The sequence below is a fragment of the Chlorocebus sabaeus genome, chromosome 29 (genome assembly GCF_047675955.1).
Source record: "Chlorocebus sabaeus isolate Y175 chromosome 29, mChlSab1.0.hap1, whole genome shotgun sequence".
Lineage (NCBI taxonomy): Eukaryota > Metazoa > Chordata > Mammalia > Primates > Cercopithecidae > Chlorocebus > Chlorocebus sabaeus.
This window is the reverse complement of record NC_132932.1, coordinates 10,141,924-10,214,012: the sequence shown is the minus strand read 5'-3', so window position 1 is coordinate 10,214,012 and position 72,089 is coordinate 10,141,924. Positions and strand designations below refer to the sequence as shown.

At 39.2% G+C, this 72,089-nt stretch overlaps 1 long non-coding RNA gene across 1 annotated transcript; it reads right to left on the bottom strand.

Moving 5' to 3' along the window:
- Positions 1–17,443: 17,443 nt before the first annotated feature.
- Positions 17,444–63,990, bottom strand: LOC140710649 (uncharacterized). Its single transcript, XR_012091746.1, has 9 exons — positions 63,302–63,990; positions 62,112–62,243; positions 61,877–61,878; positions 57,907–58,047; positions 54,795–54,928; positions 39,934–40,034; positions 38,055–38,094; positions 19,908–20,025; positions 17,444–18,823 (listed from the first exon to the last, which is right to left on the bottom strand). It is a non-coding gene; the product is annotated as an uncharacterized lncRNA (long non-coding RNA).
- Between the last annotated feature and the right edge of the window lie 8,099 nt (positions 63,991–72,089).

The window sequence follows — 72,089 nt, the reverse complement described above, 5'->3', positions numbered from 1 at the left end:
ATAATGTAAAATTTTCTATAAAACAATCTCTTCAGGTTTAAATAACCTCTTTGAGCAGCATCACAATAGTTTAGCTTTAGTCCTTTAGAGTAATGGAATTCTATCTCTTGCCTAACAAAAGTAATATTATTCTGAGAGTTCAAGATATAGAAAATTATATATTAGAAAATTCTTGCAAAAATTATAAAACCAGCAGACCTATACTAACTTCTGTTTCCAAATCTCTTATTCTAACAGCATTTCAGAAATAACTTGGGGATTAAAATGGCCTGTCAGGTTGACATCCACATTTCTAGATTAATTCACTTCACATGAATATATATTTTCAATAACTTTATTGAGAGTTGTAAAAATATTTACAAGACTTTATTTTGTCCTGGTTTTACTTTAATCACACTCACTTCTCTAAGGGTAAAAAATGATATGTTTTAGCTAAATATAACTGAAATTTTAAAATGATACAGTTAAAGGCTTTCAGAAATGCAGTGTAAGCTATCTGAAGGAGTGAGAGAGGATTATTGGATGTATATTCAGAAAATGCAAAGATTCAAAGCAATAGCTAAGAAAATAATGCACCCTCAGGAGGCTCAAGGATTAGAGCTAGACCCATGATGCTATTCTTTCTCTTTCTTTCTCCCTCTCTCTCTTTCTCTCTCCTTCCGTTCATCCATCCTACTATCTCTCATCTTTACTTCACTCTCTCAGCCTTTCTCTAGTAGTGCAGGAAACAGATGCTTTCAGGATACATAGCTAATGCATGCGGGGCTTGAAACCTAGGTGATGGGTTGATAGGTGCAGCACACCATCATGGCACACATATCCCTATGTAACAAACCTGCACGTTCTGCACATGTATCCCGGAAGTCAAAGTAAAATTAAAAAGAAAATACATGCTCTGGAAAATGCTCAGGAAGTCCCCAAATCCACCCTCAGGTTTAATAGTTTATTAGTAGGACTCAGAGAACTCAGAAAAGCCATTACACTCATGGTTACGGTTTATCGCAGTGAAAGGGTACAGATTAGAATCAACAAGGAGAGGAGGTGCATAGGGCCGGGTCTAGGACATACCAGGCATGGAGTTTCAGTTCTCTCTCAGCAGATAATGCGAACATGATATATTTCTCCCAGCAACAATATATAGCAATGCACACAGAATATTACCAACGAGGGAAACTCACCCAAGCTTTGTTGTCCAGAGTTGGGAGCTGGCCATTCGGACATTCTGTTCATCTACGTGACTACCCTTAGTCTCTAACCCCTCTAGAGCTTGAGTGGTACCACATGTGCCAAGGACCCCACCAAAAGTTACATTGTTAGCACAGACTATCTGGCATTGCTCAAGGCCTCAAGTAAACAAAGACACTCCTACAGGCAGAACATTCCAAGGGCTTAGAAATTACAGCTCTGCAGCTGGGGACAAAAGGGCCAAACCTCTTTAGGGCAAAGTTAATCCTTTACTGCACACCCTGGAGACTGAGGTCACATCCTTACCAACCCAGGAAAGAAGGATTGTTTTCCCTGATACTTGCAGTGTGACAAACTCCAGGGAACAATTCTGATTGGCCCAGCTTGGGCCACGTGCCCCTCTCTGCACCAATCACTGTGGCTCAGGGAATGAGGTGATATGATTGTTCCAACCTGTGTCATGCGCTCAGCTTCGAGGTCGGAGAACTGAACCAGTTACCGGAAGAATTTCATGTTTGTCAATGAAAATAACAGAAACTACAACAACAACCACCTTAGACAATAAAAAAAAAAAAAAAAAGGCAATAAATCATTGCCTTGCTCTTCTTTGAATTAAGTTCTGATTTCTAGATCAGGATATCTACAGATCTCAGGGGAGCAGATCTTAAGTTAACTAAGGATATCAGAAACATCCACTGAGCTCTTTCATATTTATATAATCGGTGGGAAAAATATAATTCAAAACAGCCAAAGGAGTGAGATTTTTATTTTTGAATGTTAATTTTTGCCACTCTGATTGAACCCCAAAATTTTAAACATTTTTGTTTTGTGTATGATGATTCCTACTTGATGTCATTACTTGTGATGAAAACAAGGATTAGGGATTTATTATTGCAACTCAAAAATAGTATGAGTTTTAAGACAACAGGAAATTATTAGAAACTGGAGTTTTAAAAAAATGTTTGTTATCACAAATATCCTTTCGTAACAATCATTTAAATTATTACACTCTGGTTTTCGTATGCACTTTCTGAATATGAACAAAGCTGGATAATGAGAAGTTGTATCAAACTTAAAAGAAATATGTCTTTAAAAGCAACTCATTATTTATAAGCTAGCCAACTCCAGATATTCCTTAAAGTGATTACTCAATTAAATTCTAGTATTAGAGGTCACTGAGCTTTTTTAAAAATATTCCCGACTTGAAAAAATGTCCTAGATTTAACAGGGCAGTTCTGTGACACCTGTGATTTTAGCTGAGTTCACTGGGAAACTAGATGCAAAGTAAATATTAGCACATAAACAAAGTTACCTGTCAAGGTAATTTACTTGGCAAAATACGAACTGAATATAATAATGATTATAATTATATCACCTAATCTCATGACAATCAAATCATATGCTTATTTTACAAATGTGAAAAATGCTGTGAAACAGCAGCATGCAGGTGGCCCTAGTGCCATAGGCAGCATATGACTGTGGAGGGATTGGAATTCAGGTCTCACCCCAAAGCTGTATACTTAATCAATCACCAGCCCATTAGGCAACCTGGAAAAGACAAGGTCTCCTCGTGAAATCATTACTGGCCTCAGTCTCCCACTCAATAATGGTTTTGCGCTGCTCACTCCCATCAATGCTGTTCATAAAGTAAACTTTTCTGTAATCACCAGTCTCCCATAATTTTCCATGGTTTGCTTACTGTGTGTCTCTAAACAGGTGAAAACTAGTGCCATGCCAGGGGTGGAGAGAAGGAAGAAAAGAAAATTACTGCACCTGAATAAGAGATAGTACGATCTCATCCAAATATCCTTTAAGTCTCAGTTCAAATCTTCCCTTCTTTCAGAGCCTTCCTGATGGTCCCAAAGCACATACCCTTGACTACTTTGCCCAAGACCTACCAGGTTTTTGTTAGCAGACAGCTGGGATTCCTCCATCCACTGCTCCAAAATGCCTTCAAATGCTAAGCCTCATCTACCCAGAGACTGGCCAGTCCCCTGGCAGTACAACCATTACACGTATACAAACATAATCTATGGCCACTGTTCAATTTAGAGCTTGTTAGTAGTAAAGACATTTTTCTGATAACAGTTTTTAAAACCATCTAGTTATTTGTACCTTTTCAAGGAGTTGTATGTTTATTTTTCTTGGTTGCTTAAATTCAATTGTTCCTATTTATCTTAAAGAAAGACTAAATATTTTAAAATTTAGAATGACATAGCTGATATGGCTTAAATTCTTTTGCCTTGCCAAGTTTTTATTTTTTTAAATAAGGATACAGTTTGCAAATTTATTTTGGAAAGTCCAGTTGCCTCAGAAAGTAATTCTCCAGTAAAGTGGATTTTATAAAGCCTGTATTATTTTTAGGCTATCTAATCCTTTTTCCAATACTCTGATGGTCATATGCACAAAAACAGAAAAATAAATAGGCCTGAGACATGTCAAAAATAAAACTTAAGATTTCAAGCTTTTAGAGATTGTCTACCTTCTCACTGGTGTTTTGAAAAAGTTTTAATTTGAGAAAGAAAACTAATTCATCACCAGCGATACTTTGAATTCATGCAGGAATTGTTATAGAGTGCTCAAATAACTTCATTTCGTTTCAAGATAAGTAAAATAAATAGTTGATGATTATGATAATAATAATAATAGCAAATATTGCTTACTCTTACATGTCAGACATTTTACACATATCATCACATTTAATCCTCCCAGAAAAACTGTTCTAATCAACCACTTATAAAAGAAGGAACTGAGATTTAGAGAGACGGAATAACATGCTGCAATTACACAGAGGTGATGGAGGGTTGAGCCCCGGATGTGTGCCTCTAACCTCAAACAGTGTGCTGTGCTGATGATGCCAGGAAGGCTTATGATCTGGGCTCGGGAGCGTGGCCTGAAGCAAAGCTTCAGGCTCCCTTTCCACCTAACCTCACATCTGCTGTGGTTTGGATATGGCTTGTGTTTGGCCCCATCGAATTTCATACAGGAATTTGATCTCAGTGTTGGAGGTGGGGCCTGGTGGGAGGTGTTTGGGTCATGGAGGCAGATCCTTCATGCATGAATGGCTTGGTGCCATCCTTGCAGTAACAAATGAGTTCTTGAGAGTTCCGTCAAGAGCCAGTTGTTAAAAAGAGCCTGGCACCGCTCTGCTAAATCTCACCTCCTGCCCTGTGATCTCTGCAGACCACCTCCTCTTCACCTTCCGCCATGAGTGGAAGCAGACGAAAGCCCTCACCAGATGCAGATGCTAGAGCCTTGTTTCTTGTACAGCTGAAAAAGGGCAAGCCAAATGAGCTTCTTTTCTTTATAAATTACACAGCCTTGGGTATTCCTTTATCACAACACAAACAGACTAAGATACCATCAAAGGCCAAGTGTTGCCTACCTTGCTCACATCCTTCCAGGACAGGGTTAGAGATGTGATGCCATTCATGTACATCTCTCTTTGCAACCAGATACACCTGTGAGACTGCACTCATTATTTCATTTCCAGTTGTTAGAATTAGAACTCCTTTTTTTCCAGATATGAATTGAATGTGAAATGTTGTATCTTAAGGCCAAAACTGATTCAATCCTAACAAAGACTATACCACTCCTTCATATCCAATTTAACCTTCTCTTAATTTGGTCTCTGCAAAATCACAGGGTTTAGAGTTTTTGAAAAAGGGCTATTAGATTCATTCCATCAATGCCAGTAGAAGGTAGAAGTGATCCAACTAGTTAAATGCTTATAATTCTTGGCCAGGTGCGGTTGCTCATGCCTGTAATCCCAGCACTTTGGGAGGCCGAGGCGGGCAACTTACCAGAGGTTGGGAGTTCAAGACCAGTCTGACCAACATGGAGAAACCCCATCTCTACTAAAAATACAAAATGAGCTGGGCGTGGTGGCACATGCCTGTAATCCCAGCTACTCGGGCAGCTGAGGCAGGAGAATTGCTTGAACCCGGGAGGCGGAGGCTGTAGTGAGCTGAGATCACGTCATTGCACTGCAGCTTGGGCAACAAGAGTGAAACTCTGTCTCAAAAAAAAAAAAAAAAAAAAGTATAATTCTTTTTACAAGACATTTTTTCCCACTAGGTTTACATAGGGTTATATTTACCATAACCAACATTATTCTTAAGGTACAAATTTACAATTTTCTCCATATACATAGTCGTTCAGTAGTTACCCTAGACCAGAAAAAAAGAAAGACATATTAGGCATATTGTATGCATGTCACAAAATCTTTCAAGTTTGTGCATTTCCCTGGCTTCTGGCATGAGACATGCTCAGGTGAAATCTTTCCCCTCACTGCAATCTTGTAAACAAGTGGGAGAATTATCAGCCTCACCACTAAACACCAGTTTTGTAGTTTAGGCTTGCAGACAACACCTGCTCCCTAAATACAAGTTTGTTGAAATGATGGAAGCCACCAGTGAATTTCAAAATCTATTGTTTCCAAAATATCTTTGGAATGTAACATGTTTTTAGTTTAATAATAATCACGTAGACTCTTGGACTCAATACCATGTTTGAAGAAATACTTAAGTGGTGATAACAGGTATCAGGACCCACAACATAGACTCGCACCCTGATTTGTCTGTCTTTGATGTAGCCATTTTAAAAGCCGTCTCATCATTAAGAGCTCTACCAGGCAGAAAAGGGAGTTGCCGGTCATGAATGCTTCTCGTGGCTTCTCCATGTGGGCAGAGCTTATTGGGCCTACTGAAGTCCAGATGAAATGGATTTATTTTTCCCAAGCAGATCTTACTTATTTCTGGCTGTGGATTTCCTCCTATATACCTGTGGAGTCTCATTTGAAATTTTCCAGGGCTCTTCTGGTCTGTACACATAGAAAGGGGAGGACAGGGAAAGAACTGCATACTCCACGTTAGAGAGGAAGCGCTGGGAGGACAGGAAACTGAAGAAAGCCACCAGATAGATATCTGCCCACCTGCCCCCTGGGACTCAGATCCAGGAGAGATAGAACCATGAGTCCAGAAATAGCCCTGGACTGCAGTTGCTTCTGTCTTCACTTTACAGGTGAGGAAATAAAGGCTATGAGAATAGGCTTCCTGCTGTGGCTTCACCTGAGTTTGGTTCCCTGGCTTTCCCATCCAGCGTAGCATCTTTCGTAACAGCAGCCAGCAGATCCAGATCTTCAGAGCTTGTAGGAATTCCCAAAGGGGGACATGGAAGCCCTACAATTAATTCCCACATTTCTTTTTTCTTTCTCTCTCTTTTTTTTTTTTTTTTTCTGAGACGATGTCTTGCTTTGTCGCCCAGGCTAGAGTGCAGTGACGTGATCTCAGCTCACTGCAACCTCTGCCTCCCAGGTTCAAGCGATTCTCCGATTCTCCTGCCTCAGCCTCCCGAGTAACTGGGATTACAGGCACCTGCCACCGCGCCTGGCTAATTTTTATATATTTAGTAGAGACAGGGTTTCACCATCTTGGCCAGGCTGGTCTCGAACTCCTGATCTTGTGATCTACCTGTCTTGGCCTCCGAAAGTGCTGGGATTACAGGCGTAACTCAGACATTTCAAAAAGCCTAAGAAACCCCAGATTTACCATCAATTAAGCCACACAGTGTATTTAATACAAGCAGTGGGGGTATTCTTCAGTGATATTCATAGGGAGTCAGAGGCAGATAATTAAAGAGGCTCTTGATTTGAAAAATAAAAAGTCAGGAACACTTGCACTAGAGCATACAACATGCTCTGAATGGCTGCAGAGAACATGTCCCACACACATATTTGACATGGCTGCATGGGTTGGATATGTGTGTGTGTGTGTGTGTCTGTGCATGCACACGCGCGTGCACACACACACACACACATGCTTGTTCCAACTTAGGTCTGTGTGGCTGCAGCCACATCCTTCAAGAGAAATATCTGCGTATATTTGCCGAGGGCCCTTGACTCTCAGATTTCCATAAAAGGACCTCAACAGAAATAAAAGGGAAGGGAAGGGAAGCGGAGAAAAAGGAGAGAGAAAAATAAAGACGGTCTAAGAATTATTCAGGCACTTGCTTCTCTTTAGCTTTATGACACCTGACTCCCCACTAACCTGATAAAACACTGAAACTTAATTGCCAAGTAAGGAGATTTAGTATGGGACTGGAGGAAATGGTTTCCCATTGTAAATGAGAAAGAAAAAAAATCAGTTGTTCTTCTTCAATAAAGGATATACACAAATAGGGAAGTCCTGCACATTCCTGATTGGCCAGTTCTATAGAAGCAGTGTGCTGATTTCCAGAAGGGAGACGAATTGGGAAACGGGGCACATGATCTGGATGTTTGCTGATGGTTCTTTATCTACAGTATCAACAAATGTGATCTCTTGTAATCAGCATGTGCTCTGACTCAGGGATTGCTTGGCACAGGAGAGATCTTAAAGCTGACTCCCAGTGCCACCGGCTCTCCAGCAAGTGCCGCATTCCATTGGCATGGTGCTCCCGAGCAGATGGGCACGAAATCATCCTGCCAGGAAAACAGTATGTGCATCGTGTTCGTAGTTTAGGGGGTGACTTTCCTTCCCAGAATTCCAGCTGAGAAGTTTGGATCATATAGCTCCATGAGTGGAAAAAAATACATAGTTACTCCAACTCTTCCCATCTTTTTATTTTTCAAGGATTTATTTATAAGTAGGAAAAAAAAGCTTATTGAGGAAATTGCAATAAAAATAATTGATGCTTAAAACTTGACTGTTAGAATTTAATTTTCCAGATACCTTTTCTCATTTCCAAAGAACCACTTTTTCCAAAGATGTGTTTTTCAGAGACTCAGTAGATGGCAAAAATAAACAGCTAGGGAGGCTGGTGGAGGGATGGCGGGTGGAAGGAGGATGCATCCTCGCTCTCCCTCTCACAGCATCCTGAGGCTCAGGGGATGCATTTTAAAAGCCACTGAAAGACATTGATCTCGATCAAAATGAAAATATCCCTTTCAAGAATTTCCATTTACATTCTTGTCAAGCATTTCTACCTAATGGGAATAAAGGTATAGATAAGGAAGCCTGTAGATATTACATAGATAATTAGTTCTTGAGCTGGGTCAGATGCTCCAGTGGGGTATAGAAGTAAGATGAGAATTGTGTGGTCCCCACTTCTCTGACAGCGGGCCCAGCTCTGTTGGGCTTTAACGGCATCAGCTGAACCCCCTAATCAACCCTAAGGATCCACAGACAAAGCCCCAAGGAACGTTCTTAGCAGGCAGTGGACCACCAGCTTCTATCTCAATACAGGATGTTATGAGACAATGAAACAAAGACCAGATGCCCTGTCACATCACAGCTCCCCAAACTCTGGGCTCTTCTCACCAATCTCGAATTGACTGTAGACTTTAGAGGTTGCCTACAGAGCCCAGAGGATGCAAACAGTCCACAAATGTCTTTTGCTTGACTCTCACCATGGTTCTTAGAAATATGGTATAATCATAATATCATACAGTATAACATAACATAATATAACGTAATATAGTATAACATAATACTATGTGTAAAACTACACATTAGCTTACAATGGGATTATGTTCTGATAACCCCATTGTAAGTTGAAAATATTATAAATTAAAAATGCTTTTAATACACTAAACCCACCAAACATCATGGCTTAGCTTAATCTACATTAAACATGCTCAGAACACTTACGTTAGCCTACAGCTGGGCCATACCCAACTGTTCATTTTACAATACAGTGTTGAAGATCTCTTGTAATGTACTGAATACAATACACTGTAGAGTACAGTATCGGTTGTTCACCCTCCTGACTGTGTGGCTGACAGGGGGCTGTGCTCACGGCCGCTGCCCAGCATCACAAGAGAGCATCACACCATATTTCACTAGCCCAGGAAAAGATCAAAATTCAAAATTCAATGTGCAGTGTCTACTGAATGCATATCACATTCACATCATCAGAAAGTTGACAATTCAAAAGTTGAACCCTATTTCAGGAACCATTTGTACATAAAATATATATATGTGTATGTACACCTATACTGTATTTAAAAATTACAGATAATCTACGAAGTCGGGGCCCCTGTTTCCCAACAGAAATAGAAGACAGCAGCATGGCTGCTCTTTCCGATCTGCAAACACTCAGTTTTACCTCATCAAGGCAGGTACGCTAGTTGCTTTCTCGAGGATTAAATGAAATTCTATATGTAATCCTATATGTAAATGCTCCTAGCACATGGTAGGTGTGCAATAAATGGTAGCTATTATCATTTATTTATTAGCCTAATCAGAGTCCTTTAAAGAACCACTTGAGAATTTACATTGCTCACATGGCAAACACTACATATGGTATAAGTATGTTTAGCCAAACAATTTTTCAGTCTAGGAAAATAGAACGTACATGAACTTTTAGTGGAGAAATTAATGACTGTATTTTTAAATCACTTCCTGAGATTTTATGAAAGAAAAATATGGAGGATGGAAATTACATAGGAGCCATTGACATTGTCTTAGCATGTGTGCTAGAGATAAGTCCAGCAGCTGTGTTTACTGCCAAAGATTTCAAGAGCTTAGCCCAGGCCTTGATGGAATGGAAATGCTAAACAAGATGCCCAAACAGTAGAGGGCATGGTGCAAGGGAAGCCATGGAAGGCATGGCCACAGTGAGAGTCCAATTAGGTGCAAGAGCCTGGCGGTAGGAATGGCCAAACTGAATAATTAAAGCTAAAAATGTATCCAACCCACCCAAGTAGCCACACAGTGACCAAAAGGTATTATCTCTGCAGGAAAGCCATGCAATGAAGGGGCTAGCACCCTGCTTATACATAGTCAGCCAACTCAAATACTTTTTAGATGTAGGCAAGAAGATGAAAAATAAATCTCACCTATAATCCCAGCACTTTAGGAGGCTGAGGCAAGAGGATGGTTTGAGGCCAGGAGTTTAAGACCATCCTGGGCAACATAGCGAGACCCCCATCTCCACAAAAAATTTAAAAATTAGCCACGTAAAATAGTGTGTGCCTGTAGTCCTAGCTATTCAGGAGGCTGAGGTGGGAGGATTGCTTGAGTCCCAGAGTTTGAGGCTGCGGTGAGCCATGATTGCACCACTGTACTCTAGCCTAGGTGACAGAACAAGACCTTATCTCTGAAAAAAAAAAAAATCTGAAAGAAAACTAAATACGTAACTATTAAAACTATCTCCACATATATCTATTTTCTGAAACTGCTCAAGTAAAGCAGTAAAATATGTAAAACTTGTAAGTTAAATGTACATGAATATGTTTGTTTCTACACATGTAAATATATTCAGTGTTTATTAAATGTAGAGAAGTCAGGCATTAAAAACACAAAACCAGGAAGGGGTGATTCCTTTGCAGGTCCTCAAAGATTAGTTGTTCCTTAAACAAAGAAGATTCAGTAATGGGCTGTCTGATTGAAGACCAAACGTAAAGTGAATTTTCTTAGTTTTCTCTCAAACAGTGGTAAATTCCTTACAGAAATCCTACTGGAGGCTCTGAGAAAGAGAGGCGGAGTTGAAAACTGGGTGCAGGTGACACAGGGAATGGCAAGGAAGTGGAAAGGAGTAGCAAGTTCTTTCCAGGAAACTAGAAAGGAAACAAGTTGGGCTCTGCTTGAGTTTTATCTCCTCCTGAGCATCTGTGTCCCTGACACCCCCACTCCAAGCACTGTCACCTTCCCAGCACCCAGAGGCTTGATCAGCTGCAACTTCTTCCTTTTCCAACCTAAGACACATTGGTCATGGGCATTGACTCCTACAAGCTTTCAAGTTACTCATCCCACTATCTTTAGCTGAATGCAAGATCACACCATGATGAAACCTTGTGGGACAGCAACTGCAGGACCAGGAAATCAGTCCCCCAGTCTGAGTTGTCTGCTGAGACATCAGGCAACAGGCTACAGTATTATAGGTTCAGCAGAGAAAGGGAAATCATGATACTAAATTGCACTGTAAACTCTATAGTTTCTATCTTGTTTTCTCAGTAGAGTGGAAGTCTTAATTATTATTTATTTATTTATTTTTGAGACAGTCTTGCTCTGTTGCCCAGGTTGGAGTGCAGTGGCGTGATCTTGGCTCACTGCAACCTCTGCCTCCCGGGTTCAAGTAATTCTCTGCCTCAGCCTCTCAAGTAGCTGGGATTACAGGTGCCCACCACCACGCCTGGCTAATTTTTTTTGTATTTTTAGTAGAGACAGGTTTTCACCATGTTGGCCAGGCTGGTCTTGAACTCCTGACCTCGTGATCCACCTGCCTCGGCCTCCCAAAGTGCTGGGATTATAGGCGTGAGCCACCTCACCCAGCTGGGAAGTCTTAATTATTTTATATTTCTAAATCTAGTGCAATCCCATAATATGTGCTTGATTAGATGTTTTCTATGTTCTTGCAAATACGATTTGGGAGACTTTGGGTCCTTTCTTTTAGACAGCACACAGGCATGCCATGCATGTTCCTTCTCAGCAATTTTGAGCTGAGATCCTCTTGATCTGATGGATCCTCTTGCCCTGATTCAACTGTAATTATTGGAATAACCCTGGCCCTATATGTCAGAGAATATATATTCTTCTGTGACTATATGTTCACGATAGGTAGTCTCATTCAGTTCCTTGGCTCTAAGCACTATTCATCTGCTTCTGACTCCCAAAGTTTATCTCTAGGCTTTACCTTTCCACTGAGCTCTAGAATCATGTATCCAACTGCCTACTGGACATCTTTACCTAGATTCCAAGTATATATCCTTAAACTTAACTGGCCAAGTCAGATCTCATGATTTCCCATATCCCAAACTTCCACTCTCCCCTACGTTAGTGTAAGACAGTGTACTCAGTATACTTAGTTTATGACTCTAGCCAAAAACCTAGAGGAGTCTGATTCTCCTCTTTCCCACACTGCCAACATTAAGTTCTTCAAAAAGTCCTTTTGTCTCCTTCACCACTGCTCTCTGCTTCTACTGCTACAACCTTCATCCACTGAACCTCTATCTCTTGCCTGGACCCCTGAAATAGCCTCCTAGCTAGTCTCCCTGCTGCCATTTTTGTTATTCCAGAAGCCATGCCCCACACGACAGCCGGAGTGATCTTTAAACCATACAAATAAGACCGTGTTACTCCCCAGCTTTAAAATCTCCCTCAACTTCCTAATGCATTTGCCAGGAAATCCAAACTCTTTGTCCCGGTCCTACAAGATCTAGCCCCTGCTTACCTAATCTCATCTTACTCTGCTCTTCTCACCATGACCAAGCTACCACAGTTGTTTCTATGTTCTCTAAACACGGAAAGTTTATTTTTATCTCAGGGTTCTAAAACCTGCTGTTAACTTCTACCTGAAATTCTCTATTCCCTTACTTTCACACCAGCTTTTTTATATAACTCAGGTTTCAGCTCAGATTCCATATTCACAGAGAGATATTCCTGGCCACCTAAATAACACACACACACACACACACACACTTTCTTATGTTGAGATTGGGAAATGCTTTCTGTTTCAAAATCTCATAAGGAAATCACGTAATTTTGATCTTTCAAAGAGGAAGAAACCAAGAATATGGTCCGAAAGAACTAAAATGCTTGCCAGTTATAAAATCATCATCATCATCATTTTTGCCATCATTATATATATATATATATATATATATATATATATTTGAGTACGAGTACATATGTGTAAGTTTTATATAATACATATATCCCTTTATATATATATATCCTGTATGTCATATATATACACAAACATATAAATATGTATGTGTTTTACTTTGTATTTCTATATATCCTATATTATATACATACACCAAAAAAAAAGACAAATGACTGATAGTCTGGCTGTCTTTCAGAGTCACAACAATACAGAATTTTCTAAGTCAGTGTAAAAGGCATATGTGATGTGATGTCACTACAGGTTTGATAATGTAAAATATTCTGTCTATAAAAGTCCTTTAATCTACCTTCATCTGTGCTCCAGGTATTGCTAGTTTAATTGCCATAATGTAAATATAAAGTAATGAGTAGTTTTTTCAATTGTCATTTATGTATTGTAGAAATGGGTAAAGCATTTCTTTTGCACATCCATAATTATTTAATGATAGCTACATAAAGGCTTTTAATTATATGGGAATAGTAATAATAATTATAAAGGCCCGCAGTCAGCTGATAAAATATATATTGTTCCAGAAAAATATATTATGTCTATTAAAAATGAATCATTTCCTCCAGTGAATGACTCATATGACATTTTTAACAATTAAAACGTGCAGTTTTCAGTTTTTACCTTTTACTGTGGAAATAATTCCTGGTTTGTGGAATCAGAAAATTTTTTTTTCTGTTCTTTCTTTTTGTTTAAATCCTCCTAAGACTTTTACTTATTATCTTATTCTTTTGGTGTCAAGTCTGTGCCCATCAACTCTAAAAGAAACCATATAAAGAAAAATCGGAGTTGATTTTTCATGTTGAAATTTAGTTTAAAATTGATATTGTGAAATGGCTGATTCAAGTGTTAATCTTCTTGTGTGTTTACCAGAGTGTCTTTCTCTGCAAGGAAACTGCAGCTATCTATGGAAAGAAACCTGTCACATCTTGTCATGTCTTAACTGTAATGTCAACAACCAAGTTTCTATAATTTTCATATACAGTCACCAATATTTGTAAATTCAAATAATGTATTTGATCTCAAATACAAAAATCTAGTAATTATGCATGTGATAATTTTTAAATAGTGTTTCCTTCTGATATGTAACTTGCCCTAAAATTATAATAAAAAATTCAACAAAGAAGATTATTGTCTTTTAAAAATGTCTCAAAGTTGAGAATTTAGTGTCCTTAGGTAAAGCTGGCAGCTAACTTAACTGCATTTGAGACATTATTGCAATGTCAATACCATAATAGTCTTACTGCACTTTCTTTTTCTAAAAACTTTAAAAGGAAGCATTTATTTTTACAAAATCATTTACCCTTTTTTGGTTTAGTGTAAGGAAATAGTACTGCAATAACCCTCTGAAATTGGAATATTTCTATATTGCATTTCAAGGTTTAGGTTGGAGGAATGGGGGATGGAGGAATTAAGGCTGGTCAATGAGATTAGTGTTTCAAAAATAAAAAAGAGAGAGAGAGAGAGAGACTCCAATTAGAAGTATCCTGGGGTTATTAGCGATAACAGTGCTCATATCCAATTAAGATGAAAACCATTTTACCAGCTTAATGTGCCACCTCTGGCAGTGTGGGTTTATTAGTTTTATCAGACTTGAGAACTGAAACTTGAAATGATACGTATGCTGGGTACCAAAGAGACACTGTTAAGACTTAGAGATAATTGGTATAAAATGAGATGCCTCAAAAATTGTTGATTAACAAGCAATGTGGATTTTGGAGAAAGGAAGAAATTGGTCATTTCAGACAATATATGAAAAGAAAAGATGAGTGTGTTGTGCAATGAGATTCTGAAGAAAAGAAGTTTCTATGACCTTCTTGAAAAATGCCATTATGTTAAATATTCACCTAGAACAAGACAACCTTCAAGATCCATGATGCATATTCTGTATAAATGCTCAAATGATCAAAGGCAATTGTTTATGATGAATGCCAGGGTTTTGTTTTACCCTCCAGATTAAAAAATATAATTACTAATGATTCATATTAATAATTAAGAAGAAAATCTTTTACACTATCTCCAAGCTTCTCAAGATGGCCTGCATAACCAATAAAACTTCTTTTATTTTTTTCACACAATCATTTAAGTTTTTCAAAATAAATGTATCTTTATGTTTTTATATCATCCATTTGCGTACCATGGAATGATTAACAAACAAACAAATATATAAACAGTAAAGCTTCCCACTTAGGCAGCAATAAAATCACTGTTGCATTGCTTCAGTAGATATCTCCTTGACTAATAAAATTCTTGTCACTTATTTCTGAAGCAGTTGAGGAAAGCCTTCATTCTGAAGGCACGGTGTTCTGAATGTTTGTCTTTGGTAAAATATTCAGTGCACGGCCAGGAATGTGAGCGGTGGCCTCATACAAGTAGTTCTTCTGGGAGGCACATTGGTACATTCTCTCTGTTTGTGCCCAGGTAGGCAAGCCCTGTCCCATGGGACTAAGAAACAAATCTGAATGGCTGGAGGCAGGTGAGATTCATTGCTGGGTGGGAGGACGGCATGGTCAAGTAAAGAAACCTAGGTCATCTCATCTACATCATGAGTTGAATGGAATATTCTCTTTCATAGAAAAAAGATTAGGTTCATCAAGTGAGCCCTGGTTTAGCAGATACTTAATGATTAAACTTCTAATTATATCTTTTACATGTGAGTCTTTCAACTTTATAAAGGAGTGAACATACTACTGTGTTGGCAACATATTTGTTTGCTTCTGCCAAGTAAAAATGAGGAACGGCTTAACAATAAACCTTAAATTGGCACTGGTCACATGTGACTCTTCTAGAAAACAAAGTGAAGATTGGGATTTTTTTAAAGTCATAAAATTATGTGTGTGTGTGTCTGTGTGTGTTTTCTGGATCTTTTTTGAACAATAGTTCTTAGAACAAAACCAATGATTACCAGACGGTAATTTAGTTTTCAAAGGGCACTACTTATGTGGTTTGGTGATAGCATGTGTTTTAATGTTTCTAAAGGTATATATATTTATTGAGTACAGTAGCCAGCTTACTAAAGTAACATATATCATATTTTAATTAAATGTCATGATCAAGATGGCATTAACATTACTGAAAGCTGGGTGCGGTGGCTCACGCCTGTAATCCCAGCACTTTGGGAAGCCGAGGTGGGTGGTCAGGAGTTCAAGACTAGCCTGGCCAACATGGTGAAATCCCATCTCTGCTAAAAATACAAAAATTGGCCAAGCGTGGTGGTGCGTGTCTGTAATCCCAGCTACATGGGAGGCTGAGGCAGGAGAATCGCTTGAACCCAGGAGGCAGAGGTTGCAGTGAGCCGAGACCACGCCACTGTACTCCAGCCTGGCAACAGATCGAGACTCTGTCTCAAAAAAAAAAAAAAAAAAAAAAAAAAAGTTACTGAAAATAGGTCTTAATGAATCAATTGATTAATCATATGTGCACATAGTTTATACAAGGGAATCATATATATTTGAATTTTCTACAACATAACAGTTAAATTTTTACTTCCAGAAAAATACTAGGAGTTATCCACAGATTCAATTCTTGTACATGATAGAAAAATTGATCATAGCTATGTTAATAGAACAGAAAAGGTACAGCATAGGAGAGAATGCTCATTAACTGTGTGACATCATCTGATGTAACCAGCAAACTAAATTTTTTTATTAAAGTATATCCCTAAGAAGTTCTATAAGACCATAGGTCTAAAGTGTGGGGATATGGTACCATACACCTTTGCACTACCCTTCTCAAATGGAATGAAGGGGGTGAAAAATGAACCTGGAATTATTAATTATTAAGAAATGTGGCCTCACTGAGAAGTATTTCATACAACTGCACTTGAAGCAATGAAGATAGACCTGGAAGTTAGAATTGGGATGTATTTTAGGTTGTCTAAGAAACAGTTTTCATTCATTTCAATCAATCTATGAACATAATGAAAGCCTTGAAACATCTATTCAGGAACATACATCATAGAAAATATAGAAAACACAGATAGTTTATTTCACTTGTCTGGTTTTACTCTATCCATAGAAAACAAATAGTATTTTAATAAGTATTTTTCCAGAAATTTCTCTACTTCAAAAAATATACACGTATATTATCTTTAATATAAGTATGGGATAAGAGTGGATTTTAAACTAGTTTTTAATGAGATTTTTAACTTCTTTTAAAAATGTCATAGTAAACATTAAACATCTTTTCATATCAATAAAGATTATTTTATTCTTTTTAGTAGTTAGTTTGCATTTTTCCTGAGCAGAGTTACCAATATTATTCAATAACTTCTTGGAGGAGTGGTATTCAGGTTTTTCCTAGTTTTGCCACAATAAACAACATCGTGAAGGAAATTCTCTAATCTTGATAGATTATCTCCTTAGGATATATTCTAGGACTACTTTCAGATCCAAGGATATAAATATGCAATACCATCCATATAGTATGACATCCCTTTGGTCCCCCACACACTCAGGGCAAAGGCCTGAAAAAGAACCTGAAGGACACAAAGGTAGATCACAGACAAAGAAAAGTAATTGTGCTACCTTAAAAGCCACATGAAATGGGGCTACTCACTGTGTTCTCCTTAGTGTGAAAGCCAAATACTGTGTGTGTGTGTGTGTTTGTATGTGCGTGCATGTATTAGCTATCTATTACTGAATAACAAATTAACACAAATTTAGCATTTTTAAAAACACACATTTATTTTCTCACAGTAGAAGAATTAGGACACAACTTAGCCGAGTCCTTTGCTTCAGGGTCTGTCACAAGCTGCAATCAAAAAGTTGGCTAGGACCTCATCTGAAGACTCACTTGGGGAAGAAGTCACTTCCAAGCTCACTTACGTGCTTGTTAGTTGACAGAATTCAGTTTCCTTGGGTTGTGGGACTGAGGGACTCCTTCCTACCTTGCTGTTGGACTTAGTTCCTACAGGCCTCTCAGTTCTTTGCCACGTGAGCCTCTTCAACATGGCATATTGCGTTATCAAAGCTAGCAAAGAAGAGAATTGGCTTGCAAGATGGAAGTTACAATTTTACATAATCACAGAAGTGACATCCCATTGCTTTTGCTGTAATCTTAAAGGCTAGAAGTAAGCCACAGGCTTATAATCAAGGGAAGGAGATTACCCCAGACTGTGAATACCAGGAGGCAGGGATCACTGGGGTCCTTCTTACTGACTGCCTGCCACCATGAGGCTGTGGTTGGAGGTGTATAATAACCTGAGATAAGTTGGTGAGGTATGCATATGTCAGAAATGTGTTTCTAGACATAACAGAAGATTTTTTCAGCTATGCAAAGTTGTGGAATAAACAGTTTTATTTGTTTTAATAGTCCCCAGTATTTAACCTTTAATTTTCTGAGGTATGAAGATTGATCTGATGTCGATATTTCTATAATTATCAGGAAACATTTTAAAGTGTTACATGTTAAAGAAAAAATTGCGTTACTTCCCCTTGTGGCTTTTATTATTTAATATTTAATTAAATTTAAAACATCTTAATTGATAGCCTGTGTGTACATACTTTAACTAACCACATTATTTATGTTATTTCAGATAATGAAAAATATCTATTATGATAAAATATGGCTCTTATTGCATTTCAACTTTAATTTTGCCTCATAATATAGATGTGACCAATAGTAATAATGAGATATCAATGTTCTATTATTGAATATTTATTGTACTTATTGGAAAAATACCCCTTATAACACTCTTTTAAAAATACATTTCAAATGCATGTATACAAACATATAACCAATCACAAGAAAGAAGGACTGATGACAAATGACATTAAGTGATAACTTTCTGATGACTGTGAAGGTCCCATTTTTCTAATATCTGTACAATAGTTTTCCTACTTCACCAGTGATTTTGGGTTCCTGCTGCTGAAAGTCCATCCGTACAAGGTCATAATCCGTGGTTGAATGGCAGATGGAGCCCAGGGCATCCACCTTTCCCCAAATTGGCCTTTAACTGGCATAAGCAGTAGCTTGAATTACTGATTCCACTGATGGAATTGTGTTCTCTCCTCTGACCAATGAGAGTGTCTTCCTTTTTCTTTTCCTTATTTTTAAAGAAGATAAGAAAAATGGTGATAAATTAATGACTTTTTAAAGGGCGATCCAGAAACTGAAACATTTGTGAATAAAATGCAACTTAATGATAAAGCACGGGCTTCCCAGCTTCGTTCTCATTAAAGAGGGAAGTATTTATGTACCTAGTAAAGGTTTAAAAATAGCTAAGCAGCCAGAAGTACCGACTGAGAGTTAGGGAATAATGAATCTGCAAATCATTATTGATTAAGCTGTGAATTCAAGATTGCTTCTTAACCTAAGAAAATTTCTGGACTCATACTTTTTTATTTTATTTTGTCAAATGAATTCAATTCAATTAGTAGTTATTGAACACTTACTCAATGCATGATACTCTAGGAAGGTGAAAAATATTCAGATTCAATCTTTGACCTGTTAGGGAATACAGCTTCCAGAAGCAATGTCAAGGTACTCTCCCAACCCCACCTACCCTCTCTTCTCAAGGCAGAAGTCTAAGTCGTTCGCTTACAGGATGTTTTGTCCTATAGCAGGTGCACAAGCCCTATGTTTAGGCCTTTAGCCCAACTCCTCAGCCCACCCTGGAGTGCGGCTTTTAAGGAGTAACTATAATTTCCAGACCTGACTGCAGGGTCACTCAGAACAGTGGTGGAAGGCAGAAGTCCCCATTCATAAAGCAGCTAAGATAGCTAAGAATCCAAGCCTGGCCGGGCGCGGTGGCTCACGCATGTATTCCCAGCACTTTGGGAGGCAGAGGCGGGTGGATCATGAGGTCAGGAGATCGAGACCATTCTGGATAACACGGTGAAACCTCGCCTCTACTAAAAATACAAAAAATTAGCCGGGCCTGGTGGCGGGCACCTATAGTCCCAGCTACTCGGGAGGCTGAGGCAGGAGAATGGCCTGAACCCGGGAGGCGGAGGTTGCAGTGAGCCGAGATTGCGCCACTGCACACTGCACTCCAGTCTGGGCGACAGAGCGAGACTCCGTCTCAAAAAAAAAAAAAAAAAAAAAAAGTCCAAGCCCACCAGCAACCCCTTAGACTTCCAGGATGTCAGGAGCTTGGGGAACCAAATGGAAGAAGACCTCCTTCTTACCTCCAAGTTTCATGGAGAAAAAGACCAGAGCAGGAGTCCTGATATTTGAATTCCAGCTTTGCCACTGAACGCACCAGTTCGACGTCCATGGGCATATTTTTAATCTGGTTTTTTTCCTCTATTAAAATAAAACCAGGAATAATATTTTACATGAAAGTTGAAAGGATAAAATGAGGTAACAATCAATAAAAAGCAAATTGTATGCAAATCCTGTTTTGTTTTACGATAAATGCAGCTCAATGAATGTATGATAAATAAATGAAATTTATGTCAGAGGGAAGTGTTGTCCCTGAGTTAGCAATAGTCCTCTGTTAGATGACTTAAAATAGGAATCCCAGAGTAAAAAGATAAAGAGGCTAGATTCTGCCTAAACCTTGAGGAAGGAGGAAGGAGATAAAATATGAGCCACTTCACTGTAACACTCACAGCTCTCAGGATCCAAATTTCTAGAAAATGACTATGTGCCTTGACTGTACAATGACTTGCTCTCCCTAGTAGTATAAGGAAGGAGGGAGAAGATAGGGAGATGATGAGTTGGCATTAATTAATGAATTAATTTTCAAAATATTTTCAGTAAAATTCAGCTGCAGGTACATGGGCTAAGCGAAATGCTTTGATTCCAAGATCAATATCTTTAGTGACAATTGTATCCCTTGAACTAACCTTACACATATTACTTTCCTTTAAAATAAAAAAGCAGAGTCTAGGTGCATTGGCTCACATCTGTAATTCCAGCACTTTGGGAGGCCAAGATGGTGGATCACCTGAAGTCAGGAGTTTGAGACTAGCCTGACCAATACGGTGAAATCCCATCTCTACTAAAAATACAAAAATTAGCTGGGCATGATGGCTTATGCCTGTAATCCCAGCTACTCGGGAGGCTGAGAAAGGAGAATCACTTGAACGTGAGAGGCAGGCGTTGCAGTGAGCAGAGATGGCGGCACTGCACTCCAGCGTGGGGGACACAGCAAGATTCCATCTCAAAAAAAAAAAAAAAAGAAAAGAAAAGGAAAAAAGGAAGCATACATTTACAAGAAAGAGAATCTGATTTTTCATGCACATTTGCTATATGCCTGACACTTTGCAGTATGTATATTTTAATTGTTGTTTTGGCAAAAGCAAGAATTAATTGAGGTCTTAAATGAGCCAAGCACTGGGTTATTTATGGACCATATTATTTTATATTCTCAGCAACTCTGTGAGTTGATACCATCCTCACTTGACAGATGACAACAAACTGTGACTTAGGAAGACAAGGGGACTTGCCTAAAGCCACATAATGAGGACACGAAGGATCTGCAAAACTTCAGACCTCTGTTCTTTATTATGGGTGTATTGAGATAACAGAGGCTTTGATAGGCGCTCCAGAAATCTTCATACTAGCCTGTAGTTCAAGCGTAGTTATTCTCACATAATGTATATAAGGAAACCAATCTTGCCCCCAAAATCCTTCCCCTTCCATGAGGTTTCTCATGAAAATAGACCATTAATAAAATTCTATTTAAAATTCTGCCTTTACTAAATCACCAGCTTCATGATGGCTCACCAGCTATGGGCTATATATCCATATATAAAGTCTTTGCCCATGTCCCAAAGACTTCTATTTATGTATTATAGATACACTTCTCTCTTTCAAATTCTTTGTCTTACCAGGGTTTCCAAACGACTCTTTGAGTCCGTCAAATCCAAATCACAGCAGTCTTTGCCTCTTCCTCTTTTAAACAATCCCACTCATTCCAGTGATTTACTGTCACCCCAACACATGCCCTGCTAAATTCCCCAAAATGGGCTTGTCCACCTCCAGCTCCTGTAGGGCTGCAACCCCAGCTCCCAGGTCTTCAGAGGCCAGCTGCCTGGAACACCACAGGCACACAGCAGAGTTCATGAGAGGCAGTGACAACATACGTTTATGCATGCAGTTGATTCTCCTTGGAAAACACTTCTTAAAAAAAACCTTTGCCTGTCTTGATTCAATTTGGTCAGAATAAAGTTCCTTAAAAACAAACATGTCTTTCAAAAATGTGTTTATAGAAACATTTTTTAAAGAAACATTTCCTTTAGCATGGTATGGCCCAACTTTTCCATTTGGTTTACCTAAGAGATGAACTTATGGTTAAGATGTTTATAGAAATCCTTTTAATTTAAAAATTTCTTATAAAACATTTTGAAAGCAGCAACATTTAGACCTTTTCAAATAGTAAATTGTATGTCCAATACTTAAAAAGTACTAAAATATAGTAAAGACTAGATTTTTAAATCAAGTTTTTAAATATTCATTTGTTTACATACACTAAATACTTTGTCTTGTTACTTATAGAAAATGATTAAGAATCTTTGAGAAATAAAGATCTGACCAAAAATATAAAATATATCTTACAGGATAAATTTTCACCAAATAACAACGTTAGGGTGTAGCTTTAGTAAAACTTTATGGTGAGTTTTATGTTCATTGAATATTACAGGGGGAGGGGTAATTGAACACAATTTAATCAAAAATCCACTTTTCTATGAAATCAAGACTGATTACAAACTGCATAACGGTTGAGTTATAGAATGATTCCTCTCATGATATGGCAATCATTTCTGAAAACATAAAAAAATAGTTGCCAAGAAAAATTCTCCAATGAGGAATTTAGTTAATGTGGTAGATTTCTCCCCCTTCCTTCCATCTGAATATTTAACATAAGAGAAAAGTCCTACTCTGTTTTTCAGCTGGAATCACAGCAGTTTCTGTTTCTAACCTGGGAAGAATGTGGTTGGGACTGAAAAGCCCCCTGTCCTATTGTTAGACTCCTCGGCACTGATCCTTGCTTTTAACATCATAATGAAGGATGCTCTTTAGTGGATTATCTTGAGAAGGGATTAACTCCTTCAAGTCTTCTTAGGGGGCAAGGTGTTTTGAGCCCTAAATACACACCAATTGCCTGCTTAACTTTTCATCTTATTTTGAAAACTGCCCAGCTGGAATTCAAATTCTTTTCCATAGAGCTGAATTTTATTAGTAGCAAAGTTGGAGTTGGGGGCAGCAGATGCTAAATATAAGCACTGTTCTTTTAATCTCATGGGGCCAAATGTTTCAGATATTTCACTGAGACAGGCACGTCAGGATAAGACTCAATCTAAACTCTGCTGTAAACTTTGCAAGCACTAAATCCTGGCCCCATCTCCCAGGCCCATGACTTAAGCCCTCTAGAAGACCATGCTTTTACTAGGATTCTACCTTTAAACTCCTCTTGCCTATATGGCCCTTGTACCACGGCTTTTAATGTTATTATCCACATTGTTTTAAGTCACACTCAAAGTAGAATTCAAATGCCTGGTAAACACACATGCGCGCGCACACACACACACACACACACTTGAAAAGAGGACTAATTGCTCTATAATTTACAATCAACTGGTTTCCTTAGCCTCTGCTGCTTTATCCTAATAACCATTTATTTCTGTCTCCCTATTACATAAATACTGAAATCTTGCATTTGTTTCATATTCACCTTCCCCCTTCTCTAACCTCATTTCTGTTATTAACTACCCATTGTATTATGATATGATTTGCCACGAAACTAGACAGTTCTAAATTTGTCCTTTCTCCTCCTTTTCTGTTAATTCAAACTTCTCTTCTTAATAGATTACAACTTTTCTTTTGTTCAACCAAAAGAATATTTTCAACACTGAAAACACTCATTTTAAAGGTGTTTGTTAAATGTAGGAAATTACTTTGAAGCACACACATGCCAAAAAAAAAAAAAAAAAAAAACACTTTTTCTTGGAACTTTGTCTTTTAGACTGATTTATTTTTTAATCAAATTGCAACACACATCACCTGTAGCTTTTTTAATAAAAAGATATAAATTAATTAGGAATTGCTAGGCTACATGTGTAAGAAGTTTTAAATATTAGAAAATCAAAATATATGTATATGCGACAAAAACTACAACAAAAAGATCTTAATAAAATGAAGTTTCACGATTTTTTACAAACAAGGGTATCTAGGTGCAGTTTTCTTGTGAAGAAAATGAAATGAACTCTCAGTCTTTATATAGAAATCTATATATATATATACACATATAATAACTGTATTCTAGAGGCTCTGCTTTAATTGTAAATAATCCTCCACATTCTTTCAGTGTAAACTCTTTAAGGAGTCATGAATTTTATTTATACTCTCTCTCTCTTTGAGAGTCTTTTGTTTATTTGCTGTTTCGTTCTTTGTGAAATAACACTCCCAGAGGAAAATCCCCCTCTCTGCTTAAGGAATTAGGCCAGAGACAAAAGCAGGGAATTCTTTAAGCCTTGTTTTGTGCTACGAGAAATGTTTGACATTTCTGTGGAGAGGTGTTTAGTTTGGATTCATTAGGTCTTAGGGACTCTTTTCTCTTTTCTGGCCTTTCAGTTTCTGTCACTGTTTTTTTCTGTGTTTGGTAGACTGAAGAGAATTTACCAGGGTGTAATTAGGTTTCCTACACTGGAATAGCAAAAATCTAGTTGTTGCAAATGGGTAGACCAAGTATTCCCCTGGCTCAGCAGGCCAAAACCTGAACCTCACTTTCTGATACCCATCTGGGTAGGAGAATGTTCAGCAGCGGAAGCAAGGGGTAAAAAACACTTTCAAGAAAGTTTATGCCCCGATCGAAATAAATACCTCTCGTCAGCATCTTTAAACAAAGCTGCTTGACCATCACTCCCACAGTTCTACCCCGGAAAGCCAACACCTTTGGTTTTTCTGTGCTTCCTCTCAGAACATGAAATAAAATTAGTTTTAAGATGCTTTTTTTTTTTTTTTCAACACAAAAGGAGATTTTTTTTTTTTAACTTTTTAAATCTTTCAACAGCTTGGCTGGCCTCTACTTCTTCCCAAGATCATTTGAAGGCTGTCTGTTGCCTGACTTGGGAATGGTATAGTCTGATAGGATATCCCAGCCAGATTATTTGCCTTCTGCAAAACAACACAGATACTTGCTGGATTATTAGTTTCACTTCCTGAATTAGTAGAAGCTCAAATATTTGGTAATTCCCCAAATCCTGAGGAGCCAGAAATAGAGCTCGGTGTTATTTTTTTTTTCTTTTTGGATATGACATTATAGACTAAACCATGATGATCTATCTGCACTCTGCCTTTACTACTGCTGTTATCAAAGCATGGAAAGGGTAGCGGTGTGTCCTAAAGGCTCCACTTAAGAACAGTTCAGAGATTAGCAAGTACTAGCCATACAGTCTGTATAGACTCTTTTCCAACTAAATCCCAGTTGATGTTCCAAAGCTTGGCGGTCTGAGTCCAATGACCTCTGACTTTGAGCTTAGAAAACGTGCCCTCTAGCAACTGCTGGGCCACATGTTCTCCATTCACACCACACCTGGAGAGTGATGAAGTTAACAGTCAGAGAAAAAGAGCCATGGACAAGCCCACCGGTGTATTGGGTTGCCAGCTTCCTTTGACTGGCTAACAATAACCCTTTGGCAGATCTGGCTGGGAAAGTATTAACCCTCCCACCCCCCCCCCCCCACAAAAAAATACAGAAACATTGAAGAAAGACCCAATGCCTGTGATTAAATGTGAGAGAGACCAGATACTAACACCTTCAAATAATGGATTGTATCATTGTGAAGTGTGCCTTCCCAACCCTACTTCCATCCCCATAAAAATAATGATTTGTCTTTCTGGAAATTGTGGAGAAACTGTCACCTTGTCAATCCAGCTCCATCAACAAAGATGTGTATAAAATGCCAACCCCTTTCAGCCTACTATCTCCAGAAAAATCTTCACCACGTACTCCAGTGGATCTTTTTCATTAGATATTTAACTCTGCCATGTTATACTTAATTCTAAACTGAGTATTATTTAAAAGAGTCAAAAACTAAGACTACTGTTTTTCCTCTTCTTTTTAAAACTCTGGATTGTGAATTTTGGTTCAAATCCTATGAGAGTCTAGAGATCATATCAAAAAGCTTTTTGCAGTTCCACATAATTTAGTGGCCTTTGACAATAAATATAAAAGTAAGGAAAAGTAAGCTGAAATCATTTATTCATAAAAAAGTAAGGCAAGGTAATGTTTGAAATCATTTATTCATTAAAAATGGTAAAAGATAAATCCATCAGACTTTATTCGCAGAAGAGTAAGTTAGAAGAAATAATAAGATAATTATTTGTGAAAACGTGTGGACATCAAGAAATGTTAAGTATTTAGGGCATCAGAAGAGTTAATAATTTAAGTATGAGCCCTAGATCAAATTTTCAAATGTATCCTTTCCTAAAAGAAAGAACACTATGGTTTTTGGGAAGGAAAGGGGGTCAGAAGGAAAAGGAGAAACAGCTGAAATATAACACAGTCAAGCATACGCACTGCAGTCAACCAAAGGTCTTCCCTTGAATTGAGAACTGAAAAACTTATCAGGCAGAGAGTTTGCAATGATAGAAGATGTCCCCAGTCCCTGATATGAGGCTGGCATATTACTGATTACTTCCCTTGGGTAAAACCTACCATTTTCAACAATGAGCCCATGTTTTAGAGAAGCTTTTCTATCTTCATCCTCTGTGGTGATCCTAAAGTAGTAGGAGAAATAGGAAAGGGAATTCTGGAAGGACGTTCAACCCCCTCTATTTGAGAGAGCAGGGAAGAAGGAAGCAAATGCCATCATCCTTAAAGAAATACTATTTGGGGCAATAACAAAAATGAATAAACTTTTGAGAGGAAAACTCAATTTGCTGTTTCATTATATAGAATAAGTTTGGCTGACTAGATGAATTTAAATAATCATATTTTCCCTTTTTTTTTTTTTTTTTTTTTTTTGAGACAGGGTTTTTCTCTGTTGCCCAGGTTGAGGTGCAATGGTGTGATCTTGACTCACTGCAACTTCTGCCTCTGGGGATCAAGCCATCCTCCCACCTCATTCTCCCGAGTGGCTGGGACTCAGGCTCACACCACCACACTCAGCTAATATTTGTATTTTTTACAGAAATGGAGTTTCACCATGTTTCCCAAGCTGGTCTCCAACTCCTGGGCTCAAGCGATCCACCCACCTTGGCCTCCCAAAGTGCTGGGATTACAGGTGTGAGTCACTGCATTTGGCCAATAATCCTATTTTTTCTTTCTCTTCTGTTAAAAAGCTCAAAGACAATAATAGAAAGAAGCTCTTGAGTACCCAAAGAAAACAAAGTTTGCTATGCAGTGGCATATTAATAATTCAGTGGCAAGTAAATGGAGCTGTTATAACCAGAATGTTATTAAACAGAATGTTTAATATTCATATGTATAAAATATATTGTTATATATAAAAGATACTGTTTTATACATAAGGATATAATAATGATGGAATTTACTCTGCAAGTATATGTCTAGTCATACTATATAAACTCAGTGATTATAAGTCCCACCAGACTCTTTTCTCTAAATCTACCAAATATTATGTGTTCTAATGTGCAAAGAAAGTTATAAAGAACAGCTTCCATCTTAACCCCAGAGCCTTTGACCCTGGTACCTCAATATGAAGATTCAGGGTCTTCATTAATTGTAATTATTTAGAACCAAATGTGTTTCTATATTTTAAATATTTGTGTAAATACACTTCTTATATTCTAAACAAAAAAAAAGTTACTATCCCACATACCATTCCTGTTATTTCTTCATTACTTCACAGATTAGAACTTTAAATAAACATGATCCTTAAAATTCTTAGTAAAGACAAATTGACTTCTTGAGTTATTATAAAAAGTGACATATTTTGTGATTAAATGCATGTTTGTAGTTCTGAGACACTGCAAAAAATTAACGTTTCTTTTTGATAGTAGCTTTTATTTTTCTTACAGTGACCAAACCATGTTCCATCCTCCCTCACTTACTTGCAGATAAGGCAGAATGACTTGAGGCATTAAAGATGTGATTATATCCTATATATTTAGTTGGTTCCCAACTCTTCTTGTCTCTGTGTGAGGTCTAAGATACTCATTCCATGGTATAAGAAAATGTGATTGATTTCCAAAGGAAATGGTTGAACCAAAAAGATGCATTTTTGAGAGGCTATTTTGCTGAACCACTTTTAGAAATAGGCAAACGTTCAAAAAATTACTATAAGTACATTATGGTTTTTTGCAGAATAAATTTGATCTAAAACTTTTGACATTTTGTGCTGTAATATTTAACAGCATTGAGGGAAAGCTAATGGAACCTTTCTAACAAGTACAAGTATTGCCATTTCTCACAATAAGAGCACATTCTCTGTCAAAATTTTTAAAGATTTTTAAATGTTTTCTACTAGATTTGGATTAAATATTGAAAGCAAATGTTTTGCTTACAGGCACTCATGGTAATTTTTGACATCATGTCAACCAAACAAAACCCCAATATAAGACAATTTTTCATATTTGATGTGGATTTTAAGAGTTCCTTTGCAGATATTATTTTAAATGTGATTATCTCACCTCCTTTTTTTATTGTTACAAAATAAAGCCTTTTTTTTTTCCTGTAGGTTGCCTGTCACTTTTGAAATGGAAAACATGATGAATTATGGCACATTTGCCTTGCTATGCTTTATCAAGCTCATTAGAGATGATGCATGATCTGAACTTTACGGAAGGAAAAAAAAATACACGGACACCCTCTTTCTTATCTTCTCTGTTTACCTCTAAAATCGCTCTGGTTTACTTGTTGCACAAACTGACCACCTATTAAGGAAAAAAATGGTCTTGTCTGTAAAACACATGGCTTTCCTGTAGAACAGCCCTAAACTTGAGCTGTAAATTCTCAAGGAGTGATATCACCTCCAAACACTGAGCTCAGAATGCTTCATTTTATTTTTCCATTGTCATGCTATGCAAACAAACAACTTTGTGTGTATGTTTAGATATAATGGGAAAGGTTATTTTTAATACAATTTTCCAATGAGATAGCCCTATAATGGAAATTTTCAGAAAGAAAACTCCAGTCTTACAAAACCAACTTTCGTCTATGAATTTAAACAAATTTTATTCTGCTTCAGAATCATAATGGTTACTGAATATTCATTTTTAAAGAAAATGTTAAGACTGAGTTTTAAACTGACTTATGCCAAATAAGTTTTAAACAAGTCTTTAAAATCCCAAATTTATTACAGAGATAAAAAGCCCTATCTTCTTACCTCTCTCTAGAGTACTTTGAAAAATTTGATTTGCACTAAAACCTAAACAGATTCACCATGATGAAGGTCATCAGATAAAAAATGTTTCCCCAAGTTTAATTCAATACTTATCAGCTAGAACAATTCTTTCCTAATCCTTCAGATGTTAAGCGCTATCAAGAAGTAAAATGCAAGTAAATATTATTTTAAAATGTTAATACAGAGTTGGAGAAGGCATTTGGCCTTAAAATAAGAAACATGACTACTGTAATAGTAAAGATACATATTACCTGAATTTCTTTTTTATTAATAAATCTTTCATTTCTGGCACTTACGATTGATGAGTTTCCTTGGAAATAGAACACTGAGGCACTTATGTTAAAAAGACATCATATTCCAAAACCATGGAGAATTGTGCTACAATTCCTTAACTTCTTGCCTGAGAGAGTCTTCCTGCTGGCCCGTGGGTTAATCTCTACTTGTAAAAATGTTTACAAAAATGGCATATATGTTTGCTTCTGTGATTGATCAGCTCAAATACATGAAATTAATATTTTACGTGTAAGTGGTGTTCACCGTTTTACACCGGGTATCACCGGCATCATCTTATTCTCTTCCTTCTTTCACCTAGGAAATGTTCCATGTCTGGTAGTCTACTAGGTTCTGGAAGGCTGTGTCAACAAGTCAGAGCTCAGCCCTGCCCTGATGGGGATGAGAGTCTGGAGAAAAGATCAGTCTTAATTTAATATCATCTAATCAGATAAAGAATTAAATGGCTCACGACTGAAATGAGTCTGGTGAAGAAGGCATTCAGGGGCTCTTCGAGCATATGTCAGGCAAGACCAGACCTAGCGCAGAATGATAGGGGTGCGGATCCAGCACGACAGAGGACGGGAACCTAACTCCAGATATCATGATGTCAGCAGGCCTCTCTTAGAAAGGTATGCTAAGGTGAATTCAAGGTTTTAAAAGAAAGCCAGTGGGGGCTAAAAAGAAGTCATTACCAAGAGGAGTTATTAAGGAGGAGGCTAGTGAGAGAAACAGGGTCAGATCATGTGCTGCCCTGAAGTCATCGTAAGGATACGTTTGTTTGTTCAAAGACTCACAGAAAACCACAAAAAAGATTCAGGGAAAGCTTCAACAAAGGAGAGGGACACAACCTGACTTGCCTTTTTTTTTTATTTATTTGAGACAGAGTTGCACTCTTGTTGCCCAGGCTGGAGTGCATTGGCACAATCTCAGTTCACTGCAACCTCCACCTCCTAGGTTCAAGCGATTCTCCTGCCTCAGCCTCCTGAGTAGCTGGGACTACAGGCATGCGCCACCGAGCCTGGCTAATTTTTTTTTTTAGAGACAGGGTTTCTCCATGTTGGTCAGGCTGGTCTCAAACTCCCGACCTCAGGTGATCTGCCCTCTTTGGCCTCCCAAATTGCTGGGATTACAGGTGTGAGCCACCGCGCCCGGCCTGACTTGCATTTTTATAGATGATCAACAAAGAAATTCTATGAGGTAGACAAATTAAGTGCGATAAAGCCCATTGAACAAGTGTAGAAACTAAGATGCCGAGATTCAGTTCCTTGCCAAAGGTGAGATGTGCAGGAGAGTGGTTGATACATCCACATGCCCACGTGCATGGGGTGCATTCATGTGTGTGTGCAAAATTCTGTTCTATTTCTATCATGGATCTCTGTCTGCTGCAGCACGCATTCAAAAACAATGCCATGCTTTGCATTTCATTCTAATTCCAAGCTGGAAGATGTTATTTAGGTACGTTGTGAACCAAAAAACTTAAGAGAATAGTAACTTAACAATGTTTTTCTCTTCAATGTGTGTCTATTGGTTGTCTAAGGAATTCTCTGGATAAGTTATTTTCGCATACTTTAATAAGCATTTCGGCTCAAAGACTAGAATAACATTTAAATAGTAGCAACACTATCCATTCTAAAAAGCAGTCTAAATAGATTATTAGAACCACATTATACTCCCCACATAAAATAACTTTTATATACCAAACCCTAACTACAAGTACCTTTTCCAGCACTGAAGTAGTATAAACAGAAGATCTGAGAAAAATATGGCTTATGATACTCTGCTCAGTTATGACAAGTGAGCAAACACCACTTGAAGGAAGAAAGTCAGCCATGCTTTATAGGAAAATAGAGGAAAGCCTCTCTCCAATGCTCTCACTTTGGTTCTTCCCATTCTCTGACCCATATGCTGGGTAAGAGGTTAGATCTAGGCATTGTTTCCCCAGGACTTGGTGTACGAAGTGTTTGTCCACCTCTAGAAACAAGAAGGAAATATTTGGGCCTGGCATTTGCTCTTGCAGAGAAGGAAGAATGAAGAAGTTACAGCAGGAACATCTCATTTTTGCGAGGAGGAATGACGTGACAAGATCAACGGAGCATGATGATGCCTGGAGTGGTTCTAGAACAGCTGTCAATGTCTACCTTGTATTACAAGCTTAATCAAAAGTGCTTGACAAAATTAATTGGCTAAAGATTCGGCAGCATATGGAAGCCAGAACATCTACAGCTACGTTTGCAGGATGACTGGTTTGAGTATACCATGCTGAAGCTGGATTACTCTAGGAAGTGTGTTAAGCACAGCACAGAGTAAAACAGAAAGGCCCATCACCAGGTTGGCCCTGTGGGTTTCCTGGGTTTTAAGGTGGCATTGTTTAGTAGGCAGTTGGATAAAAGAACACAAAGCTCAAGGGAAAAGACTCTAGACAAACAAACAGATTTGGAAGCAGCAAAAGGGCGTAAGAGGAGGAGACTCAAGCGCCGAAGGCCAGGCCCCGGAAACAGTAACTCCTCTCACACTGATTGCCTCCTTCTCTCTTTTGCTTTTACATCAAACTGTGCATCATCTCATCTGATACTAACTCCTTACACAATCTTTATATTGCCAGTTAAACTGTTAGATCCTTGAGGTCAGGAGAATATAACATAATGTTCTGATACCTATTGTTCACCCAAAATAGAAGTCAGGAATTGAGAGAACTATCTAAATTCTACCACCAAATCTCAACCCAATCAAATGCCACTAGTTTAAATATTTCATTACACACAGAGATTAATCTGTTTTGGTTTCTGGGCTGACCTGCCTAAATCATTGTTTACTTCTTAAAGTGAGTGGGGTCAGTCATTCTTCGTGGGGTAGGGTAGGGCAATGAGAGAGTAGAGGTGACATTGAGATTTCACTGGGATGCTTCAGAATTCAGGTTCCCAAATGCAATTAACCAGTTGAGTGAAACTGTATTTTCCAAGACACAATGAGTCACACACATACGAAAAAACCCTTTGGAAGGGAGGACACCCACATGCGTGCATTTCCTCCATCACCTTGTAGAACGTACACAACCTCCTGTGATTGATGCCAAAATTCACTTTTAGTCATGCTTACAGTTCCAAAAAGAAAAAAAAATTGTTTTTACTGGACCAGTTTCAAGTTCTGGTTATGTGTGTCCTTTTAATCATTCCCTTTCTGTTGAAATCTAAGGAATTGTCTTAATATGTACGTTCAAGAGGAGATCAAAATCTTTGCAAAGCTAAGGAAGTTTACTTTCAGTTAGAACGAGAAATTGATGAGAATGTCTAACGTGACGTTTAAGATAGTTGATAATTTGGAGGGACTTAGAAGACTTTACAGGTATATGATTAAAGAACATATTTCATTTAACCATAGTCTGTTGCATTTCATAGACATTACAGTTTACTTGATAATACAACCTAATTTTTAAGATATTATTCTACAATTTACTTGAAAAACTTTTGCATCTGATATAAATATATAGATTTCTCTGATTTAACCAAATATGATGAGAGAGTTAAATTCCGTGCCAAAAATATCATAGGGTATTATATCTTTGCTATTTAGAAAAAAAATAAATGTTTCCAATTTGAAAGAAGAACTTACTGTAAATTCTTGAAATTTGAAAGTGGCTTTCATGTCTGGACTCTCAGTGGGTCACTTGATATGCGTCCCTGAACTCTGCCTACATTGGTGAGCTGGTATAACCGTTCCTTTAACAAATCTACTTTGAAACACAGAAGAAGCTTGCTGTTTAAAACCTGGTGAAAGGTGATTGCAAACCTTGAAATTAAAAAGCCTAGTTTCATTTTTTTTTTTTTAAACAAGACCCTTCTCAGTTTGACTGAAATGCAGTAAGCAGGACAGAGTGACTATCTCGTGATTGTCAGCAGATTGGCAATCTGACATAGAATTCTGGCAAACCTGTACTTAATTGCTAAAATATGACTTCCTAGCAACTACAAGTATGTTCTGGCAATGTCAAGTTATCCCAAACCACATGACTTGACTTCTGCTTTGGAATTAAAATTGAAGATTTATCCCAGGTTGAAGCTGCTCTTCACGCATTCTGCAAGAACTCTATAGACTGCAGACAGGAAAACGGGATATCGTTAAAGTATTGCAGTGCCCCAGGGGTCAATGTCAGATACAATCTAATTTAACATCTTTATTAAGGATCTCGAAGAGGGAGTAAGCCACATATTAATGAAATGTGCAAATGATATTAAACTGGGAGCTGGTGTAACCACCAGTAAGGACAAAGAAATAATAGAAATGCACCAAAAGAGGTTAAAACTATGAGCAGAAAATTATTATATGAAAATCACCTTCTTGGGATTGATAGTTTTGGAGATGAGCGCTGGGAGTCAGAAATCTCAAAGTTTGGGGGCTGCATCCAATTGGGAACCAAAAGGAAAGAAAAGAGGGCAACCCTTAGCCAGCATCTAATTTAGATACCAACGCAAACACTTTACATTACATTATGTAAGTTTATACAATCTTTAAAATCAGAAAGATCACCAACTGTAAAAATTTAGGGACAGGCCAACTCAAATGTGATAGCTTAACTAGGCACAACACAGACAGCTATTAAAAATGACTAGTACTGAACAATATTGACATGCAGAATATGTGAACTAACATGCAGTAAAACAAAAGGCAGAGTATAAGTTGTGTGCATGCTGACACCACTTCAAATACATGGATGCTCATTAGACAAGATCCAGAGGGCTCCACCCAGAAGCCAAAGTTTTCAAATAGACATTAATTTGGAAAAAGAGAAAAATGTGTCTTTTTAAAAAATAAAAACAAAAAAGCAGTGAAGCCCTGACTCCTTAGCTTTTTCTATTTCCCCATGTCTCCCTATTCCTCACGCTCCCAGAAAAGTTGAAACAACTCTGAAATGACTCGGCCAAACCTATAACTAAAATAAAATGCCCTTAACGCAACATCTGACAACCTTCTGAGATTCAAGTAGGAGTCCCCTGACTGCCTATAACTTCTTGAAACCATTCTGTCTTCTTTTCCCACCTCCACTTCTACTCCCATGCCAACACTCTTGGCCATCCCTTAGATATTCAGGCATATTGACAATAAACTTTAAACAAGCAAACACCTTGCATTTTAGAACTCCTGCCTTTTACCCTTTCAGTTCTTCAAAGGACTGGTCTTCATTGAACTATATGCTATGACATACACAAAGCACGGAGCTGGAATGGCAGACCTGGTGTATAAGCATAGCATCCCTGGAATCTTTGATTTCACCCCTCTATCTTTAATGCCTACTTAATAAAAGGTGGCTTTCACTTGTCTTCTAATTCCTGCCATGACCTTTACCTCCTTTTAGGGTCCAGGAGAAAAAGTAAAGAATGAAAATTCCCTAAAGCCCGAGATAGACCAAGAAGGAACCTGTTGACCTACCATGGAACCCACAACAGTAGCTCCTTTTTTTTTTTAAGGATCTTGAAGAGGGAGTAAGCCACATATTAATGAAATATGCAAATGATATTAAACTGGAAGCTGGTGTAACCACCAGTATGTACAAAGAAATAATAGGACAAGGAAATTTTTTTTTAAGAAAAAAAAAACCCCACCTCTAGTTGCAAATAATCTACTCTTTCTGAATTTAAAGTATTATCAGAATGAAGGATGGAGTCAGTGGAAGAAAAGTCATCCTTTTTTTTTTTTTTTTTTTTTTTTTGATGGAGTCTTGCTCTGTCACCCAGGCTGGAGTGCAATGGTATGATGTTGGCTCACTGCAACCTCCACCTCCCGGGTTCAAATGATTCTCCTGCCTCAGCTTTCTGAGTAGCTGGGATTACAGGCGCCTGCCACCACACCCAGCTAATTTTTATATTTTTAGTAGAGACGGGGATTCACCATGTTGGCCAGGCTGGTCTCAAACTCCTGACTTCATGATCCACCCACCTCAGTCTCCCAAAGTGCTGGGATTACAGGTGTGAGCCACCGCACCCAGCCAACAGTAGCTCCTTTTAAACAGCAAGACTTTAGTAGCAGACCATCTAAAATGCAGATACAAGTAGATCCAATGAATCTATGATACTGATGTTCTAAAGTAGTGGAAAAATCAACTTTATTCATGCTTTACACAAAGAACCTCAAACCAACACCACACAACTGTGGGGTTAATACTCTCTGTGTCAGAATGATTTGAATATACCAGTGGGTGACCAGAAGGTCATGGCACACAAAGGGCACAAAGGAAAGATTACAGACCCCAAATAAGGATAGCAACTAATAGGGATGAACATGCTGGAAACCTTTAAAGCATGCTTTTGCCAATGAGGAAGAAGTATTTTAAGTATACTAGAAGGAATTGAAATATGCAAATAAAATTCAAGGAGAAGACAAGTGGGCTAAAGCTAAAGAATTTTCTTATAGGCCGGGCGCGGTGGCTCAAGCCTGTAATCCCAGCACATTGGGAGGCCGAGACGGGTGGATCACGAGGTCAGGAGATCGAGACCATCCTGGCTAAAACGGCAAAACCCCGTCTCTACTAAAAATACAAAAAACTAGCCGGGCGAGGTGGCGGGCGCCTGTAGTCCCAGCTACTCGGGAGGCTGAGGCAGGAGAATGGCGTAAACCCGGGAGGCGGAGCTTGCAGTGAGCTGAGATCCGGCCACTGCACTCCAGCCTGGGCGACAGAGCGAGACTCCGTCTCAAAAAAAAAAAAAAAAAAAAAAAAAAAAAGAATTTTTTCTTATAGTATAGATAGCATAGATACTTTTTTTTTTTTTTTTTTTTTTGAGACGGAGTCTGTCTCTATTGCCCAGGCTGGAATGCAGTGGCACAGTCTCAGCTTACCACAACCTCCACCTCCCAAGTTCAAACAATTCTCGTGCCTCAGTTGTGCCACCATGCCCGGCTAATTTTTTTTTTTTTTTTTTTTTTTTTTTTTTTGCATTTTTAGTAGAGAGATGGGGTTTCGCTATGTTGACCAGGTTAGTCTCGAATTCCCGTCCTCGTGATCTGCCCGCCTTGGCCTCTCAAAGTGCTGGGATTACAGGCATGAGCCACTGCCCCCAGCCTATAGTATAACTTTTTTATGGATTTAAGATGCCTGAGTACATACTGAAAAACAGCTCTATTAATGATCCCTAAGAAACTGAGTTAGAATACACTTCTTCATAGGAAGTCTAGCATTTCCTTTACCTGATTACCTGAGTTCATTTACAAGGTAGGATTTCCATGTAATCTCCCCACCACGTCAGGCACAGTGAACTTCACTCTACTCCAAGCAAAACTCTTTCCAAAGTTAGAAAAATATTTCCAAAAGTTGTTGTGTTTTCTTAGATGCTTTAGCTTTTCTTAAGGTATAATTAGAAAACACATCAGAAGTCCAACTATAGAAATTATTTCAAAATATTTCCTCCTGTGACAAAATAGGATTTTTTCTCCTTAGAGGAAAGTGAATTCAGCTTACCTGTCTATATCTTCTTCCAAATGTATATGAAGTAAAAATTGCTAATGCCACAATATATGGGAAAATGTTTAGTGCCTGCTCTATGTCAGCCCTTCTTCTATGTGGTGGGAATGCAGAAAAAAATATCAGTCCTATTTCCTACCCTTTCTCACTATTAAAAAGCTTGCTATTAGGTGAGAGATACTAACCAATAAACAGTTTCCTATTGTAGGCTATATTTAAGCATTAGGATTAATGACACCAATACTTCTTCCAGTTATGCCATCAAGAATAAATTACTTGATTTTCAAATATTAAAATACAAGTTTTGTAAATGAATACGTGATGTTTTTCAAAGAACAAAATAGTAACTTTCAAAGAGCAGCAGAAAAGACTTGTGACAAATATATTGTTCCCCTCTTGAGGGCACATGAGAGGATTGTAATTCCTTGTCACTTGCAACTGGACACAGTGGCTCACCCCTGTAATCCCAGCACTTTGGAAAGCTGAGGTGGGCAGATCACCTGAGGTCAAGAGTTCAAGACCAGACTGGCTAACATGGTAGAACCCAATTTCTACTAAAAATACAAAAAAATTAGCCAGGCATGGTGGCACACAAACTGTGGTCCCAGCTGCTTGGGAGGCTGAGGCAGGAGAATCACTTGAACCGAGAAAGGGGAGGTTGCAGTGAGCTGAGATCACACCACTGCTCTCCAGCCTGCATAACAGAGTGAGACTCAATTAAAAAATAATAATAATAAAAAAGTGACTTGCCTTGGTTGATGAAATGTGTGTAGAAATGAGGAGTGGAACTTCGTAGAAGCTTTTAACTGCCATTGTTTGAATTCCTTCTTTTATTGCTTTGACAATCACTAACATGCATATTGACAGGAAGGTGAATTTCAGATCAATCACCTAGAAGATATCATGTTGGAGAGACATTCAGATCTACAATGCATGAGCTAGAACTGGACCTTTCTTGTTAAAGTCACTGATACCTGATACTTAGGGATGTTTATTACTGCAGCACAACCTTGCCTAACCTAACTGATTCACTCAACAAACTCAATGACAAAGATAACGTACTCTTTATAAAGCAACTGATACAAAAAAAAAAAAAGGCTAAATGAGTTTTTTGCCAGGTAGTCAAGAAGCATTTACTGTATGTCCACAAGATGCAGAATAGCTTAACCAGCCATGTGTCAGGATTTATTTCATAGAATATTGTGACTTTTCCCAGCTCATTATTATCCATGAATAATGAAGATAAAGAGATCTGGTACTGAGTATCTGTCATTCTGAGGACCAAGTGCACCTACCTCTTCAACAGGTAGCCTGTGGGCTTGCAGCCATCCATACCTGAGAAACATTTTGAGAACCTCTAATGTAGGCAAAGTAACTTGAATATTTTCTCTGTCAGACACTTAATAGAGATTTTGACAAGAAAAAAAAAAATACAAGTGATCAAGAAATCATTCTTAAAATTGACTCCATAGTTACAATAATGGGTAAAAAATAAAAATAAATACATCTAATCACAGACTAGTTTATCACGTGAAATAAAAATGAGTACTTTTGCATTGAAGATCATTCTCATGTATCTAATGTGGAGAGATACTTAACAAATAGTATAACAAAGCCTACTTTCTATTATAATAGGTAATTGATGTAGACTCAACCATTTTGCCTGATGGATTTCAGGGCAGAAGAATGACAATTGCTCACTGTACCATCACTGAAAAGCTGAATTATAGATAATTTTTTTCAATTTTTATGCTTCTTGAATTGAGAAAATGGACTATCCATGAAAGACCATTGTTGTCACTGTTTTCATGAAGTGACACATGCAGAATTTCAAAACAACACTGGAGTTCCAGCTCATAAAACTGTTGAGAAGAATCACTGGTCTGGACTTTGAGTCAGAGACCTGTCTTCCTGGTTTCTGGGCTCATGTCTCTTCCACATCCAAACCTGTTACTATTCAACTACCAGAGCTAATGTTCTAAATATAAAGCTGACCTCATTCCTTCTACTTGAACAAGTTCCAGTGCTTCTCAATCGTCTTGTGCATAAAGTTCAAATTTCTTAGCCTACTTCCCCGTCTAAAAAACCCTTTGCTCCCACTATGCCCAGCGGATCTCACTCCCTGTATTTATCATGGTCCTTCCTTCTCTTATCGGAGGCATGTTTCTTCAACTTCTTTTTCTCTATTTGTGAACTCATCGCTCAAGAGAAAGCTCACTCATATGACATCTCCTTAGTAAAACTAAGATTTCTTGTTTCTCTTTGCCTACTTTAGATGCATGTTTGTTTCTATTGATCCATTGTATAATATGATTGCTATATTTTGCTATAATGATTTATGCACTTGTTCAACTGGGCTAATTCAATCTCTTCAAAGAGAATGTATTTCATTTAACTTTGCATCACATCCTCTTCTATGCAAAAGCTCAGACATATAATCACGGGTAAATACTGGTGGATGAGGGTACAAGCAAATGAATGAATCAGATCTGAATTCAACTGATGGTTTTATCAGTGACCTACTGTGTAACCTTGGCCTGGTCAATTTGCCTCTCTGTGCCCCAGATTGCTGATATGAGAATGGGGGGGATATAATTACTACCTGCCATAGAGGGATGCTGTGAGGATTAATGAAATAATTTTATAAAGTAGTTTGAGCTCCCTAGAAGAAAGGCACTATGTAAGAACAAAGTGTTATTGTAATTATTATGTAGCACCTTTCATCTGAGAATCTCAAAGCACTTCACCAAACATTGACTCATTAATCTTCCCAACTCTCCTGCAAGAGAATTAAATTACCTTCATTTAAAAAAAAAAAAAGGGGGAGGAGGGCAATGCAGACAGCAAAATGTTTAATGCCCAGCCCATGATACCATCCCCGTTGAATGCCAAAGCCAAGAGCGAGTTGCAGGACTCCAGCTCAAAGGAGACTCCTAGTTCAAAGGAGACAGCTCTTTGAACCTTGAGGCACTGTAACTTCCACCTTTTCCCTAATCAGAGAAAATCATTGAGCAGCCTGGGTGGATGGCAACGATCCAGTTGGAAGGAAGGCCCATGGTAATACCTTCCACAGAAGAATGGGTGGGGTGGGGCAGCAAGGTGATGACCACAATCCTTCCCTCAACTGTAGCAGTGGAAAGAAAATGTAAGCAATGCCTGCAGTCAATCACTTACCCTCCTCCTATGGCTGTGGCTCAAATCTTTTCATCAGCCCTCTTTTAACTTGACACCTTTCTGAGTTGTCTCTGTCTCTCAGCCAGAAAATGTCTCATCACCTTTGAATACAAAGGTAGCAGTTTAGCAACCAAAGAAATAATCCTAAAATACTGCATTCAAAGGAGCTTTCCCCTCATAATACTGTTTTTCCTGCTGAATCCCATGAACGTTAGCTGAGACAGGTGGTACTAATCCGCCTTCTAAGAGGAAAAGGAAGAATGTTAGCTATTCTCCATATACTGGGGGTAGGGGGGAGCCGTATTTTGGATTAAGATGTGTTACATCAGCAACTTGTAGCAAAGTGGAGCCATTTTTATTCACAGCTAACTAGAGAAGCAACATTTGTGCTTTCTCACACATGTTAAGTTCATACTTCCTGGAGGTTGTGGTCAAGATTACTGGCCCAATCATGTGTGTGAATCTGTTACAAATATGCATAGCATGTGTGCCTCCAGGACCCGGAAGTAACAAGATTGTGTCCCCAAGTCAAGTGAATTCAATATTCATCATTCCAGCACAGCATCTATTTATTTATTTCTTTCCTTCCTTCCTTTCTTCCTTCCTTCCTTCCTTCCTTCCTTCCTTCCTTCCTTCCTTTCTTTTTTTTTTTTTTTTTTTTTTTTGACAGAATCTTGTTCTGTCACCAGGTTGGAGTGCAGTGGCACCATCTCAGCTCACTGCAACCTCCACCTCCTGGGTTCAAGTGATTCTCATCCCTCATCCTCCCGAGTAGCTGGGATTATAGGCACGCACCACCACACCAAGCTAATTTTTGTACTTTTAGTAGAGATAGGGTTTCACCATGTTGGCCGGTATGGTCTTGAGCTCCTGACCTGGTGATCTGCCCGCCTCAGCCTCCCAAAGTGCTGGGATTACAGGCGTGAGCCACCACACCTGGCCCACAACACCCATTTCTAAGGGAAATATTAATTTCATCTTGATTTTAAATCTGGAAGAGCAGAGTTTGTTAATTATGATAAGCTTCATGCTGACAAAAGGGAGTCCCTTGACTCCCTTTTCTCCTTTTTCTCCACTCTGTTTATTAACAAGCCCACCTCCCTGAAGTTAGTTACTCACAAACTGTGTCACTGTAAAGATCTTAGACTCCTGGTCTACTCTTCCTGACCACTGTTTTTCTTACCTTTCTTACTTCCTCATACCTCCTTGAAAGCCACCCATAGTTATGGAAAGAGAACTGGCTTTGGAACCAAACCAATCTGACAGTTAATCCTAGCACCCACCACTTCCTGTTCTGTGACTTTGTGCAAGCTCCTAAACCTCTCTGAGCCTTCTTTTGTGGCCTATAAAATAAGAACTACAATTCTACTTTGCAGGCATTTGAGACATTAAGCACACACAGCAGTTCTCAACAAAGATAAGGGTCCTTGGCTGACAGGGACCTCCAAATACGAAGTGGAAGATGGAATTTAAGTTCATACAGCAAGCACCAGAAGATGTGATACACTCACAGTGCCAGGATTGCCATTCCAGAGGATGTCCCAGAAACAGAGACTAGGCCTGGGTGAGGCCTTGACAATGGAAATGCAACAGATGAAACTAAGCAAGGTCCGTGAGCGGGGAGCACAGACCAAGGTCAAAGCCTAAATTGGCAGGCAGTAATTTCCAGGAAGGTCTGGAAACTAAGGAGCAGAAAATCACCATGGGGACCAGAGTTTTACAGTCATAATCTCTGGAGGAAACTGAGATATGGTGGGGAAGAAGTAGGGGATTGGGTTGAGAATTAGGCTAGAACTTCAGCAAGAACATCTGTCTCAGGGTGAATCCAAGCAATCAGACAAAGAATGTACATGAAGAACCATCTCCAAGGAGCTCACTCCTCCCCTGAGCTCAACCTTTCAACTACAGGTTCCACAGTTCTGGGCCCCCTTGGGTTTACACCATCTTGTCTTGTATAGACTTGGATATTGAAGCTGAACTGTTCATCTATATCTGACTCCAAAGTCTCATTTAGATACTAGACTAGTATGTGCTCTCAGGCACCAAAGGTACTATGTTGTGTGGTCACTCAAGTTCCCAGGGCACTACTGAGCACTTCCCCAGTCACCTGCCACTCCATATGGAGAAGAACCTCAGGCAAGAGTAGACAAGAATGGGAATTAATTACTGGAACTCCAGCAAACTACTTCACCAAGAACAAGAGGAGGCAAAAAGGCAGTACACAGAAGACTGCTCCCATTCCTCCTTGAGAGGAGATAGAATTGCAGATTCAGGGGAGGGGTGACCCTACAGATGGGAGCTAAGTTTCTACTGTGGAGCCTGGCCGGTCATCACACCATCCGCTAGCCACCTGACACTCCACTGGTGATCTCTCCTACTCTCGTGGCTTTAGGTACTACCACTAAACAGATGACTTCCCACCTGTTCATCTCTCGTCTCTAGCTTTTCTCCAGAGCTACAGGCTCACATTTTATAAGGCTGTCAGGCATGCACACCTAAATATCTCATGGACATCTCAAATCCATTATACTGTTCTCCACATTTATTACCAACAACGAATATTTCCTACATACCAAGTTCAAGATGATACTTTGAGTTTCCAAGTTGGAGATTGAATAAGCTCACAGCCCGACCTCAGGGCCAGTGTCTAACTGTGTATTAACAGTGCTGGAAGGAGAATTCTTTGCCCCAGAGACACTTCTGCACCACATGCAATAAGGACCGACACTTTCACTCAAAGATTAGGTGAAGCAAGATTTCTGTGGTGTCCGGTCCCATACATCTGGACAATGTGCCCAAGGCATCCCCTGCACACAGACAGTGAATTAGACATGCCCGAATACAGCAGATGTAACTGAGTTAGCTCTAGGACAATATTAAATGAGTTTCAAAAATTGACCATCATACCCACATTCTAGCTACTGAAAAGAAATGGGGGATTCTAAATTAACTGAGCTCAGTTGCAGATAAGGAAAGAATAGTGTTAGTAAAGATGGTAGCTTTTGAATCTACTATCTACATATCCCCCACAGGGTCCAGCACATGTTAAGTAATTAAATATTTACTGAATGAAAGAATGTATCTTTGATTTTAGATCTAGCCTTTACTTCTCTGGGATATTTTGTTACTTGTGAGATCTCACTTTCTAGTTAGTTCCTTCCCAAACCTCCCCCCACTATTTAGAATTCTAGGGACCACTTGATTTTCCAAGTGCCTTTCACCCAGTGACCTAGCACTGTGAGCCAGTCAGTATAGTGTAAGCACTTACTTCAATCACGAGTTGTACAGGGCACCTCATTCCTCAGCACAGAAATTAGAATAACCCCAGGTGAATCAGGTTAAATCTGTCCTGGAGTTTGCCTACAGAGAATGGTAACAATAAGTACTTCCATTTATCCAGTCTTTGTGATGGGCCAGGCTCTGTGCTAAGCCCTTCACAGACTCTAATCTTCACTCAACAAGCAGGAACCCCATATAATCTCCCCTTTTTTATTGGAGGGGCTAATCACACAATGAATTAGTGGTGGAGTGGGACTCTAAACACAGGTCCATCAGCTCTCCAAGTGGAGCTCCTCCTACCATACAACTCACTCCCATCCCAGGGGGATATTTGCAACTCTTTCAGCCCCCTTGGATGTACACCTTGGTGGAATCTTTGCCAGTTTTTCCCAAAGTTCTCAAAAATTTTATTTCCAGTTCAGGCTCAGCAGGAAATACATTTTCCATTGCCATCCACAAACACTATAAGTAGAAATTGAATGTCTGCAGCACCAGAAAGGGTATTAAAAGGAGTCCTCCTTGTCCAGACAGAGGGACTCAATGGAAAAAAAAAAACAACAACATAGTTTTAAACTTTCGAATTGCATTTTTAAACACTAAATGTACTCAACCAGAATAAGCACGTCAAAATAAAGAAGTCTCCATAGCACAGATTTGGAGACTCAAGATGTCATTTAAAATTAAGACGTTTCTGAATGAAATGACTCTTCTAGTAAGTTATGTCTGAACATGACCACTGGAATTTCAGCATTGACTATAGGGAGATAAAAAATGTAAATGAGCTTTGCCTGGAGGATTCCAGGCCGTGGGGTTTTCTGGAGAGCATGATAGGAAGTTGAACTAGCTACGGTTTCATCCCAAATAAATTAACCTTGCATCAAGGGCCAAACTTCTTATTAACGCCATAAAGCGCCCCCAGATGTTTCTGCAACTCAGCCACTTCCAAAGTATGATTCTACTCAAGAAAAAAAAAAAAAGTACTATAACATTCCCATTTAGCCAAGCATGGCTAATCTAATTAGCAGGTTCTTCAACACCGCTCTTTTTAGATTGACAACTTTCTTTCCAAAATTGAGAAAAAGAACAATTATTTGAGCATCCAGACCCTGCAGTGCTTCCGCATTCAACACATTGCATTGGCCTTTGAAACCCTCACCTCCACTTAGGGACAATTTTAGTTAGTCCATGGCTGTGGCCTGTTACAAACTGGGCTGCACAGCAGAAGGTGAGTGGTGAGTGAGTGAAGCTTCATCTGTATTTACAGCTGCTCCCCATTGCTCACATTATTGCCTGAGTTCCACCTCCCATCACATCAGCAGCAGCATTAGATTCTCATAGGAGCATGAACTCTATTGAGAACTCTGCATGTGAGAGATCTAGTTTGCATGCACCTCATGAGAATCTAATGCCTGATGATCTGTCACTGTCTCCCATCACCCCCAGATGGGACCATCTGGTCACAAGAGAACAAGCTCAGGGCTCCCACTGATTCACTGATACTACATTATGGTGAGTTCCAGAAGTATTTCATTCTATATTACAGGGTAACAATAAGAGAATAAAGTGCACAATAAATGTAATGTGCTTGAATCATCCTGAGACAATCTCCCTCACCCCAAGTCCGTGGAAAAATTGTCTTCCATGAAACCAGTCCCTGGTGTCAAAAAGGTTGGGGACTGATGCCTTAGATGGCTCAGTATCAGTCATAGCTTCTATCCCATCCAGAAGATCGCAGGGAAGATGCAAATCCAGGTATCTTCAGCAGGATGGCTGGTAGGCGCCTGAAAGGGAAGGGCTGCTGCTGCTTCCCTGACTTTCAAAGTTTAGAGTTATAGCTTTAATTTCTAGACAGGACTAGACAGTTGCTACAGCCACTCACCGATGCAGGTGTCACTATGTAGGACTGGAATTATGCCAAGAGGCAGGAATACTCCATACACAGGGCCAAAAGAGGCCAGGGAGACGGCTACATGGGGCAGGAAGTGGGGAAAAGCAGCCAAATCTTAGCTCACACTAGACATTGAAAAGTCCAGACTGCAAAGTCAGCTGGACATGAAGGCTCTAGCATAGGCATAGGCTGTGCTTCTGTGCAAGACAGAGCCTGGAGGTGGTAAGAACTTTTCATCTATTGGATTTCATACCATCACATGTATGACAACTACTTGTCTGTATCCCCTGCTAAAATATATTAAGGGCAGGGAATGAATCCATTTGCTTCACCAGCATATCCTAAATAAATAGGATAGTACCCACTAAATGGTAGGTGCACAAAACAGTTTTTGAACATTAGATGTCAAACGACCCTTGACTTGGTGTGTCTTCCGGACAATATTCATTCATTCTACAAGTATGCATTAAGTTGCCTTCTGTGTGCCAGGGCCAGCACCAATGGGTAAGGCTCAATAACATGTGGATTCTAATGAGGCAGGCCAGACTCTGTCTTCAAGATTTCACTGCAGATCAAATTGCCCAGGCTTTATGTTAGTGGGCTCAGCTTTAAGATGCAGAGAGGGAGAGGGAGGAGATAGCCTTCAGTTCATGGGCAGGGAATGTGGTAACACAAGGGGGAAGGAAGATATAGGGGCTGCGCACCCAGGGGAGCAGCACAGTCCTAGAACAGCCTCTCCCTACTCTTGCTTTGATTTTCTTCCTGGATGTGCATGTGGAAAGACAGTGGTCGACAGGTGTGCTGGTTCTTCAGCGAGGTGGGGCTTCACAGGTGTTTCAATTTCTTGATTGCCACTCCAGCCCTGACAGTTGAGTCCTTCTGGTTACTGGCCAGGTCCATGGCAAGGAGACAGCTGTTCCTTTGTTGTCCTTGGCCCCACATGTTAAGGCCCCCATCAGAGAGGACCACACCAACCCTGGGACTGCAAGGCTTTGGTTTACTCTCATGTCATCATTTATTACTTAGTGGCCTTAGGAGAACCTCTGAATCTCTTCTCTGAGGCTCCTTTCTTCATCTATCCAATGGGGAGGTGATTTCTGCTCTTCCTTGCTTCCAAAGCATCTTAAGGACGAAAAGACACATGGAGATCTTAGATAAAAATAAGATATAACTTGATAGGTAAGGGAGAGAATTATGTGCATAAAATCATTTTCTTCCCAATTTTCTTCTCAAAATGAACTTGGTGTTGAAAATCGCAAGTAACTATAATATATAAACTTGAAAGGATATAATTGATTCTTTTATATATTCATTCAGCAAATCATTAGGTATTTACTATGTATCTGTCCTGTAATTTCTTAAACAGGACCCCCTCCCTCTGATGCTTTATGAAGGTTTATTGTCACACATGTCATTTTTTCAAGTGAAGCTCTCAAGGGAATGGCCCAATTTGTATAAAATCACTCATCAGGAGTGACATAGATTGGGGATTTGCAACTTCACTAGTAAAATGGGTACCAAAGTGAGCAACCATCATTCCTTCTTTCTGCTCTATCAACTTAATCTTAAAACTATGAGGTTGCTACATATAGCTTCGAATGAAATAAAACATTTAATAAAAATATGTATAACTGACCTTACAACAGCGGTTCTCAAAGTGTGGTCCCAGGACTGGCAGCATCAGTATCACCTGAGCCCTAGTTAGAAATGCAGATTCTCAGGCCACCCCAAACCTGCCAATTCAGATTCTGGGACTGGACCCAGCCACCCGAGTTTTCTTAAGTGTCCCAGGGGGTTCTGCCACAACACTGCTGCAAAGCTTGCTGAAGCTGCTGGGATGCATCGGAAGCAAACAGGGAAGAGGAGGCAAGGAGAAAATCTCTTACTGTGAAGCCGATTATCTCAAGACAGATGAAACAGGTTTCATTTCCTGTCCTATAACTAGGAAAGCTTTCATAATTACTTAGAAGTATTTTACACACCACTTCAGATAAAATACTTTTGATTGTCAAAAGACTATATGGCCATTATATTTTCTGTCTCCTAAAATTAATGTGGTACCAAACATTCTGATAGTGCCTGACTGAGAGGCGAAAGAAGTAACTATTTGAAAACTAAAATTTCTTTCTTTGCATCTCTCCTTAAGTCAGAGATAGTCCAAAGCATTTTCATCTGAAGTTTCATGTTAATACTTTTAATGAGGAAACAGAAAGTACAGGAAATGATTTTTTAAATAGAAACTTCATTACTTCCAAGTTCTTTATTCAAAAGTAACCTGTGTTTGATGGTATTCTGATTTTTATTGTTTTGTAAGTATTGTGAGTAATCATCTCGAATAATAAACTTGTTAGCTGTGGAAACACATAATAAATAGAATGTCCTAAATTCTTAAGTACAAATTTCAATAATGAACAACCCCCACAAACCCCTATGAAAGCCAAAAATCAAGATAAGTTATCTAAAATGTTTGCACTTTAAATACAAAAACACCACACAGACCTTTTTAAATGAAATTCTCTCTCTTTGCAACAGCCTACATGGCCAAGAAATCACACCCAGAAGTACTGCTCAGTATCCATCATGCTGGATACAGATCCCAGGGTCCAGAAGTCAGAATGCGCTCAGGCACTGCTACTTGGTTTGATCAGAACTTCTTAAAACATTCATCCTAATGCTGTTCTGAGGTCCTCATGTTGTTTTATTTATTTGTTAGAGCAACTTTTCATTATTTTATATATATCATGGGACAACTTTTCATTATTTTGTATGTTATTTTATATACATCATGATCCATTAATATGCCTCTTACCCTATTGTGTTCACATTTAAGAACACAGAGGTCCTCAAGTTGCTTTATTTATTTATTTATTGGAAACCTCTAGAGGGGTAACTTTTCATTATTTATATATATCATGATTCATTAACATGGCTCTTACCCTACTGTGTTCACATTTAAGAACAAAGCACTAAATAGATGCACAGGCAAAATCAACAGGTGCCAGTAGCTCTGATTCAACAGGTGTTATTGTGAAAATAATGATGGCTACAAATTAAACATCTGGTGCTATGCCAGCTTTTTTTTCTTCCTTCATGTGAATATAAACAGATCTGCGCTATGTATAGATTCACATCTAATCAGATGAGGCCTATGTAAAACTGTCCTGATCGTCTATAAACATTTATTCACAATATTGGATTATAATAACTTTTTCACTTCACCTTTCCTAATCCCCATTCACCATTTCTTTATCATATCAATCTATCTTGAAAATGATGGTCCAGAAGGCTGAAGAGTGAACATTTTAGCATATTTGAATGCTAATTTAGCTAAATTAATACTGACCAGTAGTTCTAATATGCAGTTCCATTAGTTTGCTCTTGCTGAAGAAGGATTCTATAAAATAGAATAGGTCCTGAAATACAATTTTGTTTTCAATACCATTCACCAAATTTTTATTTCTCATGTACTATAGGCAATATCATATTTCCTTCTGTCTCTATTAACATTGTAGCTAATGATTCGTTACCCGGGATAGTTGAAGGGTCAGTTAATTTAGTCCTCTGGATTTCATTGAGAAATTAATAGAGAACTGTAGGACTTAACTGAGAAAATTAATATAAGGGATTCTTTTCATATGGCATCTGAGAAATGAAAGCTGGCTGTCAACTTGGGTCTTCTGTCGGTTAGCACTTTCTGTCTCATGTAAACCAGTATGAGATTGTAAACTATCCTAAGAATTTTATGTGTCTTCTTACTTATGAGGGAAAAAAAAGATAATATTATGCACTGGGTTGACCAGTTGCTTCTTTCAATTGACTGAAATAATCAGGTGTTCTGAAATCACATTATCTGATTTGTCTAGAAATACAGTCAACTTGGTCTTAGAAACCACAGACAACCAGTAGACCTAGAAAAGTAATCTCATAAAGCTTACTTAAAACAATATAAGTATTTGATAAATTTCACATACAAAAGGAATAAATATGCCCTAGTACAACAATTGAATTATGAGAATATAAAGTTGTGAAAATATTACAATAATCTGATTGTCAAATGTGGATTAGTGAAATAAAATATAGTCAGCCATAAAATGAAATACTAAACACATCCACCTTAATTGTCATACCATAGATGACATGGAAAGAGATCTGTACTGTATTTAAGTTAAAAAGCAGACTATACTACCATATTTCAATATGATTCAATATTTCATTAAAACATATGTGTGGTGTGTTTATACATGATCTCTAAAAGGTTAGAAGAGGTCATTCAATTTATTTAGGTCATATTTCGTTTACTTCTCTTGTCTTTTTTTTTTTTTTTTTTTCCCCTTGGAGAGTGAGTTTCACTCTGTCACCCAGGCTGGAGTTCAGTACACAACCATAGCTCACTGCATCCTCAAACTGCCGGGCTCAAGCCATTCTCTCACCTCAGCCTCCCCAGTAGTTGGGAGAACTATGAGTCTACAAGTGTGTGCCACCATACCGTGCCTGGCTAACTTTTCTTTTTCTTTTTTTTTCTTTTTCTTTCTTCTACCTTTTTTTTTTTTTTTTTTTGAGACAGGGTCTCACTTGGTTGCCCAGGCTGCTCTCAAACTCTGATGCTCAACTGATCTTTCCCATCTCGGCCTTCCAATGTGCTTGGATTGCACACATGAGCCACTTGCACCTGGCCTTTATTTTCTTTTTAATCATTTTATTGTTTTAATTATTTCTTCACTGATTATGTATTACTATATAATAATAACGAAGCAATACAAATCATTTGAATACATAGTTCAAAAAATATATATATTTTTCCTCCTGAGTAGCTGGAACCATAGGCACTTGCCATGCGCCAACACACCTCATGTTTTTTTCTGTGTTTTTTTGGTTTTTTTTTTTTTTTTTTTTTTTTTTGTAGAGATTGGGTTTCTGTATGTTGCCCAGGCTGGTCTTAAACTGCTGGGCTCATGGGATCCTCTCACCTCAGCATCCCAAAGTGCTGGGATTACAGGCATGAGCCACTGTCTCCAGCTAGTTTCATATTTTTAATAAGGTACATTTCTTGGGACATGGTTGTAGAAAAGTCCAGAATTTTTGACAAAGCCAAAGAAAATATCCCTAAGAGTTGTCTTTAAGTGAATCTGTTGTTTCTCACGAAGCAAGCTTCATGAGTAACTCCCCATTATTTGGCAAAGTTTGCTGTATGTTGTTCTTATAATGTTTGCTGCTCCTCTCTCGACATTAAAGATTATTGGAGTTTTCAGGGTATTTTACCCATTGCTTCTTGCTCTTCTTTAATGGGATGTCAGCATTTCTGGCTATAGAATTGTAACTGTTGCATAAGTGAAAGGTAGTCCTGAATTTGCAGACAGCATTAATTCCTAAATGTTTGTTACTAAATTGGTGATTTCCATCTCAGAATGCATTTTCCCATAAAAACCATTATCCACTGTCACTGTGTTCCACAACGTGTGACCCATATATGCTTGGAGACTATCATTGTTCTAATGGGGAAAGACCAATGGAAGCTTAGCCAGCATATGTAATGGGTGTTCAGTGGATTCCCTTGGGCAGCTAGATATGAGATACTCCTCTGGCACTTTTCCTTCCCCACTTTTCTCCCCCTGTTTATAATAAACACTTCAGAGAGTGGCCTCCTGGTCCCTGGCAGCAACTTCACCAATCAGGGCAGGGTAGGTGCTAGGGAAGGAACAATAAGAACGAGAGTGGGAGAATGTCCACAGAGGTGAACCATCCAAGCAAAGAGCAGGGCTCTGAGGGTCAAAGCGAAGCTCTTATGGCTGAGCCTCAAGGGGCATGTTTTGATTCTGGAACAAAAGCTAGGAGTCTGATTCCTAACTCAGCCGCTCAGCAGCTGGGTGACCAGATGCCTCAGCTTCCTGGGGCCCACCATAAAGTGAACTGCAGCCGCCCAGCTGTCTTTCTCTTGCTCTCTCAACTTGAACTTGGCACACAGCTAACTTTTGATTTTCTTAGGATTATCACTGTTCACAAAACAAGAAAGACGACATCAACAATAATAATGCCCAATTATATTTACCTACAGTTCTGTAGATTAGATTACAAGATATTTTATAGTCATAAACTCATTTGTCCTAGAAACTCACAGGAATTATGTAAATTTCCTGATTTTTCTTGTCAATTTTAAGAACAACACCATCACAGAATTATATAAACTGTAAAATTTACTACAGGTGTTTGTGTCTTCAATAATCTATTTCCATTGCAAACCACCTTCAGACTTTTGTTGGCATTTTATCCGAGGACATGGGGTTCTGCGGAGCAGACTGGAGTGGAGGAAAAAAAAAAAAAAGCATCACTGATGCTTCCGTGATGCCTCCGGGGCTGGAAGTGAGAAGAAAGATGAAAGAGACGGAGAACAGGGAGCATTCCTAGAGTTAAGCCTCCTCCTTTCTATGGGGCAGACTTCTCAGAATCAAAGGTCCAATGGAAAGAACAAAAGAAGAAGGAAGGTAGAAAGAAGTTCTTTTTACAACCTATATTCAGGTGGCCTTTTCGTATATAAAGGAATATGCAAATTACATATATAAGGGAGAGTGTTTGCAGTGCTAAACCACAGCAGGGCAGCTTGCACTCCACATTGCAAACGTCTCCCTGGGGTTGGTCAGAAGTACTTCCCCACTTCATAGAGTCCTACTACAGCTTAGCCACTGACTGTAGACACTGCTGTGTATCCAAGCTGCTAGTCTCTCATTAGTGATGTAGAAAATATGTTGACTGCAATCACACACTTGCTCTTATCATGTAGTGATACCATTTATTATGGTAATACTCCCAGCACTTAAATAATCAGGGTCAATCTTTATTTTTTCTAAGAAATGGAACTCCAAACCATTTATGTGTGCACGTGGCCATAGATTCATGGGCACACGTGGAATGCGGATATGCTCTGGAAGGCTCAATTAAGACAATTGGTGTATTTGTTTAAGGCATACAACAAAGATGGAAAACAAAGTGAGAAAAACGGGTTGAAAAGCTGCCTCAAATTTCTACCTCTTCGTTCTTCCTTGTACTTAGAGTAAATATTGAGCGCACCACTTTGGTTACATCTAAAATACGGGAAAGCAAAAAGAACCAAAATTCATCTGAGTTATCCTAGACCAGTTTCTCAAGGTGTAGGTAGAAGTTCACGCCTGTAATCCCAGCATTTTGGGAGGCCGAGATGAGTGAATCACTTGAGGTCAGGAGTTCAAGACCAGCTGAGCCAACATGGGGAAACCCCATCTCTACTTAAAAATGCAAAAAAATTAGCTGGTGCCGCCTGTAGTCCCAGCTACTCGGGAGACCGAGGCAGGAGACTCGCTTAAACCTGGGAGGTGGAGGTTGCAGTGAGTGGAGATTGCGCCACTGCACCTCCAGCCTGGGTGACAGAGGGAAACGCCGTCTCAAAAAAAAAAAAAAAAAAAAAAAAAAAAAAAAAAAAGAATGGACTCCAATGCTTGCAAATAATACCTGGGCCCCACCTCAAATCTTCTGGGTCAGAATCTCTCTCAGGGTGGTTCCCAAAATCCGTATTACTAACAAACACCCTGAGGAAATTTAATGTGTACCAAAAATTGAGAAACACTTAATGTGTATCAAAAATTTACAGCAGAAACATCCAGTCCTCTATTATTAATTGTACCAATTTGTCTTGTTTATATTGTGTGAAATTTTGGTTGACTATTCCAAGCATTATAATAGATACTTTTGTGCTTATATTTTTTTCTTGAAATCCAACATGTGGAAAGGCATATTTTTTGGAAACCTATAATGTAACTTCCTTACTTTTTACATTTTTAGTTATTAGTCATTGCAAATATGTAGAAATCTATTAATAAGAATATGGTGTTAAATACTTCTATGCCAATCTAGGTGAATTTCTATATATTAAGTTATATTTTCTCACTAAGTTAAATAAGAAAACAAAATTCTTGGGTGCATTAATGCCCTCAACACTGTTGAGTAGGACTTAAAATAATAAGAGTCAACATAATGCATGCATATTACATGTGTTGTATAATATGAATCTAAGCCATCTTATTTAGAATTCTCTAATGACAATCTTTAATCCTTTAAAGTTTATTAAGAGGCCATCCAGTTAGACACATATATGAAAATACAGTTGATATCGTATATATTCACGAACAATGGAATATTCTTCAGCCTTTAAAAATAAGGAAATCCTGCCATTTACGACAACATGAATGAACCTGCAAGACATTTTGCTAAATGAAATAAGCCAGACACCGAAAGATAAATACTGCATGATGTCACTTCTATGCAAAACCTAAAAAGTCAAACTCATAGAAACAGAGAATAGAATGGTTGTTACCAGCAGCCGGTGGGAGGAAGAAGTGAAGTGGTCTTTGGCAAAGGTTACAAACGTTAACTTATATGATGAACAGGTTCTGTAGAACTAATACATAGCAGAATGACTATAGCTAATAGCACTGTATACTTGAATTTATACTTGAATTTGTATACAATGTTATTCAGGTATACTTCATTGAATACTTGAAATTTGCTAAGAGAGTTGATCTTCAGTGTTCTCACCACACCAAAAAAAAAAAAAAAGTAACTGCATGAGGTGATGGATATGTTAACTAGCTTGCTTGGTTGCGGAAATTATTTCACAATGTTTACATCTATCAAGCACTGTGTTGTACACCTTAACAATATCTAATTTTTATTTGTCAATTATATATCATTGTAGCTGGAAAAAAAAAGAAAATACAGTTGAGTATAAGTATACTTATTCATAGTTGAGGATATATATTTTCCTACTTTGTGAATAAGGAAAAGGAGATAATCAGGAAGGAAGAGAAGGAGGAGAGAAAGAGACAAACCCCTAGGGAGAGAGGGTCCAGAATTTTTTTTTTTTTTTTTTTTTGAGCCAGGTCTCGCTTAGTCGCCCAGGCTGGAGTGCAGTGGTACCATCATAGCTCACTGCAGCCTCAATCTCCCAGGCTCCAGCTGTCCTCCCACCTCAGCCTCCTGAGTAGCTGGGACCACAGGTGCGTGCCACACAGTTTGGAGATCTTGATGCCCAGTCATTACTCAAGCACCAAAAGCCCGAGTTGCCCAGAGTTTACTGCCTCAAAATTTCCCACTGGCCTCATGAAAACCTGACATGAGTCACATCCATACAGCTTCAAACCTGGCACCTCATGGACTCCCAATTGTATTCTCCTCTATTTCCCTGAACACATAGCTCCCAAAACACGTCTTTTTAAAGTTATTTTAATGATCACCTAGGATTTCAATTTTAAGTGATTTTAATGATTGCCCAGGATTTTTTGCTGACCTGGAGTTGGCTTATTTAATTTTAAGTGATTTTAATGATCACCTAGGATTTTATGCTGACCTGGAGTTGGCTTGTTTGCTCCCTGTCATATCTAGAAGAGCACAGCCCAATGTCTCCTGTCTACATTTTTATTTTATTTTATTTTTATTTTGAGACAGAGTCTCATTCTCTCACCCAGGCTAGAGTGCAATGGCACGACTTCGGCTCACTGCAGCCTCTACCTCCCTGGTTCAAGTGATTCTCCTGCCTCAGCCTCCCAAGTAGCTGGGATTACAGGCACGTGCCATCACACCCAGCTAATTTTTTGTGTTTTTAGTAGATACAGGGTTTCACCATGTTAGCCAGGATGGTCTCTATCTCCTGACCTCATGATCCGCCCGCCTCGGCCTACCAAAGTGCTGGGATTACAGGCATGAGCCACCGTACCTGGCCTCTTCATTGTCTCTTTAACCATCATTTCTTCAGGGTTCACTAAGTTCCTCAGTCAGGTACAAAGCTGGAGTCATCCTGATTGTCTGCTAGTTAACAATTTGGGCAGAGAAGGTGTGTTAGTGCCTGACGCAACATTTTGAAGGGCAGATTCATTTAGCATAAAAGAAAACTAAAGCCAGAGGTTGGGTAAAACAAAAAAACAACCAAAATGTTACACACGAAATAATATTTCTTGATTTATTTCTTGAGTGTTTGCTACCTATTAGGCCCTATAACGTTCCTTCTATGCATTATTATTATAAATTTTCATCATAACCTGGTTAGCTAGATATCATCACCCCAATATTGAAGATCACACAAGATGTGGAGGAAAAAGTGTCCACATTGACGAAGCTGGTAAGTGGAAAATCTGGGATTCAAAACCATATCCATTTGTCACAAAAGGCTTTAAACTTTCCTCAACTGATTCTTTTTTTTTTTTTTTTTTTTTTTTTTTTTTTTTGAGACGGAGTCTTGCTCTGTCAGCCAGGCTGGAGTGCAGTGGCGTGATCTCGGCTCACTGCAACCTCTGTCTCCTGGGCTCAAGCAATTCTTCTGCCTCAGCCTCCTGAGTAGCTGGAATTATAGGCGTAGGCCACCACACCCTGTTAATTTTTGTATTTTTAGTAGAGAAGGGGGTTTCACCATGTTGGCCAGACTGGTCTCGAACTCCTGACTTCAGATAATCCACCTGCCTTGGCCTCCCAAAGTGCTGGGATTACAGGTATGAGCCACTGCGCTGGCCTCACTATATTTTTTTACAAAAATATTTAGCACTTAAAGTCATTCCAGTTGTTATTTTGCTTTATAAACAACCTAAAATCTTTGCCAAAACTTGGCCACCTCTAAGTTGCTTGAGGCTCATTTCAACTGCCTTATCTGCTCACCTGCTGTTATGGCTTCTCCACAGTATCTTCTTCTTTTCTTCTTTTCTACTATGTTGTTGTTGTTGTTTGAAATGGCCTCTCGCTCTGTCATTCAGGTTGGAATGCAGTGGCACAATCTCTGCTCACTGCAACCTCCACCTTTCCATGATCAAGCGATTCCCCTGCCTCAGCTTCCCGAGTAGCTGGGATTACAGGCATGCACCACCATGCCCAGCTACTTTTCGTATTTTGAGTGGAGATCAGGCTTCAGCATGTTGGCCAGGCTGCTGTTGAACTCCTGACCTCAGATGAGCCACCTTCCTCAGCCTCCCAAAGTGCTGGGATTACAAGCATGAGCCACCACGCCTGGTCTTTTCTACTATCTTCTTTTAATTATTTCTTCAAATTTATATTGAGCCCCTATCATATGTCACACTCTATCCTTAAAGTGGTCTTTGGTTCACTCAGCTTATGAATACATATTTTTGTGGAAGTTTCTTAGTCCATCTGCTACATTTTTCAAAAGTATAGACAACTATAACTGCTAAATAACTGTTCTTGCAAACTGTGGACCACAGTCCGCCTATTAAGGATATCAGTTTTATGGTTTGCAACTAGCATTTATTTTTAAAGTGAAATAGGATACAACAGAAAATACATGTGTATTGCAGATAGTAGAGTTAGCATTACTTGGAAACTTGTTTCAACACTCATTTGCATTTGTGTTGCAGTGTAAAATGTATTTATTACTCAGGGTCTCAGCCAACATCATTTGAAAAACACTTCCTAGGACTAAAGGCTTGTAATGTGGAAAATACGTCTTGTTTTTCTATCTTCAATTGACCACATTGCTGTCACTCAATTGGGTGGGTTATTACCTCTAATTTTAAAAGAAAGTTCCCTGCTTATTGATTCTGAATACCGACTTTAAGAATTGCAAATGATGTTCTGATGTTCTTAATGTGATTGTCTTTTCCTCCATTTATCAATGCATCAGACAGTGGGCTGCCTGGATAGCAAAATTCAGTGACTTTCTGTAAAGGAAAAAAAAAAAAATCTTTCATTAGTAATGCACTCATTTATTCTTTTCCAAAACACTTTTCATCATGTAGACATGGTCTTAGCACCTTGAATGTTAATTATCCACTTCAGTGGTACTAGATATTCCTGTGGGGAAAATATATTTGATGAGTCAGGCTAGGGAAAAAGTTCTGAAACATACCTTTACAGTATGATTTGTACAAGGCCAAATTTGAAAGGTCACATGGTATAGGAGACCCAAGGTAAAACCTCAGATTTGTTGCTCCATCTTACAATTGTACCCAAGTTTCTTTTTTTTTTTCTTTGAGACAGGGTCTCACTTTGTTGCCCAGACTCAAGTACGGTGCTGTGATCTTGGCTCACTGCAGTCTTGACCTCCTGGGCTCAGGTGATCCTCCCACTTTAGCCTCCCAAGTAGCTGAGACTACAGGCATATGCCAACAGGCCCTGCTAATTTTTATAATTTTTTGTAGAGATGAGTTTTCACCATGTTACGCAGACTGATCTCCAACTGCTGGGCTCAAGCAATCGGCTGGCCTCAGACTCCCAAGGTGCTGGGATTACAATCATGAACCACTTGTCTGGCCTATACCCAAGTTGCATGAGTCTGGACCTATAGTTAGTTAAATTATTTGTGAAATGAATTTCTGAATTATAACACATCATATTTTGGTGATCCAGAAACAAGAATATGTTATAAAATATAGAAAATGCACCCGTTTTCCACAATGTATATCCAAGGGATTTTATTGTCAAGCTCATATGTATGTCAAGTAGAGCGGCTTTGAAGAAAAACTCTGAGTTGGTTGGAGTGGAGGGTAGGATGGGAGAGAATTTGATAAACAATGAAGGAAACCACAGTTTCAATAGGAAATCAGTGCTAGAAATTGAGCCATCACCACTCCCCAGTGTGAGACAGAGTGTTAAAGATTAGATAAAGGATAAGAATTCACATCTCCTCTGGATGATGAGCCAATACCCTCAGTGCTAGACAGATTAAAAATAAACTTTGTTTTTGCCTGTGTTTAGTCACAAATCATTTTGGCCCAGAATGGAGTCAAACGGTGTGGATAGAAAAAAATTGCCAAATATTCGATTCATTTAGAACTACTTGCCTTCTGCAGAAAGAAACTGGAGTTGCTTGGGTTGGTTATTACTCAATGTTTTCTTTTGCCTTTCCATTCTTTCTGTTGTAAAAAAATCTCTGCAAGACCCAATCTAGAAGTGCCCGTGGATTCTAAATTGTAGGATTTGAACTGTAATTGGAACAAGAAACCTGACTTTTGAGTCGCATTAATGGAGTCCTCACTAGTATTTTGACTACCTGCAACACCAAATTTGGAATTAAGAGCATGATCAGATTGATGAAAGAATTGCTACGGAAAGTGCAATGAACAGCTCTGAAATCTTGCAGGATTACAGGCTCTCAGTGACCTATTTTGAGCACAAAATTTTAAGGTTGTAAATATTATTAAAACCCCTAGAAATGTCCAAGCTGGTGCTTCCTCCACCTACTCTCATACAGTGATTGAAGCATAAGGAGAGATGGCAGGAGGCCAACACAGGAAAACCTCCCACATCCCAGGGACACCAGTCCCTCTGTGTTCCCACAGCACCTTATCCAAAGGACTAACATATTTGTTACACACACTATCCCCTATCCCATCCTCAGTGAATAAGATAGACCTGGAAGAGAATAAACATGTATCAGTATCAATTAAAATTTTTCTTTACCAAGACATTTTGGTTTATGACTTTATGACTCAGTGAATAAGTCATCTTCTTCATGGTGACTATAAAGGAAGCTCTTGTTATAATTTACTGTTCTTTTGCCTAGCCACCTGATCTCACTGAATTCCAAATACTGGCATGAAGAAAATCTGATCACCTAAATCTCTAAGACATTATAAAACAGGCGTTGTATATGTATGTGTATGTGTGTGTAGATATATATATACATGGGAGAATAAACTAAATGGCTAATTCTGTCACTAAAATGTATCTTGCTTTAAGAAAAATATTCTTCCTTCATCAAAGTCCTACTAATGAGTTTCTGCCTTTGAGTATAGACATTGCCAACATTGGAAAAAACATCCAGCCATTTACTTAAAGTCATGACCTCTGGCTCCTTCAGGACCATGTGACCACCATGTAACATAAGCTCTCCAAAATACATCTCAGATTCTCAACAAAATGTAGTCTTGTGGTTACAACACACCAGGTGAACAGCCCCTGACTGTTGAGGGAGCCCTCCCTGACTCACTTTGGCCTCTGATGAGTTAATATGTGCGAAAGGACTGTACGTGTTTAGGTAATTTACTTATTAAAAACATTAAAAGTTTTTGGTTTTTAGAAATTTAAAGAAAAAGACACTCCTGGAGTGACTCCTGACCCTAGCTTATCAGATGAAGGGTGCCCTGCTGTCAAGTCCTCATCACTGACCATGTAAGGAAGGCCACATTTTAGAGGTGTTTACAACAGTTTAAGGTTCACGCTGTCCATTTGTGTCAACACTAGGCAATGCAGATCAACTAGCCCGACTAGTGGGGTCAGGCACAAAAAGAAAAGCAACGTAGATAAATCCTGATCTAATTAAGGGTCACCGCTCTTTTTTTCCACAACGTTTTACATCAAAAGGAGCAAACAAAACTGGAGAAAGCAATCTTCCCTTGTCCATTTCCCTACCTGGTAATCCATATTTCAGAGGCAATTGCTTTAAATAGTTAAAGTACTGCAGAGGTGTCAGCTAGATGGCCTGAATTCCATGGGTCCCTGGAAAAGTTGGCCACTACTTTTTGCTAAATTAGCCATTTTCTTTTTTTTTTTTTTAGATGCCATGTTTTAGGAGAGAAGACTATCACTTTGTTCCAGTGAAAAGCTTAAGCAAGTTGCTGGACTAGATTTGTGGAGTATGCAGGCATTCATATAGTACCTCACAGTGTGTGTGTGGTTGGGGGGAGGGCAGGTGTGTGTGTGTGTACGTGGGTGCATGCCATGTGCACCTTCGTTTTATCTAAATTGCAGGCAATAGCAATACAATATCCCCATACAATTGCTCTCTGTCTGGAGTCACTGTGTCTGGGTTTAACTTAGAGTTAAGGGAAACCAAGTTCTTCAGGTCACTTTAAAAATCAGCATATCTGAAATGCATCTGAATATTTTGGTTGATCAAGAGGGATGGTTTTGTCACTGAAATATCTGATGTCTTATGTCATACTTTTTTAATCCGGTGCTTCATAAGAGGATCTGAGAGCATCTGTGTGAACGTTGCATGACTGAATACCTGGAAAACACCCGACCTGTGGGACTCGATTCTCTTTTCTGTACTAGTTTGTGTTTTAAAACACATCTCTAGCTAAGGAGATCTTCTGTGTAAATGGTATTATCTTGGAGTAATGTCTTTAGCCTGATTTACCACTAAATTCCACACGTCTACCCGAAATCAGAATCTGCAGTCTCAATTTTAATTTTTGTTCATTTTGCACTCTTATGAGGATGAACTCAAAAGTAAATGATTTAGCATTACAAGTTTAAGTCTATGTACATTTATAGGATAGAAAATGCACTCACATTATACTCAGATGCCTAACTTAAAAATTGGCTTCTTTATCTAAATCTTCTCAAGAAGACTCCATCCCCCATTTAGCTCCCCCTATGTACGGGAAGAGAAAAAAAGTTACTCTCTGCTCCTCCCCAAGATGGTGCCTGTGTGTGAAGAAGCTTGCTGTGTCTTTGGGCAGCATGAAGACAGGGGATCAGAGTCACAGGGGACTCTGGACACGTTTGGTGTCTAATGAGGATTGGCTGGTCTGGCTGGTACCCGCAGAGGCAGGAGGTCCTGTCTCACCTGCTGACATGTCCGGCTTCTAGTCTTGGAGATTCCAGCTGCCACTGCATCTTGACTCTCATGCTGGCCCTCTGCTGGTATACGGCCTCAACCCAACACACCTCTTCATGAAGGACTGTGGGAACCGCTGAGACCTTGTGCTGAGCGCAGAAGTAGTGCAGCCTCAAGCACATCCCTCAGGCCCAGATGCCATCGTGTGGCTGCAGCACCAACAGGGCCTGTCATAGTGGTTTCCCAGACTGTACCATGGGAGTAGGCAAGGCCTCACATCCTTGACTCCCCTAAATCTATCTGGTCATTTCTAACACACGTCTGTTCACCCTACTCTTTTCTCCCAGTATCAGTTCTCTCATTTGTCCTCACTTGTTCCCTAATTTTTTCCTCTAGCTATAAGGACCCCAGAATTTTAGCTCTCCACATGGCTTCTCTGAATAGCAATTATATTCTCCACCTTCCTTTGCCTCTGGGTGGTCAAATGACTAACCTCTGCTAAGGGATATTAGCAAAATGATCAAATGTGGAAGTGTGGCCTTCTTTACTTTTTTTTTTCCTTTACTGGGTGAGATACAGATGAGGTAGACAGAGCTACAGCAGCTATCTTGCACCATGAGGCAATCTTGGAATAAGGATCATGGCAGAGTAAAAAATAAAAAGGTGAAGCTTGAGTCTCTTACACTGAAGAATGTCATCCCAGCCTTGAACTGCCTTCCCCAGGCAACCAGAAAGGAGAGAAACACATTCAATCTTGTTTCAACCACTGCTTAGACTTGCAGTCACTCAGCATCAAGCCTAATCCCGCCACATCTCTGTGTCTCCTTTCTCTCTCCCACATTCTCCCTGAGTTGAAGTAGACTTTCCTCTCTGTCTTTCTGACTTGTAGAGATGCTATCCCATTCTTGTGGAACCCTAAGTCTACTGGCTCAGCTTTTCTTTTCTCTTTCTTTCTTTCTTTCTTTCTTTCTTTCTTTCTTTCTTTCTTTCTTTCTTTCTTTCTTTCTTTCTGTTGTTGTTGTTGTTGTTTGGGGAACAAGGTCTCGTGCTCACCTGGGCTGGAGTGCAGATGTGTGATCATGGCTCACTACAACCTCAATTTCCCCAGCCCAGGCAATCTTCCGCCTCGCCTCCCACCTTGCCTCCCAGGTAACTGGGACTACAGATACACACCACTAAACCCAGATAATTTTTTAAAATTGGGGTAGAGACAAGGTCTCACTATGTTGTCCATGCTGGTCTCAAACTCCTGAGCTCAAGTGATCCTCCCACCTCAGCCTCCCAAAGTGCTGGGATTGCAGGCATGAGACACCATGCCCTGTTGACTCTGCTGTTTTGACAGAAGCAGAGGTCCTCCTCTTGAAGAAATAGATGATCTCATCTTCCAGGTCTGACTTCTAATGAGTTAACCTGAATGGATGGAAATTTAGAAAAGTATTTTCCAAAGGCTAACTTACTACAGTCTCAACAAAATTCTCTAACAGATGATAAAAGCTATGTCCTTCCCTCTTTTTGCAGTACCATTAGAATAACCGTGATCCTCCCCGTGACAGCTGAATACTTTGGACAATGTGGGTGGTAGTGGTTGTGGGAGGTAAGTGGGAAATCATGCACCTGAAAAGTGAGAAAAGGAAGGACATGAATATATTTAAGAAGTATTTACATCGCCATTACATATGCATGTATGTATATGTACACTCACAATACTCATATGCATGTGTGGGTGGATATATACACATATGCAGTGTATAATTAAGCAATTCCTGCCCAATCAACATTAGGCATAAATAAAATATATTAACTTTAGTTTTTTTCAGGATCAAACCCCCTTCCTAGCTGGCAAAGAACCTCAAAACCTCTTCCCGCCCCGCCACCCTCAACAAATGCCCCTCTCCCCAAGTTATTCCTGAATAGGGTCTCTAGGGTCTCGTTGGCTTAAAGCCTCAGTGAGTATGTCAAAAAGAACCCATCTCTGTGTCGCTTGCCAAGGTGCAGATCTGAAGAGCTGAGAGAGAGCTGTATGGAGGCTCCCACTGCCCCCTGTGTTGAGTACCTTTGCCAAGTATGCAAACTACACAACTGTGCATGACAGCCTGCTGCCTAAAAGCCACTCGCAAGAGACACTTCACTGTATGGCAAACACCCCTGCCCTTCAAAAGCAGGACTCCTCGCCCTCTGGAGGTTCCCCTCCAGGGCTTCCCAGACTTGTCAAACCCTTGAGATATGTCAGTCTTTTAGTCTTGATTATGTGGTTGTTTGGCCACTGTGCATGCTGCTCAGATATGGGGGAAGTCTCCCTTTCTCAGTTCCAGATCACTGAGTCCCAGATCAATACCCCTCGCTAAATTTAATAAAAATCCCTGATGTAAACACTTCATGAATACTTCCCTCTTCCTTGGTGATAAAACTTCATCTCACCATTCATTCTTCTGCCTCCCCGTTTCCCATCCAAGGACCCAAGCACAAAATCTCATCCCCTAGGTCTTGCCCCGCCGCATACCCCATCCCATCTCATCCTGCAGGAGGCTCCCCTGAGCTCCTGGGCTCCAGCTTGGCACTCCTTCAGCAGCTTGAACGCACTGTATTCCTTCGGCTAGGCATGGACTGTCTCCTGCGCCCCAGATGGTGACACATCTCACCCCCAACTCAGTAAGTCTGTGGCCCCAGCTTGCCCTTCAGATCTTAGCTCGAACATCAGCTGCTCAGAAGAGCCATCCCTGCCCACGGGTCCTCTCCGTCTGTCCTCTCTCGGGAGTACTTGTTACACTTTCAGTGCCCGCGCCCCCACCCCACCTTTTTGTACAAATTGTTTTCTTGCATTTCTGTGTGCCAGATCTATGTGGACACTGATCCTAAGAGTAGCTTGAGGATATCTTGTTTCTTCATCACTTCCTCCCTTGGAAACAGGCATCATATAGGACCTCAGAGGGAATGAATACAGAGTGAATTACTTCAAAGCATACAAAACCTGAGAATACGGACTCCTATGTGAAAACCTTCTGATGTAAAATGAAATAAAATGAGATAGCAACCTAAAAATGTTTTAGAAGAAAGGGAAAGAAAAATACACCATAAGAAAGCACAGTTTTTGCCAGGCACGGTGGCTCACGGTCTGTAATCCTAGCACTTTGGGAGGATGAGGCAGGCAGATCACTTGAGGTCAGGAGTTCAAAACCAGCCTGGCCAACATGGTGAAACCTTGTCTTTGCTAAAAATACAAACAATTAGCCAGGCATGGTGGCGGGCACCTGTAATCCCCGGTACTTGGGAGGCTGGGGTAGGAGAATCGCTTGAACTGGGAGTCAGAGGTGGCAGTGAGCCAAGATCATGCCACTGCACTCCAGCCTCCAGCCTGGGCAACAGAGAGAGATTATCTCAAAAAAAAAAAAAAAGAAAAAGAAAGAAAAGAAAAGCAGTTTTTGGGTATCTGATATATCCAGGTGGACGTCTACAGGAATGTCTGTATACTTCACTAATTTAGTTTAAAAACAATAGTGCAGCAGTGAATATTGGCTGGACTATCTAATGCTGTGCAGTCAAACAATGTTGATTGATCCAGCTTCCCCGTTTGAATTCTGTGCCTCATCATTGCCTATGCAAGCCATAGAGCTCTTTGTATATGCCAGTTCTCAGGACAATCTCTTCTGTTGGCCTGTCTCAAATCTTTTCTGAGATGTAAACAGAGTTGTGCTGTGTAGTTGCTGGATTCAACAGGCTCTCAAGAGTCCAGTGTGCACCTCTCTTTTAACTCTTCATTTGGTATCATCACACTGGTAGGTCAAAATTGACTATGGTGGGAATATCACCAAAAGGAAACAAGCCAATAGCATAAATCAAGGTTTTATTCCAAAGTGCCAGTTGTTAAACCTTTCCCAGCACATCACTGGAGGTAAGAAAATTCATAACCAAATCAAGAATCCTGTTTTTAAACAAGTTAATTTAGGGCCACCAAGTCCTGATCATATTTCTTCTATTCCACTGAAAAGATCATGTAGATCTACTGATTTAACATGGTATTGTTAAACCTTTCATACATTGCTTGGGTGAAATTCTGAAGCCACAGTAAGACGAAATAACAAAACAAATTAAATAAAGCCTCTGATGTAGAGGTTTCTCATTAAACTTATTGACGTCTGACCTCATTGACACGGATTGTGGAATTTCCATGCATCCTTTTTCTCATTTGGTTAAGAAAAAAGTGAATGGGTTGCTCCATTAGCCAGAAACAGTACAGGAAAAGTGATGGGGGGAGCTGTGGCTGAGATCCACAGGATACCTGGCACCTGTGCTCTACAGATTCCCCTCCCCACACCCATTTTCTCCAGTTCCCATGACAGCTCTGATTTCCTCCCATTCCAATTCTTTTCAACTTACTAAAAAATGGATTTTATGCATAATAAAAACATTTAAAAATAAATATTAAAAGAGGGAGTTTAAGAGTATGAGTTAGAAACTCGGTTGAGATGAATGACAAATTCTGCCAATAGTTACGATCACTTAAGTTTTAAAAATAGGGAAGACCCCTTCCATTAATATAACTAGCGATGACCATAATGATGCCTTCCTCTTCTCTTAAGCTTTGGAGTAAAACAACTGTATATTTAAACTTATACCAAATCACATAAATTCTCCATCTGGAGCCCGATTCTGATAATATGTCCTTTGGGATCCATCTCCCTCTCTTGTTTGCACTTGATGTGAATTTATTAATGTATAATACAATCTTCTGGCTCTTTAGGCGCAGAGAATTTCCATTATAGGGCAAAAGTCATCAGTGTCTTTAAACACTCACACCCACACTCCCAAACAGACAGGAGCATTTTGTCCCATAAGAAACATTTATACAAAATGTTGCATGATGTTAGGACAGAGAGAAAGGAGGCTGATAGTGAAGACTTGAAACCAATAAAGTGAGGGCTGACACTTCGATGATATTTATGATGTGTCAGACATTGTCCCAAGCACCTTACATGTATTAACACATGTAATCTTCTCAAGATTCTTAGAGATGGTAATTGGTATTATCCTACTTAACAGTAGACAAAATCAGGGCAAAAAGAGGTTACATGACTTTCCTGATAGCACATACTGGTAAGTAACAGAGCTGGAATTTAAACCCTGCATTCTGGCTCTAAAATTTATATCACTACACCAGCTCCCCAAACACATGAGGTAGAATCATCCAACTGCAGCCCAGCAGAAGAGGTGTGCTTAATTTGCTTAATTGTCTTCCGAAACTACCTCAACTTATGTTTTTGTGGGATCCAGAAGCACTCACATCAGAAGGAAAATAAATGCAAGCCGGTATACTATAGATTAGGAAGACAACAAAGATAAATGGGTTTGCTACCAACAAGCTCAGAGTATAAAGAGAAAGCCACCACACTGTATTTTAATAATATGAGGGTTGGGAATATTTAAACTGCCCTTTCAAAAGATACTTTCTGTTACCCCTAAAATAAAACAAACATGTTTTCTCATTTTTTATAATTCTTATTTACATTAATGTTAGATAGTCAATGATAATCAAAGTAAGTACTAAAAAGAAAGTCTACTATGCTGTTGTCTAGACCTTCAAAACCAGAATCTGCCTTTCAGATAATTATCCAGTCCCAGTAATGTGTGGAGAATGGTGGAAATTCTTTAAATATTACCATTTGCATACAAGAATTTATCAATTTTGCATTAAAATTCAGTTTCTAAAACAGTTATTACCTCCACAAACCATAAAATAGATTTTTCTGAGATATATGAGTGAAATACCCATAATATGATACGGGTATTTTGTAAAAGTGATCATATGAGTGAAATGCATGTTGCTCAATCCGTGGTTTGAACCGAAGTCTATCTTCATCAGATTTACTTATCCAGTGTCTTTAAAAGTCACAGAGAAGAACCAACCTGCTTAGCTTTCTATTTCCTATTGAGAGCCTACTAACCATGCCTTAGGTTCGGACAATGAAGTCTCATCTAATGTGGGGATTAGAGTTCATATTAAATATACATGTGATGTACAGATCTGGAGCCTGTATTAGAAATACATATACGATGTTGCAAAACTATTAACTGCTGGCTACGTGGAAATGGGCTAAAGATGAGTTTCGGCACATCTTCATTGAGGAGAGAACATTTGCATGTTGAGAAATAAATAAATTCTCCTATAAAGCAGGATAGGTAGAAAATCATGATCCAGACAGTAGTACCAAAATGTGCAAATGCATGGAAACTAGAAAGAACATGGGATGTTTGGGGAGCCACCAACAGCTCCTCATACCTACAGTAGGTTCATCCTTAAAGTACTTTTCAAAAACTTGGAAGGTTTTTTGAGGTAGCAACTTTTGAAGCTGTAAAGGAAGGAAGTTGCAAGGTCAGTCAGGGTCTCAGGCATTAGACCAAGAACTATGAAGTTGATTTTGCAAGTAACCTTGATTGAAATTTCAAACAGGAAGAGAGCATCATATTTGTGCTTTAGAGAGTTCCCATGGTCAGCAACAGGATGTGTACATTGCACAGTTAGGAAGCGACTGGAATTGTCCAGGTAAAAGGAGATTAGAGTGTAAACTGAGAAAGTGCAGCTGAGAAAAATGAAAGGTAACAAATACTATTTAAATCAAGTAGAATTTTACAACATGTCCCTTATGGAGCATTACCAAAAATATTTAATATGAATCTCTCTTAAAAAGAGTACTTACTGATTTGAGTTATATCTCAAATTATTCCTTTAAGCAGTAAATGCAATTTAAAATTTTTGGAAGTTTCAAAAAAGTCTAATAAAATCTCACAATAAGTTTATCCATTTACTAGATGAAAAAATACATACCTTCTGGATGTGAATTTGTAGATTATAAAACCAACCAAATGGAGAACAGAAAAGAAAAATGAAACCAAGCAGTTGACTTGGATAAACAGTATCATACAAGACCCTATAGCTGAATCAAATGCAAGTCTACAAAAGCCAGGAGATGCTGGGCACGGTGGCTCACACCTGTAATCCCAGCACTTTGGGAGGCCTAGGTGGGTGAATCACCTGAGATCAGGAGTTCGAGACCAGCCTGGCCAACATGATGAAACCCTCATCTCTACTAAAAATAAAAATTAGCTGAGTGTGGTAGCACATGCCTGTAATCCCAGCTACTCAGGAGGCTGAGACAGGAGAATCGCTTGAACTTGGGAGACAGAAGTTGCAGTGAGCCGAGATCACGCCACTACACTCCAGCTTGGGCGACAGAGCGAGACTCCAACTCAAAAAACAAAAACAAAAAAACTTCTATTTTCTTCAGATATCGGGTACTTATGTCCTTCAAGGGAGGCTGGGTCCCACAGTTCTTACAGTGAATTCATCACAGAAAGTCTACTGATTTTTGGAGCCACCACCAATGAAGTTCTTGCTAAAGTACCAGAAGGCAAGGACCGTCAAGGCCCTCTGAGCAATGTCTTTATGATTTCTGCCCTTGTCATGCTTTTCAGCAGCCAAATATAGTGGTCATGCTTGGAGCTGCAGAAGCTCTGTAGCAACTTGGGAACACAAGACTATCACCTTGAGAATAGCAGAGCAGGAAAAAAGCCTTCGATTTTTGATTATGCCATTGAACTGCTGAAGAAGCCTCACTCAGATACGGATGCACCTCCAACTTTATTATATTAGATAATAAAATTCCTAATCATTTAAACCAGCTGAATTAATATTTCTATTGGCTGCCAAACACATCTTGATCAACATCTTATATACAGTTAAACATATGTTTTGGTCAAAAGTGGTTTCACTTCTGCGCGGTTTGTCTTCCTGATTTGATCATGATTTCTGAAGGAAGCTCTTCCTGATTTGATCACCTCTTGCTAAGGAAGTTCTCATCAGCACAGTGTTGGATATCCAGTGGCCATTAGGTAAACGAGTTTTTCTCAGAACTTTTTATAATTCATAGGAAAACTGTATTTTAAGTTACATTTTAGACTGTTTGCTATTGGACAAAACGGAAAAGTGTATCAATTGTAACTAGGCCTGCATGACTGGGGAAGAAAAAATAAATTATTCCAACTCACCTGTTGGACTTCTCTAGGAGCAAGTAAGGTGAGATAGTTAGGATCCATTTCCATTTTTATGCATATATTTGCCATTTTCTACAACTTGCTATCTATAGGTGCTGGTACTGTTTTTCAGGTTTGACAGAACAAAATTATGAATTACATTATGCAGATCCTCCAATAGAGATCAAGAAAGGTGGAATGAACATATCACTAAGCTAGAAAACAGTATCTTTTAGAGCCAAAACTTTTCCATAACTGGACCATATTGTCTAAAAGAATGAGGCCTGGAGGTGTTTTATATACTATTACAGACATTATTAGGGTTGGCAGGTGCATTTCTTAAAGTAACACCATTGTTTATGCCTCAAGGTGGATTTAGGTCTTCCATCTTTTTTTACTTTTTTTTTTTTTTTTTTTTTTTGCATTTCCTATATGTTCTTATCGAGCAAAGTTTCAGATTAAAGATAGATTGAGTTGAATATTATCTGATTAAAAAATATTAGATCCTTTATCAGATTCAAATTATCCATGCCACATATGTAGAACAAAAGAAAAAAAAATCAGAGCCCATGTAAATGCAAGCATGAGAATACATGCTGCGCCTTCCCTGCACAGGATCACGGAGTCAGTAAGAAATCAGAAAGGGAATGCCACACCAGGTAAAGGATTACATGTGGCACAGTGAAGGACAATTCTCTCAAAATAAGAACAACCCTATCTTGAACTGAATTGACAAAATGGGAATGGATTGGGAAGAATTTTTCTTTATTCTCATAATAGTTATCCAACTACAGGAAAGCAGTTGGGCCTCAGAAACAAATGGATCCAGGAATGCTCATGAGATCCTCTTTCCAGTCCTCTCCTTTGCAACTGTCTTCATGCCTGGTGGTTCCTTTTTTTTTTTTTTTTTTTTTTTGAGATGCAATTTTGCTCTTGTTGTCCAGGCTGGAGTGCAATGGCATGATCTCAGCTCACTGCAACCCCTGCCTCCCAGGTTCAAAGGATTCTCCTGCCTCAACCTCCCAAGTAGCTGGGATTACAGGTATGTACCACCAAGCCTGGCTAATTTTTGTATTTTTAGTGAAGATGGGGTTTTGCCATGTTGGCCAGGCTGGTCTTGAACTCCTGACCTCAGGCTATCCACCCGCCTCGGCCTCCCAAAGTGCTGGGATTACAGATATTAGCCCAGCCAGGTTCCTTTTTATTCTCTCTTGAAATCAATTTTCTTTTCCTTCCTAGTTCAAATAGTGGAAAATATTGCCATCAACAGTCTAGTAGCTCAGTCGTGCCATCCAAGTGTCAAAATTCCTAGAGTTTGGCTCAGTTTTGCTCAAGTGTCCATCTTTGGACCAATCACTTTTGACTATGGGAATGGGCTAAATTGGACCATCTGGAGTGAGGTGCCCTCCTCTGAACCAATCAACGATAGCCAGAGATTAAGTCCCGCTAAGCAACATAGCTACCTGTGCTGTCCTCATAGTGGGGAACAGATGAGGGAAAGTGCTCAAGAAAGAGTCAGAAAGGCCGAAGCTTACAGAGTAATTTTAGCTTCTGGGCTGGGTGCATAATTTGCAGGACCCAGTGCAAAATGAAAATGCAGGGTCTTGTCTAAAAATTATGAAGATTTTTGGGGCCAGGCGCGGTGGCTCATGCCTGTAATCCTAGCACTTTGGGAGGCCGAGGCAGGCAGATCACAAGGTCAGGAGTTTGAGACCAGCCTGGCCAACATGGTGAAGCCCTGTCTCTACTAAAAATACAATAATAATAATAATAAAATTTAGCCAGGTGTGGTGGCAGGCACCTGTAACTCCAGCTACTTGGGAGGCTGAGGCAGGAGAATCGCTTGAACCCAGGGGGCAAAGGTTGCAGTGAGCCAAGATCACACCACTGCACTCCAGCCCAGGTGACAGTGCGAGACAAGACACCATCTCAAAAATAAAATAAAATAAAATAAGTGCGAAGATTTTCAAGCAGCAGAGTCTTAAGCTAAGTGTGAGGCCGTTTGGAGTGTTGAGCCCTGTGTGGTAGCACAGGTTGTATGCCCATAAAGCTGACCCTAATTGCCTTCTACCATTCCCTTGTAAAAGTAAAAAATAGGCTGGGTGCGGTGGCTCACGCCTGTAATCCCAGCACTTTGGGAGGCCAAGGCCGGTAGATCCCAAGGTCAGGAGATTGAGACCATCCTAGCTAACATGGTGAAACCCCATTCCCACTAAAAATACAAAAAAATAGCCAGGCATGGTGGTATGCACCTGTAGTCCCAGCTACTCGGGAGGCTGAGGCAGGAGAATCGCTTGAACCCCAGAGGCAAAGGTCACAGTGAGCTGAGAGCACATCACTGCACTACAGCTTGGGCAACAGAGTGAGACTCCATCTCAAAAAAAAAAAATAAAAAGTAAAAAATAAAAACAATGTAATGACAAAGTTTACCAGGTTAGTACTGAGGGCCTACTATTTGCACAACATCCTCATGATACCAAGATATAAGTTTTCCATTTTATATACGGAAACACATGCTTGAGGAGACAAGGATTGTCATCTAAATTCTACAGATCCAGCAATTCCAAACTCAAGTCTTTTGAATTGAGGGTGGGGGATGTTCTTATTCTACGTAACCAAGACATGAACCTCATCATTGTTTTAGGTAATGATATTTAGATTTTCTCCCTCTTCAATTTTTTTTCTATTGATTTGCAATTTAATTCAATGGTGGGAGTAAATTCATGCTATAGGTGGAGACGTATCCTTTTCTGCCTAGATTAGAATTATTCTAATACATGAAAATATTATTCTACTAGACACTCAAAGATGACTAAGAACAAAAATGACAAAGGACTCTAATATTAGAACCACATTAGATTTAATATTATCTAAGTAGTAGAAATATAACCTAAATGTCAGCTGTCAGATACCCTTCTCAATATTTTTGTAAACTCTTGTGGACTTAGGCTCATGGTGACTTGTTCTCTCTGAGTTTCTGTCTCCCAAATGCCCCAGTTCCCCACATCTCGTCTATCACAGACATTATTTGTTTCATTTGAACTGTGCCAACCCAGCATTTAAACCTACCCGCTTTCCCTTAATTTCCCTAAAACCAACCACACGGATATTCACATTTTTTGCTATTGTTGTTTTATTTTGTTCAAATTGAGACAGGGTCTTGCTCTGTCACCCAAGCTAGAGTGCAATGGCACAATCACACCTCACTGCACCCTCAAATTCCTGGGCTCAAGTGATCCTCCCACCTCGGCCTCCCAAAGGTCTGGGATTACAGGTGTGAGCCACCATGCCTGGCAGTACTTGCATTGTACTAACTATCTCAATCTTTCATTGAAGCAATACAAATAAGTCAAAAACAAGTGTTAAGCGTCTACTTTGTTTAAAGCTCTTCAGCCCCAACTCATAGTTGGCTGTCCTTCCCGTTACCACAGAAAA